The sequence below is a fragment of the Cottoperca gobio genome, chromosome 21 (genome assembly GCF_900634415.1).
Source record: "Cottoperca gobio chromosome 21, fCotGob3.1, whole genome shotgun sequence".
NCBI classification, from domain to species: Eukaryota; Metazoa; Chordata; class Actinopteri; order Perciformes; family Bovichtidae; genus Cottoperca; species Cottoperca gobio.
This window is the reverse complement of record NC_041375.1, coordinates 6083715-6155803: the sequence shown is the minus strand read 5'-3', so window position 1 is coordinate 6155803 and position 72089 is coordinate 6083715. Positions and strand designations below refer to the sequence as shown.

Sequence of the window (72089 nt, the reverse complement as noted above, 5' to 3'; positions counted from 1 at the left end):
ACAACACATGTTCAGCATCATTTATAACGTCTAATAACAAGGCACAATGTCAGATGATAAATCATGATCTTCGTATCATGCATCGGTACAATTTGTTTTATGACACGTCATCCTGTCACACACAGACAGCTCTAGACATATTACAGCAACTAATCAGACACCCACCTCCCCACCTGTGGCTGCTATTATCTGCTGATGCTCCGCTCCCTCGGACACTGCTACAGTCCCCACGTAATTGTGATGAATTGTTCAAAACTAAAGCCTCAACTCATCAGTATCTTGACCCCCCTTCAAAAGAGATGAATTTACTTTGTCAGAGTAAATCTAATGTGATACACTTGGATAAGTTAGTAGGCGACAAGAGGTTGAATTGACTGGAGGCAGCGGACGTGGGTAATTTGTCTCTTCTAAAGCATTTGGAGATTCATTAAGGAGCGGGTGAACAGGATGAGGCCCCCTGGTGACAACTGGACCTGTGGTTTTTGCCTGCCGAGTAAATTCTTCCATGCCATCACTCACACACACACACACACACACACACACACACACACACAAACGCACACATCGCACTTCAGTCCTTTATCTTCTGTGTCAAAACCAACTGGTCATACATCAGCGGTCCATCTTCCCTGGCTCCCGGTGGAGTTGGATGAATGTGTTTTGTGTTCTGAGTTTTTATTGGTTGTCCCAGGGGCAATTATAGGAAGGGACCAGTCAAATTTGTTCTCATAATATGAATAAATGATGATCATTAGAACAAACTCACCAGGGTTTTAATCATGAGACAAATGTGGAATAATACCATCAAATTCACAGTATCCCACCGACCTGCCTCAAACACTAAGCATTTAGGACAAAACATCCTTTTGTAGAAAGAAAACAAAATCCTGACATAGTGGAAATTCTTCTGTGGCTACATTAATTACAAGAAATTCATACGGAGGTAAACGTAATGCTGTTGTTCATCTAGATGAATAGCCGCTCACTTGCGTCTCCTCCAACCCTGGAGTTCCTTTGCCTGCTACCTTGAATTGATTGAGGAAGGTTAGCTCAAGTCGCTGACGTGGAAAACCTGCTGCATCTCTCTGGCAGCATATGCGTGGTCTTTTTTTGCTGCTCTCAGAACACCTGCGCTCCAAATTCCTGACCTCGGTATCCTTTTATCTGACTGCCACAGTCCTCACATTTACTGACTTAGTAGGTGTGTGCTTTTAGCGGAATGAAACCACTAGTATAACCTCTATCCAGTCAGACAGAGCATAAAGATGTGCATGTGAATGTCTGCGTACTCTCGTGTGAGAATCATCAAGCTCAGCAGATATATCTTAAGATAAAATCCCTCCTCCAGCTGCTTGTGTTGTTTTTTTTTTGTATTCAACAATTTCAGGCTTATTCAATCTAATTTAGCATATTTATGTCTGCTGGAGTCGTCCTTTGTGTGAATGATGGATCAGTGATGATTAGCGGCCATGTGTGGTATATAAAGGAGGAAACAGACAAAAATAAAGCTGTGTGGCATTCAAAGCCTGTAAACTCTGAATGTTGGCGAATAAGCCAGATTGGCACTGTGAATTGCTCTTTCTGCCTGGAGCTTCCCTGCTTCCCACCATGATGACTCCCAGTTTAGCTTGCCACCAGTCTGTGGGTGTTGTTGTTGGTTTTACTGCATCATTTAACTAGATTTTGGCCTCTTTTACTCCCTAAAGTTATGGTTATGATGCGTCACAGGTTCAAATAATAATAAATTGGTATGTTACAACACATTATGTAATAACACCTCATTATGTAATAACTAGACAAAATGTCTAACAAATGTCAAGTTTGCATTTTGTAATAAACAGCCTGAACACAATATGTAACACATGTTTCCACATTTTGAAATACATTATTACATATCGAAGTGGTTAATACAAAATGCATGTCTTTGCTCTGCAGATCATTGCACAGAACTGCTTCTGTTGAGGACTTCCACAACTACAGCTGTGTAACCTTGATATCAGGATGTGTGTAGGCCTACCGTTTGTGTTTTATGCAAAATTTGCAGAGTGCACTGCAACATAATATAAGAAAATGATATACTGCATGCATTATTAGTATTATTAGTATTATATAATAATAATAATAATAATAATAATAATAATAATAATAATAATAATAATAATAATAATGTTAATATAAGTATAGTTGTCATTATATTTACTACTATTTATATATATTTTTTAAAAGTATATATATTGTTCTCTATCTGTAGATATTTACATATTCAGCTGTTTAGCTGCTAAACTATGTTCACCAGTTGGTCGGTAACTTTGTCTGTCTGCTGTTTGGTACTGGGCAGGTACCATATCAGAGCTCATTATTTATACAGCTGAAAACTGTGCGCTGCAGTTGGAAACAATGTTTATGAGAGCGTTGAGGCTCAAGCAAAACAATAAAGTTGCGGGCAATAAAAACAAAAAGAGATGCTAAAACTCTGTGAAGCTGAGGGGAACTGCAGAGTTGGAGATAATTATATGTTTGTCACAACAAGTGAACTGTTTCACACTACACACAGTCATTGTGATCCATCGCTAATATAGAAATATAGATTAGTGCTGCTTTGTGACTCTCTTCGAAGCATAAGTTTTGTGGTGTGGTCATTATTAGACAATTAAACAGCTAAATATGTCAAACAAATTAAAGACACGACTAACGTTGGTTACCCCAAATCCCAAATGCATTATATTATAGGCTACTATTCTACTTTAAGTTCAAGGAGTTCAGTAGTGCCACATATAGCCCTATTCATCATGCCTCTTGAAAAACCTGAACTCCTCCGTACCTCAAATAACACCTGGAACATTGGGACCAGCTGACCTACATTTGAATCACATGGGTGACAGCAAATGGAAGTGAAGCGGTGGGTTAAACTCACTTTTCTTAGCCCATATTTGCTGATTTCTTGTGTTTTCTCGTCAAGGTTATCTGCAAGATTGATGTGACGCTGTGCTGTTAATAACCTGCACTAATGTGAAACTAACAGTGTATTACATGACCAACTGTAAGATTGAGCTACAGAGCAATTAAATGAAATAATGAGTCAATGTTTCATTGCATGTGCGGTCATGTACAGTCAATCTGTGGAAGTCACATGGGATCTGACCTTAATTACAATACTGATACAAATTGCACTCATTGTGGCGTTGACACTCCTCCAGTTAATAAGTAGGCCTATAGGTACACATTATAACAAATGCATAAAAATCTCTTATAAAAAAACATGTAACCTACTTTGCATGCAGTTTGTGAGTGTGGAATATGCCTCCACAGATTCCACAGCAATTACCAACAGAATACAGAGCCGACCTCCAGGCTGACATCTTGATCCACTGCTGTACTGCCTAATTCCCTAACATCCCCTCGGTTTGATACTGCACTTGGGGGGGATTAAAATAATCAATGCAGCACAGTGTGAGATAAGGTCTTGAGGCCGGCAGGGTTACAATAATTGATTCCAAAAATCTCTTTTTACTAGTTATGACTTTGTCACTAGATTTTATGAAACATTGTTAAAAATATTAGGAATATTTTATTGAAAAACTTTTAAGAGCCCTATTTAGGTATCAAAGAAGAAACAATCTTGCGATGGGATCACACCAGCAGCAACGCCACTTCTGGAAAGGGACGTTAAGTGTGTCTGTGGAGTTTTGTCAGGCCAAATCAGGACACACAGACTCAAAAGGTGAAAACAACACCAGTGTAACTGTTGCACCAGGTTCTGTCTTTACATTACAGGTGTATAGGTTAAAAACATTAACTAATAGATATCAACATATGACATGTTTTTTTTTAGGCATTATCTTATTACATATGTGCTAATGTGCATACATTTCCAGAACAGAAATCTGAACATTGAATAAAGTTAGGTTCACAATTCTTGTTTCATTGTGTTTACATATTAGTCAAAGAGTTTTTCAGTGGGTATTTTGGATATCTCTTTGTATCACTCCATAATTTAGATAATACTGTCAACAGCCATAAGAAAAAGGAAAAAACATTTTCAACGTATTTTTAGGAATTAAATGTATAAATAAGGCTATGAATGATATATGAACAACCCCCTCTATAAAAACCTTCAGGATATAGATAGGAATGAAACTGAAATGTTTGGTGTGTGTAAGTGCTACTGAAGTGGAGACTTCTGGCTCAGAGGATGAGGAAAACAACTCATTTAGAGAAAACGGCTTTATAGATACGTATTGTAAAATTTTGAAAGACATTACAGATTAATAGGGTAACATCTTAACTAATAGATATCACCATGAAACTTCCACAATTGATTACTTACATCAAGGCAAATATTTGTTGCTTTTGGTGAATTAAGACATGTTAAGGAAGCATAACATGTTTGGAACAGCCCAAACTCTCTCTGACCAGTTCATAAAAAACTATATTTTTTGCCTTTGGTCATTTAAAAAGTAACTGACTTGACTTTGTCTTTTTTGTATCTTGTTTTGCATGCAGGAATAATTTTTCAGATTTGGTGTTCTTGTTTGTTTGGTTAATGTCTTAGAGGAGAGAGAGAGAGAGAGAACAGAGGAGAGGTGCAGGCAGGGCAGCCAAGGAGGAGGACAGACAGTCAGGCAGACAGACAGGCGTGGGGACTGAAGGACGAGGAGAGTTGCCAGAAGAACAGCAGTCCATATGACACCTCATAGTCCCAATCCACTTGCAGCCGGAACTCCTTCTGGCGCCGTGCGCGCGCGGTTCGGAGAGAGTGGCGCGTGACAAGTCAGACCGGTGCAGCTCCTCTAGACCTCGCCTGAACACCACCGCCACCATCCTTATCATCAACGACAAGACGGACTGTCGTGCTGTGTTTCATGAGAAGACAAAAAATAGCCACGTTTGGAGATATGAATCATTTCTCTCGGAGATTTAATAACTTCGCCGCGTGCTGTTTAGGAACTTCCTTATTCCCTCGCGCAGATGTGAACGCTTTGAGGAAGCTGACTGTACTTTTTTCCCTTTTAGTTTTTATTTTCACAGCTGTTCAGCCTTCTTCCAACGATGATACAGATGTGATTTGAGCAAACTGCTGCTGCACTATCGGCGATTTTCCCTTTATACCTTGATAAAAAAAAGTAGCTATTAATGCATTCCAGGATAAAACTCACTCCCGGTAAGTACTCCACAACTAGTACTTGTTAATTAAGTCATTAGCCCGTGTGAGTTTGTTTTTGTTGAAGCACATGTGTATGTGATTAAAATCTGCAATGTAACAAAACGCAATGTGACTGCTTACTCTGCATTTAGGAATCATTACCCTGAATGCATTCTAATCTTTGACCTATCAAATCTTTGTAAATAAGATTATTATATGTATATATATCTGTAAAGGAAACAAGACTTTGGTCTTGTTTCCTTTACAGATACACCTAATAATCTTATTTAGGGTACATACAGATTGTTCCTAATTGTGTGTGGATCTATTAATTGAAATTATGCATTTCTGAAGAAAACATCTGTTGCCTATTTAAGAGCCAATTTGCCATCTAATTTCATTCTAAGAGAAACAATTAAAATATATATGTCGGAAACAACAGCCCAGAAAGCTACAGCCCTTTATGGAAGTGTAAACCTTAATGTAGTATTTGAGTTTATGGTAGTGGTGTGTAGATGTCCACATCTTGTCCACACCTCCTGCTGAGCTCAGACAGATGAGAACGTGCAGGGGCTTATTTAAGACTGTTTTTGTATGTGTGTGTGTGTGTGTGTGTGTGTGTGTGTGTGTGTGTGTGTGTGTGTGTGTGTGGCCTCAAGCTATGAGGCCTTTGCCAACTACAAACGAAAAAAAAGAAATAAAAAAGAGAAGAAGACACCTGCTGTATGGGGTAGATGACCTCGAACACAGCGAGGGGTTTATGGTGTGATCTGTTTAGCCCACCAGAGGGTGCGCAGTCCTAAAGCGATGATCCTCGTGCAGGACCGATGGAGTCATTTCAGAGCCCGCAGCTATTCTTACCATGAGCCTGTGAATGAGAGACCTGCTTGAAAGGAGATAACCGTGTAAATGTTCCTCATTGTTTGGACTCAAAGGCAGATGAGCTGTTTTATTGTTTCTTTTTATCCAGCTATGAAATAATGTAATTGATATTGATATGCACTGAAGTGCTCTTGCATCAGAGGATAATTTCATGTTACGCTTATAGTAGACAATGCAGAACAAAATAATTTTTTACTAATTGAATGAAACAATGCTGGCGATCACCCAGGAGGAGTGTACCTCCTGGTTTATGAGATTTGCTGAAATGGATTTTTCTCTATAATCACATTACTCATTTTGTAAACACTGTGGGAATAGCATTTACTCAGCTCAATTTGGGAAGACAGAGGCATTTGCCAGTGCACTTAGAGAAGAGTCTGGATGATTGCCATGCTATTGCCATCTTCAGTTGCACTGAAAAACGAATACTTTGTTATTTTCGGTTTAAGAATAAAACTATCCTCTTTGTTTCTTTCAGTGCGCAACATGCCATGCTGATTCCAGTGTCACTTGCCCCGCTCCGAACTCTGAAGTTTTCAACGTCGTCACAATAGACCTGAGATTAACAGTTCCCTGCCGGAATATGCTCAGTGAGCAGCTACATTTTTGGACAAGCCCTTTTGAAATCTATTTCAAAAGGTTCTATAAAACTCTATCAAATCAATTTTGAAGTTTCATCTCTAGATACGTCCTTATGCTGGTTTGAATAAACTGATAATTTTGTCATTTTGAAAGCTAATGAAGCTGCAGTCAACTTCATTTAATGCCAAGAACCGGGCGGAACTATGATTGCTTTTGCCTGAAAGGACTTTTGGGAGGTCGCTGCTGAATATGCATGAAGTAGCAGGGCCTGATATGTCCTGGAAATCCCCTCTCTTTGATGGCTTTGCCCTCTTATGGGGCATTCTCTTTGGATTATTCATTGTAAGTGCACCAGTGATGACTTGTCCCACGAGCTGCCACTGCATAGAGAAGAGTGGCATGACTGTGGTCCAATGTATGTCCCGAAACTTGGAAAACATACCACCAGATCTTCCAAGAGATACTGTTGTCCTACTTTTGGCATCCAACCACATCACCCACATCCCTAACCACGCCTTTAAGGAACTGCACTATCTTCAGGAGCTGGACCTGTCTAACAATGACATTGAAACGGTGGACCTCGGAGCTTTTCAAGGCGTTTCTGACAGCCTCCTTGTTCTGGATCTATCAAACAATCGCATCCAAAGTGTCCCCAAAGAGGCATTTGCGCGCCTACGAGCCAAAATCAGCCTCTCGAACAACCCGTGGCACTGTGAGTGCGCGCTGCAGGAGGTGCTGAGGGAATTGCGGCTGGACCCCGAGACAGTGAACGAGGTGATCTGCCACACTGCGGTGCAGGAGGAATATGCGGGCAAACCAGTAATCCAGGTGCTGGACTCAGGGATCAACTTCTGCAACTTTCACCACAAGACCACCGACGTGGCCATGTTCGTCACCATGTTCGGATGGTTCACCATGGTGATCGCGTACGTCATCTACTATGTGAGACACAATCAGGAGGATGCTAGGAGGCACCTGGAGTACCTCAAGTCACTGCCGAGCAGCTCTCAGATCAGCAAGGACTTTGACACCATCAGCACTGTTCTCTAGCAGGACCGCATGCGGCTCAGGAGATGTAGCGTGAAAGCGCGTGGTGACGGTCAATATGTGAGTAAATGTGCGGTTATGTGCAACATGACTAAAAAGCTGTTGCAAACTGGTGTTTCTGAGCACATTATTTGAGGTAATTCAGTGACAAAATGAGTTGTATTGATTTTTCAGCCCCAGAAATGATCTTTTTTATTGCTATTGCAAAAACATTATTTTAATTTGATTAAATATGATGAAATCTGGCTCTACAGCCGGACAGGGAAACATTGATAGCAAAAAATAAACAAAATGCTCACATTTCCACGAGTGATGATAGATCTAGACCGGAGAGATGGATGTTCCCTCTCTCGTGTCGATCCACAGTGTGATTGAATTTGGACTGAGATGAATGAGAAGCACGACTGTGTCCCTGAGTTACTTTGTATTGATTGATTTATGTTGCTTGTGTCACACTGTCACGGTAAAGACACTTTTACAAGACTTTGGCTTGGTGTTAACATCCAGTTTGCATAACACATGCATAACCGCCCTGCCTTCAGTGAACCTTGATGATACTACTGACCCACAAAATAAGGTTACTCTGTGCAAACACTGCATTATGTCAGAGAACATTTATTCAAACAAGGAAAAGCTGCCACACACTTGCAGCTCTGACAGGGTTTTGGTACATACCAAAAATGATCCAAAGAAGTGTTTCAGCATCACATGCCAAGGTTATGAAAGGAAAGAAGAATATTAACATATCGACTTTATAACCAGGCGATATTCCTGCATTGAAGGCTCTGTGTGCTCTGCTTACCATACTATGTGATGACATAGAGGTATATGGGTGAACACAAAACAACTTGTTTTCCTGCTACAAACTGTCATATCTGTCAATATATGAACCCTCCTAATTCTTGAAGATCTCAACAATATTTTAGGATTTTTGGACATATTATCGCCTAAATAGTTAGTCATGGTTAACGTAACAGCAAACAATGGCCTGTTTACACAACAGCAGACCTGCAGCAAAATGATTCTCTCATTGAAGTTGAGTTGTAAGTTTGATGTTCACCAACTATTTAATTGTGTTTTGGGGGAAAACATCTTGCGAGTTTTTGACTTTGCTCACTGGTCTGTCTGGTTTGTGTTCAAGGTAGTGCACATTAGATTTATCAGAGCTTATCAGTGCCGACACACACGTCTCCCAAATATCAACACCTTTCATGTGGACCTGCATGTCAAGCAAGTTGATTCATCTTCTGTCAGCAGGCAGGTTTCAAACAGGGATGAAAAAAGACATTTAACATGATCTCATGCATCTCATACAATAAATAGCACGTCACCTTTAAGGACATTTGGTAGGTCGGGTCACATATTTTAGGCTTTTCGCTTGTCATTTAACGACGTTTTCATTCCCAACTTCACACATGGAGGTACGTCACAGTTTTAAACACATGGTTGATGTTGTGAATTCAAATACAATTATTTGGTTAGGTGTAGGAAAAGGTCAAGGTTTGGGTTAAATATTTATTACGTAAATACACAACATAACATTTTGGTTTCACGCGGGACAGAGTAGCACTCTTCTTGGTGAATGTTTGACTCGCCCAGCCACCTTGTACTTTCTCGCTCTTTCTTCTACGTCACTGGACTTCCGGAGCACTTGCTCTGAACATCTAATATTGCTGTGTGCAGTGAAATGACTCCCCCAAAAGCAAAACATGCCTACTGTTAACACGCTAAAGGACTTAAGAAATTGGTGTGTTACTCATACGCCATTCGGTCAGAGCAGGCTGAAATGTTACACAAGCCATGCAAACGTATCCAAACGACTCAAGTGGGGGCTGTAAAAAGAAAAGAGCTTAAAGGGGCTAAAAGCTCATATTTCAGAGATAACTCAGTCTTTTGATTCAATGTTAAAGCCCTTTGATAACCTCATACAAACGCTGTACTCTGGGAGGAAGGTTAGAAATCTCAACTGCAGTCTGCTGTAGATGTCATGGTGGTTTGATAAACACAAACTAAAACATGTATGGTAACATTATTGTTTTCTTTTGTTTTTGGTGTTTTTTATTGTCTTTGTTTACTATAAACAAAAAATGCATATAAGGTTGGGCCGATGGACTACGCGATCATCCATCACCTGAACCCAACATAGTTATGTTCACACAAACTACGGGTTTGCCGTGGCGCAAATGGCATTCATTACGTGACAATTGTCATTAACAGCAGTGCGCAGACTGATTTTGTGAGTGCGACTGACCTACGGCCACTACGGCTGTCACTTCATTCCAAAATCAAGTTTAACTAATCCAAAGTAAAAGAAAATGTTTTCAAACTAATTAGAATTATTTACACTGCTGTATCATCCACTAAACTACAGACACACGTTCAGTTGAGCTATCACATTATAACATCTTTGAGGAGTCAATTATAGCACAGGTAATATAAGTCATCACAAATAACTTTTATATAAAAAGTATTGATTAATGCAGCTTTGTACTAGTCATTTTTAGAGCAAATATTGGGGTCCAAAATGACTGTGTGTATTAATGTATTTATGTTGAATGTAAATGTTCAGAATTGTCAAATGTAATTTCTGTTATTTGTGAAGCACAGCGGCAAACCATAAATAGCTAAATTTTACATGCTATAACCATAACTACATTTGATTTGATTGATAACAACATAATTCATGGGTTACTTTGTTGGTTAGGGGTTAATTGTGTCCAAGTGCCTACTGTCTGGTACTCCTACACCATAGCACTGTGCACTAATTTGGACAACTGAGTTTTAAGTCCCCTCCCTGTCCACCCTCTCCATTGTAGAACTCAGTGTGCTACAATCTATGCCTGGCTAGTTTCTGTGTAGGGCTGGGGTAGACATAGAGGTGTTAAAGGTCCAGTGTGTAGGATTAAGTGGCATCTAGCTGTGATGTTGCAGCAACCAACTAAATACCACTCCGCTCACCTCTCCCTTTCCAAGAGTGTAGAGGAACTAGTTGTCTTCAAGTAATGTTAAAATGAATAAAGGCCCTCTATTAGTTAGTCGGGAGAAGAAATCGAAAAAGGCTTCAATGCAGTTATTTGCTATTGCAGCATCTACGCTAAAATGCCTGATGAGATGGATTTTCGGTGACCTTGTGATATCGCGAGAATCCAGCTGCCTTGCAAGGCAAGGTTTGTCCATTCTGGGCTAGTGTAGAAACATGGCGGTTCATTCTAAGCTAATGAAAACAACAATTAATACTTTCAAGTACTTGTAACCTAATGAAGACATAGCTATGATTATTATATTATATTTCTGCCAATAAATCCTCCCAAATCCTACATACTGGTCCTTTAAAGCCCAATTGCCCAGATGGATGTATCTTTGCAAAAAAAGATAAGAACAAGTACCAAAAGACAGAAAAGTTTTAGAAAGTAAGTGTTACTGTTAATTTACTGCATCTGTCCTGATGTGGTGATTCCCACTCATCTAGTAGTTCAAATGGGGTGGTGATGGCCAACTGGTGTAGTGGTACACCAGAAGGTTGTGCGTTCAATACCAGGCTGCCACCATTGTACCCCTGAGCAAGGTACGTAACCCTGAGTTGCTCCAGGGAGACTGTCCCTGTAGTTAGTTCACTGTAAGTAATGTAATGTAAAAGCAGGTTTAAATAAACACATTTGCAACTAATACTTGACCTTCTCTAAGTAGATTTTATATTTTTTTTATTTTATCATTTATTTTTTTTATTTTATTTTATTTTATTTTATTTTATTTTATTTTATTTTATTTTATTTTATTTTATTTTATTTTATTTTATTTTATTTTATTTTATTTATTTTTTTATTTTTTTATTTTTTTTATTTTTTTTATTTATTTATTTATTTATTTATTTATTTATTTATTTATTTTTTATTATTTGTATTGTTGCATACTGTATTCTCAACTACTACTGTAGGTCTGTGTGTTACAGAAGTGTCTGTCTGTGCAGGTTTGACCTGTCATATAACATGTTTGTTCTGGCCAATGTGTACACAACTTTTACAATCTAAAGGAAAGCACATGCTATCTGTGTTGTTATTTTGTAAAATAAGCTAAACCCATGTCAAAGTGTTTGGATGTCTTTAAGAACTTGTATTTGTTCAATGTCTCTTCTTCATCTGTAGAAGAATTGTTCTACGAGCTGTGTATTTCTGTGATAGAAATGAAAGGGCTCCAATGATTCTGTTTGTATCAATTTTTCTATCTGTTTAGGTAAATACTGTGTGTTTGTTTTATTTCATGGATTTCATGGACACCTTACCAGCATTTGAAAATAAAAAATATTTTCCAGGACCCTTCAGTCTCATCACATTTTGTATTTGCGTTCGGCCTACAATAGAGTATTTTCTGAAGAACGACTTTATAAATGTATACAGTAGATATGATCACCTGCATATCTTTCCTGTCACTAGCCTCTCAAGGCTTCTGTATAGAACAAAGTGTCCTGACATTACTATGATAAATAACTCCCAAACCAAAGCAATAAGCTTTTGGCTTATCTAGCCAGTAGTGTGAGTGCACAGTGCAGATCGATGAAAGACTCATTACTGAAAGAAACTTGTGCCTGCTGCATCAACTTTAACCTCTTAAGAGGTGGGCGAATCTACCCGAAAATACCTACAAACGAAACGAAAGCTGCTCTTCAACCATTTGCACCAGCTGCATGATTTTGGTCTCATTCAAAAGATAACTCTCTTTGTTCTTGTGAAACAGTGAAGAATCACTCCAAGTGCTTCTGGTACTGAGTAATAGTGGTCTGAATATACTGGATTTGAAGAAAATACACTCCGCCTGAATTTCTTTGTTGAAAAAGATGTCTGAAGATGGTATAGCTGGTAGTCCCGAGCTGAAATACACAATAGAAACATAGAACCAAGTGTTATCAAATTCAAATTTCAAATTTCAGATAACAAGGATAAAAACTTAACTTAAACTTAACATGCTGTGCATTTGGAGATATAATATTTATTAATAAAATATTATTTGTATTGCTCATAGATAACTCTTATATACCCATATTCCCTGTTGGTAGTAATGTCACAGAGTAAGTGAAGTATAAACACATTTTATAATATTGTTATGGTTTTTTTGTATTTTCTTCTGAACTTGAATATAATAAATATAATTTTGAAAAAACAAAAAAATTATAGGATATGACGTACAATTTCGTTGTCTACAATACACGATACGCGCGTCACTGGGAGGCTGGGTAGCTGGTGGCTCAGCCTGTAAACAAAGGAAGAGGGCTGGTACTTCCTTATCAAGTTGACACTCATTGGCTCATGAAGGTTGTAGATAAGCCATGGAAGCTTCGATTGGCTCAAATTAAGTGTCAATCTAACGCTAAGAGTCCGCCCTACATCCAGGAAGGGACTGAACCGTGATTAGTGCTCGAGATATTACGTTTAGACAGTTTATATTCACAAAATGTAAAAAATCAATCAGCTAATTTCACAGATTGCAACAGCTGTTCATGGGCTTTTATCGATGTGACGATGTTCACGGTGGATATATTTTTTACCGGAAAACAACATGTGGACATTTGGCAATGGCGCAGGAGCGTTTTTTTTTATATTGCTGAAAAGAGGATATTTATGGGCTCAAAGTTATGATTTGGATTTTGAGTGTACTTGCTAGTTTGAGGAGCTGATTGTACCTGCTGTTGTGATTTTCATCTCAAAATCTAAATAGACGAGATTGTAAGCTTTCCAAAAAAATGAAAAATAAATAACACATCCAGCATGATGGAATGTACACAACACATGGCACAATAAAACTCCTGCTGGGCCCGCCAGCTGTCCACACGGTAAGAGGTTTTAAAGGCCAATGTTACTAACATTTTGTGACTAACTGTAACAATGATCTGAATCGGTGATTCCTAAACCTAAAGCTCTACGTTGTTTATTGTTGTGGCTGTTATTCTAGCTCAACGTTGAATCATCTTTTTTCTTCTTTATCAAGTGTTCGGAGTTTCTGTGGTGGTAACTGTTGGCAGTATGCTTTTTATAGCAGGAGTGTGAGTCGAGCAGAAAGTGAGAAATCCATTTCATTTTTTATGATATTATTTGCAGAGCTATACTTAGTAGTCTCAATTTCTAACACAAATGCAGAGACAAACATTCATCCATTTATCCATTTTCCTCTACTTTTCAGTCTCCTGGTTGCGGCTGCAGCAGTCTCTGTACAGTAGCTGAGATGTCCCTGTCCCCATGCACAATCATCAGTGTCTTCTTCTCCAACTCTATCGCCAGACAAGAATGTCTATGTTAGACGATTCTCCAAAAATCTGCATTTTGTCCAATGTTTTTAAGTCTTGTTTTTTTACAATATCTGCACATGGCAACTATGGTGTAGTTTAGGTAAGGGAAATGTAATAATAAGATTGTAATTAAATCACTTCTCATTGTTGATAGTCTCAAAAGATAGAAGGTGTTAACCCTCATCTCAATTCACTCCAGTGCAGGGACTCAGCAATGCTTGTGTAATAGTTATAAGTGCTCTTCAGGTTTTCCTATGTTATATTTTTTCTCTTAGTCGTCTTATTATTCTCTTGCCATGCTACATTACTATGCTTTTGTGTTGCTCCCATGGAGCACATATTCTATTTTCCTTTTCTGTTGATTAACACGTAGAACGAAGCACCTGGCTGGAATGTGAACCATTCGGTCGCCTTCCTTTGTTCATCCTGGGTGTTTGCCCTTTGCACCATTAGTTTATTGCAATATCATTCACATTATAATTAAAGACCTTCACAATTCTTATGAGGAAGACAAGAGAAGGCGGATGTCATTCCTTCTTGTTCGGAAGCCAAAGGGTTGATCTGCCAAAATATTCACTGCGTGTCGGGGACCCAAAATGGTGCTGGTCCTCAATGTGATGTCTTTTCGAAAGTTTGGAAAGTTTCCAAAGTTATCAAAAAATATCAGGCTGAATGTAAGATTCCTCCTAAACATCATATAGAATATAAATGACAGTGTAGAGTTATATGATTTTGATCTGATTGATTGCAAATGTATTTGCTAACTTGCATTAAAAATGCATGATACAAACTGAAAAGACAAGGGCCTTAACAAAGCATCTGCATTTTTACCTATATGTGCAGCCCGGTCTCATTTCCAGGTCATCAAATACTAACATGTTATGTTATGTTAGGCTTTCAACTAACTCCAATATAAACCCAATGTTAGACCTCAGAGTAAGTTCTCCGGAGATCAGGTGAGTCAAGTCACAGGTTAGGTCAAGTCGAGTCAAGTCCTAAGTTAAGGCCAGTCAAGTCCAAAGTCAAGTCACTTCCGCCAATTAATTGTATTTGTATTATAATTATTGCTATTCAGTGAAATAAATGAAATTAAAAAAAGGAAAACATTTTAAAAGCTAATTTATTGATACATTTCTTGTCAATCCAAAAAACATATTTCCTCCCCATTCATTTTAAACAGTGAAATACTGACAGCTAGACTACAACATTATCAAATAAAAGACCATAGACATAGTCCATAGTCTACCACGTAGCATCGCAAGACGTTTAGTCATCCAGTAATACAAAAATGTCGGTCCAAGTGTGCCCTTGCATTTTTTATATTTAACTATAATTTAAACTGAAAACATTAAATGCACACAGACAAGTCATTCAAGTCATCATGTCAAGTCACAAGTCTTTAACTTCCAAGTCCAAGTGGAGTCTCAAGTTATTTATTTTCTGTCACGTCAAGTTGCAAGTCAGACTTGAGTCATTCCAAGTCACAATGACTGGAGTCCATATCTCTGCTATGCTGAGTTTAACATCAGGTAATATTGGGATGGAAACATCATCAAGACTTTTTTAACCACTCTGGGACCAAAAATGTAGAGTACAGTGGATTTAACAAGAGTAATGAGAGAAGTGCAGGCAGGAAAACCAAAACAAGAGACTGAGAGACGATAAAATGCACCATAGTTAAGTAATCAATCTCTGTTTGTAAATACGAGCGATCACTTTCACGTTTTATCGAAGTAGCCATTCGATGAATTGTTCATATAGAAACACTGATTGTTGCAGCTTTAACAAAATGGTAACAATAGTTTTAAAGCTGATCCAAGACTAAAGATTTGTGATAGCTTTGGCTTTATTCAGGTTTGCACTTGAAAAACTTCTATGCAACTTTTCACATAGAATGTCTTGATGTCTTGTCATTTAAGGCCAGTGTAAAGGTTTGTCCACCTTCACACTGGCCTTAAATGACAATACCATTTATGACAGTTTGGATTGTCCTGAATTATTCCTGGCTGTAACCTTTCCTGCAGTTCAACAACCTAACACTCTCAGATTTGGACAGTTTGAGCCATTTGGAGTGCATGGGGAGCAGGTGGCAGAGAGAAGGCGAAGGAAGGTCACAGTTTGAATCTCTGGAATGGTGAATTTGTCTTGCTGCATCAAAGTGTCCTTAAACAAAGCAATAACTGACCACATGCTTTATTTATATTGGAATGCGAATCATTTCATCTTGTTAATATTAATGACTTTTGAATAGTGTATGTGCGTCTCCAGTTGCATGAATGCTATTGATCTGTATTCTCAGAGAAGTATGGTTTTTGTGCAAGCCTTGCAATCGCCTCAAAAAATAAAAAGCATTTTAACACAAATGATTGACTTATTATTTCAGTATCAAAGGCTCAGCCTCCAAGCAGTCACTTTCTCCCTGCAGAGATTAATGGGAGGCTATTAAGTGTGTGTCAACGTATTCCAAATATGACTCCAGACTTAATCAACTCGAGACTTTTAATAACTTGATGTCAGAAACTGACAAGCAGTGCAGTGAAGTAAATCCGATTTTCAGTTTAGCCAATATAGAGGGTGACCTGCTTCAGAGCAATGTTTAGTGCCTTGTAAACATAATATAATAAAGGATAATCAAATGTCTCCAATGAATTATTCTGAACCTGTTAAGATTCCAATAGCTACTGTAGTGAAGACAAAGGGTCCAGACTCACATTCTGGCACAGACTTGGACTTCTGTTCTCCGACATTAGTCAATGGGTTTCTAAATGGGGACATATAGATCTGTGGTATTCTGCCAGGCTAGCAGACGTGGGGGGAGATCAAAGTAAAGGGTGTAGTGACTGAAGCATTAATCACTGCACCCTTTATCATACAAAGTATGTTTGTATAAATGGAATTTACATTCTTTATGGAGGAATAAGAAATTGACCATGTTCACTGGCAACATTTTGTGCAGGAAGTGTGGTGTTCTTATATTACTGTCAAGTTGTTCAGAGGAGGTTGGAGGGAAATCGCACGTCAATTTGTTTCAAATGTTACAGTTAGGCTACTGAAACACTAAATACACTCAAGCTGTAATGCTCCGTTGCTGCCTTTGACAATGTTGGAGCAATAATTGGTTCATACTAATAGAATGTTGTATTGTACCAATTGTTATACCTTTCTAGATCATGCATACCGTGCAACAATATAGCACGAGCATGACAATGGCGGACTTCACCACTAACAATTAAAAAATACTATATAGAGAAGTAGTTACTGAATGTAAACACATTGAATGGCTCGTGCAGATAACAATGCTGACCATAAATAGTATAAAAACAAGAGAATAAAGACAGGTGATTCTTGAGTGTTGAGTGTTTTTAGTAGTCAATTAAATTATTTCATCACAGTATTCACTCTAGGCTTTTAAGATAGCGTTGTGTTTTTATTTGATAAACAAAGTTTGTCTCGAGGGATGTAAAAAGCCTCACAGACTGATAGACAAGATTTGGGCTGACATATAAAATTGCACCTTATTCAGGGTTGCTCAAGGCACACTCTTATTATTCTTGGGATGACATTGCACCATCTCCTCCATGATACACAAATGTTTTTTTCAACTCAATTATGTATTTCTGTTCACCCCGAGGCAAGTTGTAGATAGATAGTGTTGGCTTGGACCGTCTCTATGTCTCAGACGTACGTCCCTGTCTTAACTTGTACTTGTACTCTTTCTCCTCACTCTAAATGATACCTTCCAGTAATTAGAAATTTATTGTATGACAGTCTTCATATAGCTGTTTTATATGCATGGTCGGGACCGGCAGCAGCTTAGGAACAAGAAGCCTAAGGATGTGTACTGTGGAAGCTTTTTCAGTTCTGTTGATTCACTTGTTAGGAATTAATCAAGTTTTGATGAAAATATGCAGGATTATAACGTTATTCCATATATCTTTGTATTTTTATGAATTGATAAATGTTATGATAATATTACTTACTTACTTTTGCCAAATATGCCAATGAATGAGCTGAACAATAATTAGATGTCATACATTTATTGACCATGCACCCAAAGCTTGTGTCCTTTTAACATTGTAGCACCATGGCAACCTGTAGCTACACACATCTATCATGTATTCATATCTTTACCATGTCACGTGTGACAAGACATTGTTAGCAGTGGAGGAGGGTATGTGATGTTCAAAGGATGTATGGATCGATAAGGGTCTCTCATAGGTAATGCCATTGTCTCCTGTCTGAGATGTAGTGGTACCTCATCAGGGCCTCAAAGCTATCTTTGGTACACGGGGACAAAAGAAACCAACATGGTCATTGATTGAGAACAACGACAGGACCTATGGCCAGTAGCAGCCAGTGTTTTTCTCTGTCAAAGTGACCTTGTTGACGTTCTCATTAAATGTTACTGCTGGGTTTTCCACATGCAAAAAATAACAAATCTTAGAAATGTTACCTACGCATCCTTGAAGTAGTGCGGCCTCGTAAGAAAGACTCAGCAGCGTTAGCTTCTGTTGTCTCTCTTTGGCTCTTTACTATGAAGCACTATTAGACCATATGTTACACACATTTCCAAATTCCACACGGTAATTATCTTTGTACCTTTACCTGTGGGAATTTTCCAAGTGTAGCTTTTAAATACATAATGCATGTTTAAGAGAGATATATTTCCATGGATGTCGTGTGCCTTTTATTCAAAACCAATCAATACGAAACAATGAGGAATGCCACAATACTATACAAATATGTATGCAAGATGTATTGATAATCATGATACATCAGAAGCAGATATAATGTATAATGCATTAATCCAGCCAAACCAATTGCCCTAGGTGCACGACAAATTTGAAAATAGTAGTCAGATATTGGACTTTACTTTATGTGTGTGTGTGTGTGTGTGTGTGTGTGTGTGTGTGCGTGTGCGTGTGTGTTGACACGGCATCACTCCCTCTTCAATACCTTAGTCCAAAGGTCTTATCCTCTGACTGGCCACTTGAAGCCATCTCAGACTCTTAACCTTCATTAATAAAGCTGTACTTTGAAATCCTTAGTGTACTTCATCTGCTACAGATACACTTGTGTCAGAATGTTTCAACCAAACTTCTTGACATATCCGGAAACAGCAGTCCAGAAACAACGCAGTGCTGACTCTGGTTAATTCAGACCTGTCAACAATATTCAATATATGAACAACATTCATAGGGACTATTTCTGCCTCAGGAGCTCACTGTTGAATGAACACTGTGCAGCTTCATGTGCTACTGGGACTGAAGAGAAAGGTTTCTGTTGAGTTTTTCACATCATTTACCATAAAAGTCCACTCACCTCCATTGTATTAGGATGGCAGCAGAAATCTCAGAGACGGACATACACTTCCTGTTTTAATTGCCAGCACATACAGTATTGAGTGATCTGTACATGTGGTCCCCTCCACACAGTGACGTTAAACTGGGTGAGTGACTAACCTGGCGAGACAATGTTCCATCCATCCATTCATCGTCCACCGCTTATCCGGGATCGGGTCGCGGGGGCAGCAGCTCCAGTAAGGAACCCCAAACTTCCCTTCACCGGGCCACATCCTCCAGCTCCGACTGGGGGATCCCGAGACGTTCCAAGGCCAGTGAAGAGATATAATCTCTCCACCGAGTCCTGGGTCTTCCCCGGGGTCTCCTCCCAGCTGGACGTGCCTGGAACACCTCCCTAGGGAGGCGCCCAGGTGGCATCCTTACTAGATGCCCGAACCACCTCAACTGGCTCCTTTCAACGTAAAGGAGCAGCGGCTCTACTCCGAGTCTCTCACGGATGGCTGAGCTTCTCACCCTATCTCTAAGGGAGACGCCAGCCACCCGTCTGAGAAAACCCATTTCGGCCGCTTGTACCCGTGATCTCGTTCTTTCGGTCATGACCCAGCCTTCATGACCATCGGTGAGGGTAGGAACGAAGATCGACAATGTTCCTTTTTATCAAATTTCTATCAGATTGCAATACATCCCAACAGCTGTCGGGCTCTTTCAAAGGCAGTGTGCCCGCTTCGCATCACGGCAATTTTCATCAATTTATGGCAGCACACCCTGTTGACACACTCTGTTAGTGATAGATCAGAGTCAAGGCAGTGCCTGCAAATTACACTTGAGGGGAGGGGGGGTCTATCTGAATAGTCCCTTCTCAGTCAAGCATATTTTATTATACTATGGCAAACCAAAGACATTCTTTGTGAGACAGACTTAATTAGAGCTTTCGCTTCAATGCTCTTCAATGATTTAAAAAAATGTGATTGAAGCATTAGATTATCCTGAGTCTGTATGCAAATTGGTAAATGGAAGACAGTTGAAGAGAATCACATTAGATCTGCTGACAGTTCAAGTTCATGGGTCATGGTCATTTATGGTGTCCAGACAATTGAATGCTTTTCCTTTGTTTCTTATTATCATCCTAAAAATGACAAGTCACAGTGGCAGACATACTTCACTTTATTGATTGGTTGGAGAAAAGGACAACAATCCCCAGAGAAAAATGATAATGATTTGGTCTTCTCTCGTCTCAGTGACCATGGTGATTACTCCTAAGTGTTGCTGTGACAGCGGTATTGATTTTCCCTGATATTCATCATCCAAACACCTCTGTGCTTCATGCGAGATGGAAATGCTCAACTCCTTTAAGGACCTTAACAATGCATGGAGATTTTTAGATGTCCTGATTGCAAGGATATACAGTACACATAGAACACTTTCTTTTGTCTATCTACATTATTATTTGTAACTCTTAAAAACTCGCTGTAGATCTTTGTTTCATGAAATATGCTCATAAAATTCCACATAGCATTATAACATTGACCCTGATACAACCATGGTACAAAGTCCTTCGAATTGTATTCCTAGGAAATTTTTCCACAGCAGCAGGGCCACAGGCCGCAGGAATTTGAAAACAGAATCTAGTGCAACAAAGCACAAGCTTCAAGGTGACTAAACATAATGTTTGTCACATCATTTATCGCTCACAACATTGTGGTATGAAACAGAGAGGAATCAATAAAACACAGATATAGTTGATTAATTATTATTTTGTTGCGCAACAAAAAACAATAATGTGAACACTACTTGCTTCCAAGCATAACCATGTAGAGTCCCAACTGACAAAGAGAATCTAAACCTTATATACATGCGAGTTGCTATAAATAAACGCACAGACTTTGTCATACATTAAACCACATGACATTGCCCCAGGATCATGACACAAAGGTTATCTATTCTAGATGTGATGGTCACTTCCTCATGACCATTGAGGGATCCCCTTAACTGCCTTAGGGCATGGATCTCATGTCAAAACATATGCACATATGGTATGGATCATAACAGAAGTACTATTGTAAACTTAATGAATAAGACATTGTTCATTATAGTTTATCTTAACACTAGCATAACATGGACATGTTTGTGACAGGGCTCCCAGCTAAACGCAAAGCAGTGATGAATCTTGACCAAATGTGCCAGCTTCCCAAGCTAAAGTCAAGACAAGAAAATATGAGGAGGCATATATCAATCAGTCATATATCAATATCAATCAGTAACCTGTACAGTCTGTAAAGCACACTGAGACAAATGTATAATTTGTGATATTGGGCTATACAAATACATTTGATTTGATTTGATATCACCTTCACCAGTACAACGGTGGGTAACGAGGAGAGACCACAGTGTGGTGTGTGTCTGAAAACACTAGCTTGTGACAGTTTGAAACCGAACAAGTTAAGACGCCACTTGGAGACAACACATCCAGGGCACAAAGACAAACCAGTTGACTTTCTTCAGAAAAAAGCTCATGAACTGTCGCGCACAGCAGAGTCCCTTTACTGAAGCTGCATCTGTGCCTTCAAATGCTCAACTCGCCTCATTATTGCTACAGAGTTGCTCAGTGGAAAAAGCTGCACACTATAGCGGAATAATTAATACTTCCCTCGTAGTGGGGGTGGGGGGGGGGGGGGGGGGTTGGGCGCGGAAATATTCCTATCTACAAAACGGGGGCCCTAGAGAAAAAGTTTGGGAACCACTACCTTAGCAGAAGAATAACCACCAAGACAATAAGACACAAAGTGGTTGTTAATATTCAATACATCAGACGTTCAATTGGACTCATCCCTGCCAGTGACTGGATTTCCAGCTCTGGAGAAGATGACGCTCACCACACGCTTGACATCTTATTACTTGGCAGGAGCTTTCTTGAAATACTGATTCAAACGAAAAGGCTTCAATCTGTAAATCTCTGCTTTGGTATCATGTCTGGTAGGAGCTCTACAGTGTATAGTATTGAATATAGATGTGCGCAATTGCTGCTATAATCATATACAGATAAAAAAAACTTGAGACATGGCTAATGCAAATGCAGCGATCAGAGCACATTTCAGCAAAATAACACTGGCTTCTTGGGACTAAGGTAACGTAATAGTATACTTCTGGTAGTTCAATACCTTTGTGAATGAATATTTGATTTAAAGGATAAGGCTGGTGATGCTTTATGCCTATTGGCAATACACCCCATCTAAAGACCCACATTTTCCGGACTATTGGGGTTTCAGAATAAAGGGCCATTGGAACAATTGCCAATCCCCTACACAGTTGGGCAGCATGGAAACTAAAAGCAGTTTCACCTCGATTGGTTTTAATCCTGAGAACACTTGAGTAAACCTGTCCCAGATGATCTGATGCTTTGTAATGTTACTCAGAAATGTATTTAGGCTTGAGACCATTTAGTTTTAGTAATAGGATTTAAAAATCTATCCTTTGACACACAGGAAGCCAGAGCAGTGATTCAAGGAGTGATGTAATGTGCTCTGGCAGCAGCATTTTGGACGAGCTGAAGCGGTCTGATTGATTTTATACTAAAACCTGTGAAGACACCATTACAGTAGTCAAGCCTGTTGAGAATAAATGCATGAACATGTCTTTCTGTATCTTGTTTCAACATAAATCTTTTAGTCCTTACTATGTACAACAGGGAACAAAACGTTCTGTATGGTTTCCCCAGACCAGCCGGATGAACCTGCACAATAGGAAGACAGACAATCAATGTTATTTGGGAATGTTTTGTTATTAGTGGTTGCGTGTACCATCTGCGATGAAAAACTGAAAAAATGGGCCATTTGGGTTTGTGTTTGTGTAAACATTGTACGCCCGAGCTGTCAACTGTCACATATTGATGTAATATTACCCCATGTTAGCCACAACAAGTGTGAAAACATATTTTAATGACAGTATGTCCACTCATTTTGCAATCAAATTAAAGCATGTGATGCGTAGCGAGTGGCTCGGTTTGAAGCAATACCGTCCTGTGCAGCATCTGCAGCTGACCCCTTTCTCTGTCCCATTTGGCACATTGCCTGTCATTTCAAAAAGTGAAACCAAGAGATTTGTGTCACAACAAAACTCTGTTAGTGTTTCCTGGTAAAAGGAAGATCAATCTTACCATACACATGGGAGGATTTATTGAGCTAACTCCTCAACCTTGAAGTGATAAAAATAGGGACGAGCACTTACAGAGTCCCAAGTTCTAACCAATAAAGAAAGGGGATATGTCTGTGCTGCCCTGTTTTCCCTCTGGCAAGATGAGTAGCTCGTGACACGTGCATATGTCAGATATGGCCTCTGCTGTGTCTGTGGAGGTAGTTCAGCAGTAAAAACACACCTACAGTACTTTGCTTCTACTTTGGGGCTAGGGACTTGGAATGGAATCTGCAGTAAGTCATTTTGTTAGTTTAACTTTCTTACTGAAAAAATAATGAGAGCACAGGGAACTATTATTGTAGCCATGGGTAAGCCTCTTAACACCGTCCAATTATAGACACAGCTGACAAATCTATTTCCAAATAAAATGAACACATTACAGTAAATACTGTGAACTGTGAAAGCAATGTGACTCTGGGGTGAAGCATAACACTTCTATTACTAAATCAGAGAAGCTCATTGTCCCTTTTGTATCTGCCCTGGGAAAATATACCCAGATTATTGTCCTGGTTACTGAATTGGAGACTGGACTGTTTATAACATCAACTCCACAAGTGTATAGTATATTATGTCTAGAGATTAGCTCAGACAGATCAAGTCTGGAGCTGTATTTTTATGTTAGGAGCCCAAAGTGGCTTTAGAGAGAGAAAAAACTTTATATCAAGACCACAATTTACTAATTTGTGCGCATGACATTTTTACCTAAATTTATTTTATTATTCGTGGGCACAAAGTCATCCATTCCAGCCATCATGTCATTCCAGTGCATACGGTACCAGTGAAGGTCTGGTCGTTCATACTGATTGCGGTCACAGTGGCTCCAAGAACGGGCTTCATCTCTTCCAAAGTCTTGCTCAGTTGTAAGACTACTATACTTTTTGGAAAACTGATTGACAGCTGTGATTAACAGCTGATCTGAGCCAATCATTGCAATGCGGCCTGTGCAACCCTGTCCACGTTGTCACAAAATCTTGGAAGGCGCTCGGCTCGACGCTCAGAAGCATTCAACAGGTTTAAGATACTTGTCCTTGGTTCGATATAGTCTCTTTAATCAAACTTTACTTTAGCTTGTCGATGTTGAAAACACTTGCTTTGCAAGGAATTATTGTTTGTAAAAGACAGCGAGGATATTGAGAGTTTGTGGATTTTATCGTCAGCAATATGCTGACTTGGAGATATCGGTGTACTGCACTTCATGCTTCAGGGAGAAAGGCTGATCTGTTGGGATGGCTCTACTTATATAAATCAAAACGTGGGAAAACATTTAATTATTTTTTTTCTGTCTGTGGCCAGTCACAGGCTTTGTATTTATGTGATGTAATAAGAATAAAATAAGGATAGCAACATTTTAAATGGCGGTCAAATCAAATTTGATTGATACCACTTTGCTATATTACTGCCCTCATGCTATTTGTGTATGTACAGGGTACCAGTGGTGTAGCTAGGCCTATTTTAGGTGGGCTTCAGCTATAACGCTATACAGATATTTTAAAATATTGTTTCCAAATCGCCCCAAAACTCCCTTTCATACTTTACAATGTAATCTACCGGGCACTAAGACCCTGGGGGAGGGGAGAGATGGCTCAGAGTAAATCAAGGGCGCTTGGACCCTGGGGAAAAGGGTGTCCCCAAGGTCCCCGTACATAGACTGTACGGGTGTAGCAGAGCTTTGATGTCATGATAGATATCTGTAACTTCTGACGAGTCATGCTAGAGACGAGAGGTTGACATTTTGGAAGATGCACTGTGTGAAATTGTAAAACGTTATTAATATGTGTTAGCTCCTTAACTTTTAATAACTCTAGGAAAGGGAAAAGTGTAGTAACATTAGGTCTTCTATGTTTGTTGGTGTACTGTCAGTAGTCAATAGTAACTGGCTAGCTACAGAACAGCTAACAGCTAATAGTTTTCACTATGGAAAACAATTGTAAGCAGAAAAGAGTGAATAGCTATTCTAACTATAATAACAATATAACATAACATAATCTGCCAATGTTCATTGATCAGATGGATATATATATATATATATATATATATATATATATATATATATATATATATATATATATATATATATAAGAAGAGTCCTAATGAAAGGTGCAGCTCTGCCACAGGGAAGCAGCAGCAAAGAACAAGTGATTGTGGAGCCAATGGAGGTTAGTTCAGGTCTAGAAGTAAATGAGCATTTTTTTAATTAAAGTCCTGTAATAGGCCACAGTACTAGCTACATAAATCATTAATGAAAACACAAAGCTGAAGTTCCAGAGAATAAGGCATTTGTTTAAGTGACAGTGAACACACTTACACCAGACATGTCACCAGTTTGTATTTTGAACATAACGTTTGGATGTCATGAAATATACTTCAGTGTCTCGGCCAGTTAATAAATCATTGTTTACACTTATTTTAAAGGGTCATGCAGAAGGAGAGGCAGATATATTTTTCATATTAGTGTTGAGAGTTGTGCCCCCTCCCCTTACCAAGACGACAAAGTTATATTAGATCTAGCATCTTCATGTTGCTCTCAAAGTGCACCAGATGCATACAATTCACTTTAAAATGTTAAAACAATTCTGCCCGGGGGAGCATGCCCCCGGACCCCCCTAGAAGATGTGAAGTCCACCCTACTCCTAAGACATGTCAACATGACAATGGCCAGGTAACATGGACCTGCTTAACATGACTAATACATTGACAACGCAACCAGCACAAAACACTATGGCTGTGTAGCGGCTTTGCTCAGTGCAAAACTCCCAGACTTACTTCTCCATCATCGTGCCATCTGAGTTCCTTTAATGGTAATTGTACTACCATGCAGGTGCACACAGCTCCACCTCACCTCTGGGCTAAGCCCACCCAAACTTGAAAACCTAGCTACGCTAGACCTAACACTTGCACTCCGACTGAACTTAGCGTAAAACCAAATATTTTTCATTTAATTTTATTTAATTACAGACAACAGTTTGCAGAATGTTGGCCCTGTCAGTTCAGAGTAAGACAAACTTTCATTGATGACGAACAGATGGAGTCGACATTTAAACCGCAGAGCGCAGCCACTTCCAGCGAGAAAATTAAAACATGTTACCAGGATAGCTACATCAATCTGAAATGTACCATCACAGAGAAACAGCAAAGGCTGTATATAGGTAAGGTGGCTCCTTAAATGTTATATTGTTGGTATCTGCAGCGGGAGGTGGTAGTTGGGAAATTTGGTTTGGTACATAGTCCAGAGTGATGTTTTCAGTAAGCAGGCTGGCTCTTTATCCGATAGTAACCACTCCAAGCTCCCTATGTTAATATGTTTCTCACTATCACTCTGGGGTACTGAGGCAGTTACACGACCCATTAGGGTTGAGTCAGCACTGAGGAGAGAGTAAAAGGAGAATGAGCGGGATGGTCATGTTTGGTCTATTGAAGCAGTGTGTTTGCAAAGTAGGGGTCATGAAAACATCAGTCTGATGGAAAAACAGGTCGAATCAGTTACCGTCTCTGATGATAGCATCTTCCTTTTATGCTGACAACAATGCCAAATCAGAAAAGTAATCTGGGAGAGATAGGATAGAGCAGAAAAAGGGCTGAATACGAGTGAAAGCAGCACACACACGTTTGCTTACAGAAAAAGTCAAAGTCTGACCTGATGCTGGAACTGCATAGGCGGTTGGTTGGGATGGATGGATCAAACAAACAAAGGAAACCGCTGTTCGTGTCCCGTATGAAAACATAAGTGAACATTGAGTTGTTTTAACTCAGGCCCATAAATTAACTTATGTAACCTACTTAACTTACGTACGTAAGTAAATTAACTTATGTAACGTATAAAACCTATGTCATGTAAATCTGCGACCATTTCACAATGTGCGCCTGCCGCCTATATAAGTTATTTTGGGAGTCATTGGCAAACAACCTACTCTGTTATTAAGGTATGAGGAAGTGTTGCAATTGCTCTAATAAAAACTGCTAAATGTAGTGCAGGGAGTTATTTTGGAATCCATCAATCTATTCTCCAAACCACTTGTTCAGGGTCACAGGGAGCTGGAGTCTATTCAGTCCGTCATAAGGCTAACACGTGGTCAGTCAAATGCATTCATACGCATACCTTTAGCATGGGCAATTTAGAGCCTAAAATATGTTTGGACTAAATATTTAATGGTCTAATTGGTAACGGGGCTCTAGAGAGAGGCCCCATAAGGTCAGTTATTGCTGCGTCATAACAGGAGTTATATGTGCAGGTGTTCACAACTGCGTAAACATTCATATCACATATCCTTAAATGAGCTTACAACACTGCTACAGTGTGTTACAAAGCAATAACTAATTCTTAGCATAGTGCTTAAAAATGCGAGCTGGGAATGAGCTAAAATTAAGTGTCACTCTTACATGTGTACCTGACTTAATTGTACATATACGTATACTTTGCACTTGGCTGTATTAGAACACTCTTTCTACATTAACTGCAATACCACATCCAAAATGAAGTGGTGTTTTAGTCCCAATTTGGTGCAGCAGCTCCAGAGAACACTGTTCAGGGTCTCTTTGACCTTGTACTGGAGATGTTTACTCTTCACCAGCCAAACTTGTACTCCAGCTCTCTACCATTTAGAAACTTATGTGAGCACTCATGTAGTATACAATTGGCTTGTCTGAGCTTATGTGCTGGGAGGCTGTTCATGGATTTATATGAGAGTTGGTGAGAGTCATTGGGACTTACTGTACAGACAAAAAGACTAGCTCAAAGCTTCACATTATCAGCTTACACTGTTTACTCACATTAAAGACGGACATTTCATACAGTGTACCAAACATCAAAAAGTATTGCTTCGTGTTTATGTATATAGGCTACTGTATATAGGCTACTGGTTACTGAAATTATATAATCTAGCCATTTAGCTGGATGAAACTATTTGTACCGGTCGTTGTTAAACTTAATGCCTAAATAAGATGTTTTCTAAGGCTGGAGTTAGGAATTATGTTTACTGTGTTGAAAATCTATTGTTAGGTGCACTGGAACAACAGCCCTGTTCACAATAGCACATTTACTTTGTAGTATTAGCCCACTGTGTGGAAGGCGATCCTTTATGCTGTCAGAGTATAGGCTAACATTAGTACTGTTAGTACTAACCCCAACTAATGTTACTGAAGTAATGTCTGTGCTTGACAGGCGTAGCAACAGTAGCTATAGTGCTCTGCCTAGTGAAGGAAGGAAACAAGGAAACAATGGATACCTAGAAGGGCACTTGGAGAGCGCAGACCTTTGATCAATGCAAAATGCCCTATCTTGCGATGTTAACGAAACTGAAAAATAATTGGTGTATCAGCCCCGTAATTCGGATTTGCTTCGAAATTGAATATGTGTTTCCGTGGCTCATGCTACACCCTTCCAACAAGTTTCATGATAATAATGCTGATGCTCTCCACACCAACTTCATCAATCATTCAGAAAGCATGTCAGCTCTAAACCCTGTTATTTCGGTTGCTGAGCAGGGGGTCAGTATTAGCACGGATGTAATTGGGCTGGTTGCGCAGCGGCACTGACAATGCAAGAATAAACAACATCAATTAACGTCCTATTGTGTTTGTCCTCATCTTCTCCACTAATCCCAAAATCCAGTTCATTATAGAGAACAAATACAGTTTATAAAAGATTTAGCATTTACCTCTTCTGGGATAAAAAACTAGTTTTTTAACAAACAACAAACAGGCCTTTTGATCAACGAAGACTTCTGGGAATGGGTTTCATATCTCAGGCTGGCTAAATCTTAATACAAAAAGCTCCAGCGAAGCAAATTTCCCCCCTTTTGGAGACTGCAGTGAAAGGAAAAGCTAATGTAAGAAGGGATGCTGAGTATCTGTAATGAAGTTTGTGCACTGCATTCTCGATGTTCTGCAGGGTAGAGATATCCAGTTACTTTGTGCTGGGCTGTGCTGTTTAAATCCCGCTCATTCAACACACACTAAATTAACCTGGAGTGCGTTGTAATACACCCACCATGCAGAATTTAACTTTCTTTAACGAAAATGCTTAAATCCATTTTGCATGAAGTCAATAAATGATAAACCAAGACACAAATTCAGCAGGAGGAAGAGGCAACCTTCCCTGTCTCACCTCTCCTCCCTGGAGCTGTGCTCATATTAGTCTGCCGCAGGCTTTAAGAGTCAGAACAGGTTGCAGAACAGGAAGTGATGATATTGCCTCGAGGAGTTCAGTTTTTTCACACTTAGGGTAGCACCACTTCCTTGACAGTCAGTGTCAGGTAACAGCCACTGTCTGAGTGGTTTGCAGGATGTTAAAGACAGCTAACAGACACTTCCGCAGGCCATCATCGTCACAACGCAATATTTCACCGCTGGCAGCAACAACAGGTGAGTTTGACAGACTGTGATCTCTGCTGAAGAAATAATCTACAACTATGTTAGCGGCTCTGTAAGGCTGTACTTATCCTTAGATCAGATTAAACGTAATTACCAGTTTACGACTTGTAAATGGCGTAAATTTCAATAACCGAGTCATCATTTCTAATGGCGAAGTCAGATTTCCGTGTGCGTGCTGCTTTCACTCCACAGAAGTGCTTGAACACATAATAAGTAAAGATGACTCATTCCGTCATTCAAGCTAATTAAAGGTCAGATATATATCTATATGTAGGCTATATATAAATAGACCAATATCACACATTTGTGAAACTTTATAATCAGTGCAGCATACGACACAAGAGCAACTGAGGAGGGATATACATATATACATATATATATATATATATATATATATATATATATACATTATACATAAATACATATATTCATTCTGGGGATCATGAAAATCTGCACCAAATTGTATGGCAGGCAATAGTTGCTGAGCTGTTCTTATTGGAACAAAGTGGCAGACCGACCATGATGATTTTTTTGTGCATCAAAAGTCGGTCATTTGTATTCATCCTCATTTGTATATTAAAGATAATAAAACCTCGCCTTTGTCTTGGTTTCTCGTATGCACACATGCAAGGCCTAAATGCAAAGTGCCAATATTCAATATGCCTTCCATTATCCTAATTCTGAATTCACAAGAATTACCATGGCTACATGTGTTGCCAGAAAGCTTTAGATGTCTTACTTTTTTATTTGAATTAAATAAAATCCATTAGCTATCTAGTCACAGTAACTTTCATTTAAAACTACATAAAGAAACTAAAAAGCTCTGAATAAAAATCCTCCACATTCTGCTTAAACGTTGGTGCCGTTGAGTCCTGATGTCCTGCAGTCTCCCCCACATACAGTAATCAGTATTTTTGACTTTCTAAACTTTTCCCAAAGTCTTTATTATCTTCCAATAATATTCCACGGCATGTCAGTACACCTCAAAAGTCCTTGCTGATGTTATCATTATTAATGACAAGTCATGCACCTGTCTCTCCGGGCAAGGGCTTATTCACCGTGTGACATTGTCTATCACTTTGTCGTGTGTCCTGTCTTACACCCTCACGTCACTTTGTTGCCTCTGGTCCATCTCTGGTATTTTGAAAGAGAGCACAGCTGCAAAGCCTTACTTTTAATCCGTTCCGCCCGCGGCAGACGTCAATTTCAAAATGGCTTCGATCAATTAACAGAAAATGTGTCATAATAAGTATTTTAAGACGGATACTTTGTGAAAATTAATTTAAAGGCATCAGTGCAACCTTTTATTACTCACCTAGATTGATCCTTAATGTGCTTTTTGAAAACTGACACTGACTTAACTGATTTAATGTCAGGAAAATATTACATTTCATCCTGCTTCTGTGTTTTCATCTGTGCGTTCAGCTTTGGCTTCGGTCATTAATGTCTCAACTGTTATATCTATGTCAACGGCAGGAAATATATCTTGTTCTACAATTAAAAGACACCATCATACCAGATTTTTGAGTTTTATATCTAAGTTTATGACAAGGCAATATATCAATGTTGATAATAATTACCGTCAAATAAAACTATTTTCATGCCAGGCTTGTTGAGCATTCAGGCCTTAACAGAAAGAGCAAACTGTTATTTCACAGGTAATTGGCACTTCATATTACAAGATATCCAGAAAGAGCAAATGCTATCAGTGGAACAGAATAATCCCTTTGCTGTGTTTGCGGGCTCTAATAAACCAGCCAGTGTTGTGTGCAGAAAAACAAAGAGGAAGTCTATCTGTGCTCTGATAAGATTAATAGAGGAAAGCAGCCAGGGGTGGAGAACAGCGCAGGCACAGATTTCCAGGGTGAAAGTGAGCAGATTTCCAAAATAGTCCCTGTAGATGCAGCTATTTATACGAAGAAATGAGCCATTACTGTATCTAATTTGTGGCAAATTGATCCTGGAGAATCGGCTGTCATCCATCCTCCTGCTTGTGTGTTTAGACTCTGATTTATACTTTCTCAGAGGGGACTAGAGCTGGGAGGACAAATGTGTCAGCTCACTGCTTCTGTTAGCCTGTGTCACAGAAGAGCTATCATGGTGACGAAGTCGGCCGAGGAAGGATTCACTCACGCTTTTGGCGACAGGAAGCTGCACGGGCGGACGTCACAGAGGAAGCCAATCTTCAGGTCAAACGTGAAGGATATAACAAAGTGAAGCAGGGCAGGAACCAAGCCTCTGTGTTATTCTTTGACTCTGAGCTGCATTTTAAATCACCAGTGCATTTGTATTCCTTCGCCTAGATTACTGTAACACACTGGATTAGCTATTAAAAAAAAACATTGATAGGTGGAAACTTGTTCAAAATAAAGCAGCAAGAATTTAATAAGAAACCAGTTAAAGAAAACAAATGACACCAGCCTACAATCATCATTACACTGCCCATCTGTAACGTTGAGGATTGATTTTCAGACCTCTACGGCTGCTTATATGAGTATGTTACAAACTTTGACAGAAATCGAGTCAATACAAGACACTAAAACATTTATACAACTACTGCAATAAACAATATTAGACACAATGCAAACACCACATTATATACAGGATGTACAACAATAGAGATCAATGTACTGTGTTACAGAGAAGCAAAATCAAAAGCAGGTGCAGTGATCAGAAGTCATCGCTTGTAATGAGTTATTAAAGGAGAGTAACACAATGAAGGTGTGGAGTTTTAGCATCTTTTGTCATTTATTCCTGTCACTAGGAGCGGCAAACTGAAATGAGGTACGGCCAAAGGAGGTGCAGACTTTTAAGAAATCCATTTTTTTCATGATTTTTCTCATATCATTGTTATTATTTTATATTTCTTTTTTATTTCTCATACTTTATATGGTTTTTATACCTTAATTGTTTTTTACTATTATGAATTTTTTTTAAAATGAGGAATTATTATTGTATTGTTTTTCCTACTTGTGTCTCCTGTTTTTAAACTGTGGCCTTTCTACATTTTTTCTATACATTCTACATTTTCTGTATATGTTATGATTATGGACGGGGTGTAGAGGAATGTGGGTTTAGAACTGTGGGGTTATTTCTAAATCACAAACAATCCAAACAAAAAAAGTCTGGAAAAAGAAAGGGATGAGTTTAGGATGTAGAAACAAGTAGAAACATTCTCCGTTCAGAATTACACTGTGTTTCTATCCATCTGAAAATAAAAAAGGCCTGACTGAGAAAATACATTTTCCTCAAAAGCTAGGAGCTCTGCTTCCTAGTGGAGTGCAGTGGAGACTGCAGTGTGGACACATGGTGAGTCTGTGATTAAAACATTATGTAAAAAGAGAGGATCAAAAATAGAAGTATTGTTAAATGTTTAATGGATGCATTGAACAAGTTATATAGTGATATAAGTGATCTAGCTAGTACTTGTAAAAGTTCAATGATTCAACTTCACTTTAAAAACTAACAAAAGACAAGCAAAAACAATGCATGTTATAATCTACTGATAACAACACAAAAAGATGTTTAAGATATGTGATATTCTGATGAAATGAATACAAATAAGCGATTTAAGAATAGAATAAACAGATGTTAATGGCACCAGACAGCCATTCATCTATAAATAACAACATATGCATGTTCATCTGTCTTTATGCCTTTGTCCTACTGGTGGTCTTTTGTGTTGTGTCAGGAAGTGATATACTATCAGCCAACACGACACTTTTCCCCCCAGAATGAAGGGGTCATTTCTTCCTTTCTGTCAGACGTTCACATTGTGTAAAGAATTCCTCCCCTCTGTAGTTCTGACATTCTGTTAGAAAGTGTAATTCTGTCATCACAATAACAGCACAGCCAGGTCTGTCCTTCTCTACTGCCCGACACTAAGTCTGTACATTGTCAGTCCTTCCCAGGCTCGTATCACTTACTGTGGTTAGGCAGTGTGACACAGTATACTGTATGTTCAGGCCCACATATGTGTTGTGTTGTGTTGTAAGTGTGTAAGATCATTCCAATAAGTCATGTATTTTTCTTTTTCTTTAGTTATACTTTGGTTAGGTCTAATCTTGTGAGTGATAGTGTAACTGCGCGGAGGGTGGCTGGGGTTTGTGATGTCAGAAGAGTACCACCACTACTACTACTGATCATACAAGTACAGGTTCATGTACAGGTCATATTCCTGAAGGACTTTGAAGTTAAACACTAGTTTTTATTAATATGTTAGACAGTTATTTGAATGCATTTATAGGATTATTAATGGTTTACTGAAAGTTTAGTTTTGTTGTTGGTGTACTGACATTGCACTGTCACCACCTAGTGTCAGATATTAGTCGATGCAAGTGTTTTTACAGAATATTACACACCATCCAATTTACAGTGACAAACAAATGAATACAAATCGAAAAGAAAATAATAAAAATCGAAACAGACTTTATTTTAAATTGAAAATTGAGATGTACTTCCACGATTGTGTGCAATAATAATGTGTATACTATGTGTATAATAATGTTTATAGTGAATAGTTGATTATTATAGCTGATAATAACGCGGCTCTCTGTGGGCCTGAGGAGCAGCTTAAAGGGGCGGAGCCTCGGCGCTCTCTCCACGGTCTGACAGCAGAGTCGTTAAGGATGGCGGCGCAGTGGGCATCTCTGTTCGTCTTCAACTTATAGATGCAAACTGGACCTGGGACGAGTGATAAGTGACCCCGATCAACAACGTGTATCCTTTCAAAGTCATGCGCCTGTTGACGTGTCTGTTCTCTGCGCTGATTTTATTCGAGAATGGGAAAGCGAGTGGAGAGTTCTCTCCGCCCGGACAGCTTCTGCATATCAATGACGGCAACTTTTCAAACCGGGATCACATGAAACAAGAGGCTTTTCAGCACCAACAACAAGGGCTCCATCCCCTGTCAGGTCTGTGTGGGCTTCACTGTGTCACAGGGCGAACTCAACTTTAGTAACCACTTGTCAGAGTTGTCGTGACTGTGCTAGATCTGTTTTTATTTAAAGATGGACATGTTTACATTGTAGCTGGAGAATATGGATCAATGTTGTTATTTTGATTTGTTTCTATTTCGTCTCTACCAACCATCACATTGCATGTATTTTTCTGTCAGATTATACTCGGCCCAGACCATCTGTACCAGGATTTGTTCGCAAATCTACTGATCATGAGTAATAAGTGACGTTGCAGCTGCTGGCACCTCCTGAGTAACGGTTTCTCCATCTGGCCCTCTTTACTGCAGAATCCCCACCAACAAGGCAGCAATTCATCTGTTTATATTTGAAATATTTGAAATATTATGACAATATTAACACTGTAAAGTGTCTTGGGAGATGGCTAAAATGTTCATAAAAGCAAAAATAATATGCCACCATTACTTGTCTATTCAAAAAGAAGTGTTGAGGATGCTCTGCTTTATATTCCATTCACATCATGTGTCAGCACACTCATTCTTCTTTTCAATGTATTCAATCTATGTCCTATTGTGGCTATTTTGAATTTGAAAAGAAAGAAAATGTCCATGCCCTCCTTCCCACTCTAAAGTGCATCTCTGAGTCTCTCACACACAGATGCATGCACTTGTCATGACAATGTTCTTGTTCACAGCAGAGTGGTGGAGAAGAGCTGAAAGAGCGATTTGTGACCCTTTTTTCATCAACTGATTCATGACTAATTCATGCTGCTGTAGGAGTACATTACCATCCGTCTTCACATGAGGTCTGTGTTGTCTGAAACACTTTGAAATGCACCCAAGCATGCTGTTGTCCCTTGTAACGCCCCCCCCCTGTCGACATGCACTGTGTCCTGCCAAACCTTCTCCTCTTAGCCTCTCTTCTGTACAGAGTAAGCTCTCAGGGGAATGACTGGACACTTTCTACTTCTACTAAATAAAAAGAGAAAATGTAGAAATACAAATGTACAAAACATAACATACATACTCGACACCACCTGATGTCATCCCTCGTCACAGTTACCGTTGTAACAGGTGGTTAGCATTGTGAAAGGTTTAGGCCACAAAACTGCTTTGGTTTCAAATGGGGATGTTTGTTATGTAACCTAAGCTACGGACATAACATCATGTGACTGTGTCTTAGCGTAACGTCTACAGTAAAAAATAACTGATGACGAAAATGTTACAATAATACCGATAATACTTAACTTTTGGATTCACATGGGACACAAACTCCACTCCTGTTTTTTTTGACCCACCAACCATGCTTCCCTCCTACCCACCCTTAAGCCCAATATATACTTGCTTTTAACTACGTGTTCACGTGCGCATGATGCTGCCATGCTAGCCTGCGTCCGTTTGGAGCGTCGGTTGTGTACGTCCCCAGAAATGAACACAACGCGGCCTCAGAGGTCTTTCTCGCTTTAGATACTACATCTGTTGCTCTGAGCGGATGGGTTAACATTGGAGTACACTCATACAGATGCTAAAGGGCGCCTCGTGCGTTGTTTTCATGACGCCGACGGTCACTGCCCAAGCGTCTGTATTTGACTCCCTGGAAGTAAGACCAGGCTGAAAATCACCATTATTCTCCCATGCTGAGATTAACATCTTCACTGGTGCTCTTCATAATGATCAAAGCGACACACTTAAAGATTTAATCATTCACCAAAGAGGAGGATTGTAATTATTTGACAATAGAACTTCTGGTTGTTCGGACATTAAGTCTTTGTGACACCCCCGCACCCGGCTCCACCCTATAAGCATCTTTTGTCTCAGTTCAATTTGATACTGCTGACTCGTGCTTCAGGCCGATTTGACCCAAATATCAAAGGGTGCACTTGTGTTTTCCTCCATCAGTGGAATGTATGGCCTAATTCCAACACTCGCAAACAAACATGCATGTTTGAGGGGGGGGGGGGGGGGTCCAGCAGAGATAAATCCCTGAAAGACCATCTGTTTGTGCTGTGCTGTGCATCTTGAGTTTGTAATGAAAAGATAACAACGTAATGCTGACATGGCTTGATATGTCAACCAAAGCAAATGTCAATGCTTTTAGCCAGAACCATGGTGTTTCCTTTCTGGGGCACTTTGTCATTTTAGTTTGATCAATCTTTATCTAACTATCATTGAAAATATCTTTTAAAAAGTTCACATATTGAAACATTAAGGGTTTGAAACACTTCAGTGCATTATTTTTACTAGACCAGTGCTATCATGTGCCCTATAATAACAGTATTCATGCCACATCACACACAACATGGGATCTATTTCTCATCTGCCTCAGCGCCCTCGGACAGCCCATTTCAATCCACTTCATAAACCTCTTTGTCCCGTGGTTCAATTTGCCAAATGGGGAGATTATAGTAATCTGGCATGAAACACCTCCACTTCAGATTTAGTGACCCCCTTCTGTTATTTTTGGCCATAGCGGCAGAACACACATAAAGTGGACTCTGCCTCTGCCAAAACAAACATCCTCATGTCCATCTGCACTGGTGTATGTATCCCAGTGGGGGGGACACTGACAATGCCAAATGTAGTCTTTCATATTGTGGCTGAAAATCCAGTCTGCTCCAGGCATCCAGTCTGCTCCTGATCAAAATGAATTGTTTGGGGCAATGATATGGAACGCTCTGGTTATCTGATTTTGGCACTTGCTGAAATACGTGGTTGGTTGCATTAGACAAGGCTTTATTCGTTTTCTCTAAAGCTCTGGCAGATCTTTTAGCAGTAGGATTATGAGCTATCAGACCATATTCAACCAAGGCTACTGTCATTGTCACCATTAGAGAGAGATGCTTCCGACATTATGACCAGTGAGAATGCTGCTATAGCAATGCTGCAGCATTTAGTTCCTAATAAAAAGTGCAATAAGGACCTTTTTATGGCCTACTAGCACAAAATAACTACTGGAGGGTTGATGCTGGCTGCTGAGATTGATGGCTCCCAAAACTAATTTTCCGGCCCACACGGCATACAAGCAGTACACTTCAGCAGAGAATATTTATAGCAGGGCAGAAGGTGAAGGAAGATATTTTGGCGCTGGCCAGTGCGAGCAGTTTCTTTGAAGCACTGTTCAGTTGCTTCATGAGTAGTTTCTGTGCTCAGATTTCTCCAATTGGTCTGTGATAATCATACCTTTTTTACTTTCGCCAAGGAGGTTATGTTTTCGGTTTGGTCAGCAAGAATGCGGAAATACTTCTGGCTCAATTTCATGGGCTAAGGAAGAAACCGTTACGTTTTGGAGCGGATCCTAATCACGGGGCGGATACACAAATGATTTGTCACTTTCAGTACCATTGAGAGATGGGACATTTGGCCTTGGAGGAGTTCTGCGCTCTCCGAGTGCACTTCTAGTTTTGTTACGTTTTCTCGGTCATAAACGAGCTATTCTAACCTCATGCTGTATGTCACGTAAACTGTTGTCCACAGCGAGACACATTCTCATCCTGATGACTGCAGGGGTTTGGAACGCTAAACATGCCTTAAAGAAATCACATTTAAAAGCTGCATTAATCGAAGATATTAATATATGAAGATATTGATATTGTGATATATATATTATTTATAGAAAGATATTTTTATATATTAACATATTCAATACTTTTAAATGTGATTTTTTTTGGGATTAATTACATTTTCAGGTGGGTTTTTTCTTTTAGTTAGATTAAAGCAGTTCTTCAACCTCTGGTCAAGCCCCCCCTTTAAAACTAGAAAATCTGTGATTTGATCCCTCCCTAATACTCTGTGGCGGTACAACTGTGTAAAATACATTTTCTATTAACTTTGTTCTTCATTCAAATTTGATTTGAAAGCCTTTTTGGAAGCACAAATGTAATAAGATCCGGCAAGGCAAAGGAGATTCTAAATTCATTATGAATCACTGTTGACTCGGATGAAAAAGATCATTTCATGGATATTCAATCGACAGTTTTGCATTTTTTGCTCGCTTGTGTAACGTTGGCTATCTTCTGAGAAATAAAGCATACTTTTCTACATTATAACATTATCCGTCACAAATATTACATCATCATTTTTGGAGAGAATTATTAGATATTACAATATCAGTCTTGACATTTTATTACATAATTGGTCATGTTATTACATTGTTGGTTATTACATTTTCAATCTTGACAACTTTTAAGGAACATTTTACATTATTGGTTGTTACAAGGCTTGATGAGAGCGGAGAGTTACACTGAACAAAGTTGGGGGCTGTATAACCAAAACAATTAGCTGAAGAGGCTAAAACGCTCTGTCGTTTCAGCCTCTTTAGCTAATCGTTCTGCGGCTGAGGGGAACTGCAGCGTTGGTGATCATGTTCTGTGGGTTTGTCACTTTGTTAACACTAAAGTATTAAATAACACAACGTGTGTGTCCCTCATGCATTGATCCTTGGTGGCATATTTGTTTACGCATGAGCAGCTAGTGATGTGTCACTGAGCATTCCTTCATTGTTATGCAACACTATACCTCTGAGAAATAAAGTGTTGTTGTCTTGTTGACTCACTATTAGGTGTCAGTGCACCGTGTGAAAGTGGCTAATTGGGTTTGTGGGTAAGGCGACACATTATTCTAAGGCTCTAAATAGGATTGTCTCGGAGCTACCTGAAAACATGTAATGCTTAGGGCTCCGGCATGAGAATCCTATTATTGGAAAGATGTACTTTATTCAGCTGTCTGCATGCTGATGGAGTCTTCAATGCATGCTTTGCTGAAGTTTTTGGCCAATTTGACCATTTGTATTGTTGTCCAGCTCTGTACAATCTGCTGGGAATAATTGATTGATATCCTCGAGGGATTCTGCAAATTACTTTTCCTGTTTTGTTGTCAGTCAGGGCCTGTCCAGGTTAATTGGAAATGCAGCCAACTCCATTCTGTTAAAGCCCTAAAGCATAGGTCTAAGTTTCTTTTTTTTATTACAAATGCTTTGCCATTCACATTCCCTCCTCCGCTGTACTTCGCGAAGGGCGGTGACACACGCCTACACTCAGAGACAGAGTGGAGGAAAGGAGAGGGGTGAACTAAAATACATTTCCCCCCCGTCCCCCGTCGCACGGACCTCTTCAGGCCTCTTCTATACAATATATATAGTAGGGGGTCCCTGCTCCCTGCTACACCAGTTTGGGGGTCCTTGGCCTGAAAAACGTTGAAGACCCCTACCTTAAAGCATATGGTCACACTGCATTAAAGGGCTGGACAAAATAACGGGAACAAGTTACAATTACTTATAATGCAGTCCAGTCGTGTAGTTTGTGGTGTTTTAGTGGATTAAATGATATTGTAAGGTGTTCTGGTTATTTTGACCATCCCTTGTATAATATTTGCAAACCGGAATTTGTATCAACGTCCATGGAACTACTTCCCCCAACTTTATCTTAACACAATCTTTATCCCCCCCCCCCTCCAGATTCGGCTTTTAACCTTAAGGTCCAGGTCAACAGCGTGCTGAGTCGTCAGTACCTGAGCCAGGTGGTGGTGGAGGTCTACATCAACTACACCAGGACCAACACAGCTCTTACTGGGGAGGACGGCAGCGTTTTGCTTCATGTACCTTACCAAGCTGGGATGCCAATCACAATCGTGGCCAGCAAGGACGGCTACGTTTGCACACTGCTGCCTTGTCAAACCAACAGAATGCCAAGTAAGATATTTCATGTGTGAATCACCACAGATAACAAACTTTATGCAGCGTCGTTCTTTATTCATCATCGGCTCTCACGATCATGGAATTGTCAGCGAGTACGTTCAGACTGTTCTGTGAGCTTAGTACGGCTCAAAGGTTTCATTAGGACAGTTTCTTTCTCTTTGGGCTCTGCCTGTTGAGGTCTAACATCATTTCACCCTCTGATAAATCATGTATTACTTCAACTTCAGTTGTGTTTGTTTGTTCAATCCTACAGAATTACATTCCCAGACGATAAAAAACTGCATTCTCAATTGTGTTTCTAGGGAAACATATTTTCTCCTGGATTACGGTCGCAGTTAACGTGGTTAAAACACTACTTGGTTATGTTATGGTTTGGTAAAAGATCATGGTGTGGCTTAAAATAAGTATGTTTCTTAAGCTATTTCACTTACATTAAATATATTATATTATTTAAGTTAAATTAAAATAAATGTTTCACACAAAACACCAAAAGTGGTCCCATCCATCCACCCCAACCTCCTTCCTTTGTTTAGAAACGCTTCCCTAAATAAAGTAATTCCAGGTTTTACTTTACTTTTTTCATCAGAACACTTCAAACAGTGTCTATATATATATATATATATATAAGTATATATAAAATATATATAAAAACACAATCACAGAAAATATAAGCTTCACACACTTTCTGGTTTGTCATTGCAATGCCAAGTTTTGCTTCAACCCACTTCATTGGACACCCAGTTAGGCCCAGCACTCAAGCAAAACTATTTGGAAACATTTCATAACCCGTGCACATCTGGAGTGTGTGTCGTCCTCTGTCTCCGTTGCTCATCCACCATCTGCGCTACACCTTTCCAATGAGAGCGAAGAACCTTGAGCTTTTGATTTTTGACTCAAAGATTAGATAAGCCCTCGCCAGCAAAGTGAACTCACCTGTTGTTTGCCTCTGTGTGAGGTTTGAGATAACACCATGTCACACTGCCATCTGGTGGGAAAACTGTGAGTTACCTGATGCTAATTGTGCATCTTTCCCTTCCTCTTGTATCATTGCTGCAGTATTTTCGTCGGTGACCGTGTCACTGCTTGGTCTGAATCAGGGGAACATCTGGCTCTTTGATGATTCTGTCCTGATCACTGGCAAAACATCTGGTACTGTATATATTGATAAAGTCACACTTTTGTTCCCCTCTTGCTCTCTCTGTGACTCTTAGATTTTCAGTACAAGCATGTGATTTAAGGAAACAGAATATATTAGCCAAATATAGCTGCAGTAAAGGGAAAATACATTTCATTTATAAACACATATTTCCAGCTGTTATTTATCATGTTTTCCTTTATTTGCAGATGCTTCATCGAAGCCCATTGTGCAGTTTCCCAAGAGCCTGCTGAACCTGACAGACAGCAGTAATGCCAGCTCTGTTAAAGCCTACCTGACCATCCCCAAGCTGCGGTCAGAGGACCACAGCTTTCTTTACACTTTGGGCATCATGAGCAGTACATCAGGTGCGTGTGTGCTGCAGAGTTAGTGTTCTGGAAACAATTTGTTTTGTGTTATAGTATGTATTTTCATTTGTGAGTGATTTGACATGTATTTGAAGAACATGGACACAAAGCACTATAGATGGTATTTCTACTGTGTATCTGAAATGTGAATGTTGCCTTGATTAAAATAAGAATGCAAGTTCAGATGAAGGTGAAAACCTATTATGGGTGAGATTTGACTCTCATCTAGCTCAACTATTCTCCTAAGCATCGCCTTGTCTGTTTTTCAAGGATACGTGAGTGTGGAGTTGAGTCCGGTGGCAGCTGTCAGTGTGCAGCTGTTCTCAGGAGACACAGAGTTACATGTGAGTGGGCCCGTACAGATCAGCCTCAGCATTCCTGACAGCTGTGGACTTCAGACCTCCAACGTTGTTCCGGCGTGGTTCTTTAACCGCACCACTGGTGGGTAGAAATTACAGATTTTACACACACACACACACACACACACACACACACACCACAGTATGCCTAGAATAAAGGCACCTCAGAAGAGTCAGTAGATGAAGTGAGGATGATTTTAAGGCCTCTACTTAGAAACGTAGTGTAATAAAAAGGGCTGAGTTGTAAATGGTACAAGTGTCCATCAGTGTAATAGACCATTAACAGAACAGCAGGTGATCGGGTAAGAGTTTACTCTCTACATGTCTATCTGTTGACATTCTAACAGATAATAATAAATAACTTTGAGTTTGGAAATAATAGCATTATTGTTCCGTTTGACAAAGATGATAGGGAGCTTTGACTTGACTCCGCTTGTGCATGGGGAAAGTTTAACCTAAATGCAGAGCTCATGTCCTATTAGTGTCATGAATGCGTCTCCGTTAGAGGCGTCTAACTAAAGAAGGAAGTTCAGAGAAAGCGCTCTGACAGCAAGAGTGTAAAACTCACGGGCCACATACAGCCCAATCTGATCTCATGTAAAACCATTGCATAGTAACCTATAGATAACAACACCCTTTCTATTTTCCCTTTGTTGTGTGTAAAGATGTACCAGTACATTCTGAAAACGTTCACAATTAATGAACACTGTGTTTACAAAACGTTGATGAAGAGCCTGAGATGTCTCGCTGAGAGCTGTTTCCTCAAACCTGCCAAACATTCAGTTATCTTCTCTGTTCTCACTTGTTCCAAATTGGAATTTTCACACTTTGCAAAATCCTCCAGCTGCCTAAAGGTCCAATCGGGCCCGATAGAAATAAAAAGAAATGTAAACCCAGCTCGCTGTTATTTCTTCCATATTTAGAGCTATAGTTCATGTGTAAGTGGTAGACATAAGTACATCTGGAGCTGCTGATATAGAGCGAAAACAGACGGGCCCTCATGCGCAGGACATATGGTGCATATTTATTTTAATTAGTCTAAAAAGGTGGTGTAGTGGTGCCACCATCACCTCATTTTTGGCCAGGAAGAAATTACAACCATGTCATTTTGGGTCAAAAAAAAAAAAAAGTCACAAGATAGAAAATTGGCAATAAGCGAGATAGATTACGCTAATTACCTTTATTTCTTTTGATCACACAGTGTTTCATTCATTTCCTTTCACATTCACCTGACGCTGTCTTTGGAAGGCGAATTTGCACATCTCACACGATTGAAGACAATTTAAGACAATGCCTACACAAACTGTGTTGTTGTGTGTGTGTGTTCTGTTTTCTTACCAAGGTGGATGGATGAGAAAAGGGCTCGGGACGGTGGTGTCAGTAGAAGGACAACTCATGTGGACATTCACAGCTCCTCACCTTGGTTACTGGATTGCAGCGCCTTTGTCCTCCACCAGAGGCAAGTGCTCGCGCTAAAGATGTTAAACTAATGTAAATAGAATACACTGCTCTGTTTGTTTCTATATGTTCTGATACTTCCATCCTTGGCACGCTCTGCAGCAGTAGAGCAATGTCATGCTCATACATAACAACAATAACGAGATTAATGACAAGCATTGATTTTGTGATGGTTGTTGTTCTGAAAGTGGCAATTACAGTTTTCTAAGCTTGGAACCCCCACGGGGAAAAGATTAAAGGAACATGTGTTGAATAAATGTCTTAATCAATAGAAATGTTTCAATCCATTTTTGTTTTGTTAGTATAATTTAGTTTGAACTGTTTGGTGTTGTAATACTCATTTCGACCACAAGAGGCTGAAGTGCACAACTACCCCTGTTTTAAACAGGCCATGTTTAGGAAGACAGTGTTGTTAGATAACTTGCTAACACACAATAGTGTCTTGAGTTTAGAGTGAATGGAGAAATTAAAACTCACCTGGAAGAAAACATGAATGCTTTCAGTCCTCTTTAGAACAGGATGTAGTGGGACACTTCAGCCTCTTGTTGCCTTCAACTATTACAACAACAACAACAACTTAGAACAATGATCCTGACTTCCCCCCCCCGCCCACCTGTTTCACAGATGAAAAATACAATTTAAGGAACTTAGAAAGATTGTCCTGGCTTTTTTCACCTGTTCTTAAATTACAAACACAGCAGAGAAAACTATTTAGATTTGACTTCCTTACAAACTGGCAGTGAAATATAAGCAAAGTATTTATCAAATGGAGTTTTTGGATACAAAATGCACCTTGTTTGATTTTATTTTCATTGCATGTATGTTTTATATTTCATCCAAACCTTTTCTTCTGACCATCTATATGCTTTAGGTTTCTTTGGACTTGCCATCCCCATTGACTTCATCTTACATCACTCATCTCTCCTGATGGTTATCTTCGGAGGAATGCTTGTTATTGTCATCTGTCTTCTGGTTGGCTTATTGTTTTATCGCAGGTAAAGAACTTTCATCTCATACTCGTCCATAAATACTATAAGTCGTGGTTGTGTTATTATGATAACTCAGAATAACATTTAAAGGTATACTTTCTGGCTTTGTTGCACCCCAAATATATCTTTAACTTTTAGGTTATCAATATGTTTTACAGGCTGTAACTGAAGGTTTCAATTCATATTCAGTATTTCAGTAATGTGACTTGAGAGGAAGTGGATAATTAATCAACTTTAGTTAATAGTTACAATGTTTACTCATTATTAGTAATGCTATTATTTTTATTTTTAAAAGTTTATTGTAGCATACATCTTAACATTTGATATACTATATTAGTTTTTTTTATGATTTCCAAATGATTTGTAAACTTTACAGATGGACCAGATATTTGTAACACATTTTTAATAATTGGTTTGTAAATGGTCTATAAACATTATTTGAATGACTGTTACAAAGTTAAAATTGATGATTTTTTAGATAGTTAATATTTAGTCAATGGTTAATAATTAGTTGTTGGTCCTTCTATCGATATAATGTTTATAGATGTTTTACCAATCATTTGCTAATCATAATTATTAATACATCTTTCACATTACACAAACTAATGATACAATTAAATAAATGATAGCTTTACTGATAATTATTAAATATTTCATTGTTTGTTATTATAAAGTGTTACATATCACTTTCAGTGGAGTTTTCCTTTGAAAGCACTTCAATATCAGTACAATTCTTTATTTGACCAATTGAATGTTTATAATGTCTGTATTTGTAGTTTGTAGACAAACGAATGAGCTGTCACTTTCACTAACCCGCTCTGATGAAGGCACATGTTGTTTGTCTGCAGACGTTCGCTCAGTGAAACTAAAACAAAGAAAATCCTCCCGGCGGTGAGAAGAGACCAAACCACCTCCACATGTGACGATGAAGTCTTTGAAGAAGCTTCAGCGGACTCCTCTCATCCACAAAATGGACTGAACCAATTACTGGCAGAGAGGGGGGATAATCGGCACAACGCCTCTGTTATTTCTATGCACAGCGGCAGTGTGATAGCCAACAAGGCTGTGGCCATCAGGGTGGAGTGTGACCAACTGGAGCTCAACACTGACCTGCGTGATCTGATGTGTCTTCACGACACTACAGATCAGATCAGAGTTCCGGCCTCTCTGACAGAGAATTTGTTTTTCTACAACCAGCCTGTTGCCATTCTTCACGCTCCAGCATTCTTCCATTTGGAGAATCAGCCGGAGCAGCCCCAGTGGAGCAAGTCGGCCACGCTTCCCCGCGCAGGGGCTGCCACCGAGCCGCTGAGTAAAGACGACTTCACCCAAAATCTGCCGAAAGGTCCCTCTGCTCCCCAGAACCAGGCAGTGGAAACTGAGGACCAGCTCGGGGTTCTAGAGGACTCTCGGGCAGCAACTTCCTCCAACACATCCAGGGGTCACTTCAGCCTCCCAGAGTCAGTGTCGGTCCCAGGAACATTGAATAAAATCAGAGGCAGCAGACTCTCTGTGCCTGCCTTGGCAGAACTTTCTAAAATCCCCTCAACTCAGCCTCCTCGGGCCTGGTTTGTATCACTGGAGGGCAAACCTGCAGCTGAGATCCATTACGCAGTGTCCGAGCAGCAGAGGAGACGACGGCCAGTCGAGAGTCGAGAAACCAGTTTAGACTCAGGAGTGGACATGAGCGAACTGAACCAGACATCTGGAAGGAGGGCTGTAACTCTGGAGCGCAAAGCTACTTTTGTCAAAAGCACATCCAGCAGTAAACATGCACCTCCACAGTAAAAACTCTTAACCGTCTACAGCCCTCTAAGTTTGTATAAGCAGCATCAGTTATCTATGACACGTAACCTGTTTAACTCATTGCTTGATTTTTTTTACATTAAAAGGTGCAATGTGTAAGACATGGGCTGAATTTTAATTAAAAACATTTAAAAGAATAAACTAACAGCCCACTGTGACTGTGGGGTTCGTGCTGCCGCTGACATGAGGTTCGTCTCTTCTTTCAGCGGGGTGGTCTCCTGGGAGCTGAACATTGGGGGGGGGGATTCAATCTATCAAAGCGTATACGGACCGAACAAACATGTGTGGCACAGACACACAGATTGGTAAAGTAAACTAGGCTGACGCTACAAATGAAGAATATGAGACAGAAGTGTTATTTTGACCGTTTTATAGAGTTTCAGCTCTTTGGCAGGATGTTGCGTATTGTTGCCCTGCTGTTAGTATAGTATTAGTTTTTTTTTTATAAATATTGCCTGTACATTTTGATTGTATGATCCCAGTAAGAGAGGTGAGATGCTGAACCCTGTTTCCTTGGAACATGTGGCCGCGGTTTACACATTGTACTTTAATGTTGGGGGTAGAGGCCGTACTACCATCAGATTCCACACACTCTGCGATAGCGGCTGTTGTTCCTGCACACGTGTCCAAAGCAGAGCATGTGGATGTAGCAGGTGCTTTTTAACAGCCTGTCTTATCTCTTATCTCCCTGCCTCAACAGTCGCTCTCAACCAGAAATACATTTTGCAAAGTGTCAAAAAGCATTTCATACTGATGAGGTACATATTTGCAGTTGCCCTATTTGTCTGACAGAGACAGCATGTGATTGAGATTAATGAGGTCAAACTCTGCCATAATGACCGGTTATAAACCTTTATTTCCTCATGATTAACGGACAGACTACCATAGCTGACTGAATGCTACTGTAGGCTTGTTATTTTAACGCTGTCATTTGATTTGCATATTTGTTTGTGAATGTTTTTGTGTAAATTGTCATGAAGTGAATCATTTCATTATATTTTAATTAAAAAAACTGACCTTGGTGATGAGCATTGTTAGTAGTTTACTGTATACACTATACAATATACAGTGAAACTATGTTGTATAAATACTATTCCTACCTAATATAGTTAAAATGCAAGTGATTTTATTGTTTTGAACCCACATTATTTTACTTACCCTTTGTAAATACAATCAAATAATTCAAATTCAATTATATGGATTATTTGTATTTTTCTGTACTACTAATAATTATTATTAGTAATAACAATAATAGTAGTAATCTTGGATTTAAAAAACTTAAAAAAGATAATAAATGTTATGCATTTCCTATCATCAGATTTAAGAAAGACCACACACATACAGTAAGGATCATTATACTAAGCTACTGTAGCGCGCGTACATTTACACTCTAACCACTTTATTGAGCTGCGCCTCCGAGCAGACCTTCGACATCATACACTGCCGTACACTCACTGTTTCTGCATATACTGTGTAAGAATAAGGAAGTGCCCGTGTGCGTAATCCTGGCAGAGTACAGAACACACAGGAAGCAGCGAGCTTTCGTTTTCAAAGCTGCAAACTTTTTTTTTCTTACTATACTTCTTCTTTTTAGAAACTTTTTTAATCCTGCAGGTTTTGTTCGACTACAGTACGATAGTTCACGCAATTAAAGGTAGGTTATGGGCTCTATTTGTGCTTTCATAAAGGGACTTCAGATGTGGGTCTAGTTTTGGTAGAGTACGACGTTGCATTGTATTGTGTAGTTACATAAAACTAACTCCATTCTGGGTCAATGATTTAAAGTAAGTTAATAAATAGGAGCGGAACCAACACATCCACATTTACCCTCAACCTACCAACGTATTTATACACAAGGATAAGCTCCTGTAATAAACAACCATCACAGCAAAGTGTTGATTTATTTCTTCTCAAAGTTAGTTATTAGTTAATTAGTTATGGAATTAATGTTATCTGAAAAAGAAAACCCCATTATTAATATTTCAGGTATGTTAGAGTTCATTTTCATATTGTTTGAAACGGAAAATATATAATTTTCTTTAATACAATTGCAGCTTTTATCCCAAGTACAATCCACATCGGGACTTAAAAGCTTATACACCATGCTTGTTGATGTTTTCAAGTAAACAATATTTGTGTTTTATTCATGTGGTGAAACCAAACAGGGTTATTTTGACCCCAATATAATCTTTTTTAAATAAACCCACAGTCATTCAAACGTCAAGACTTTTGAACTTTATTTGTGTTTCACTACAAAAGTATATAGTGTGTGATACTTAAGCATGTGTCAAACTGCCTAACCTCGTGCAATGTGTTCTGCCTCATTGCAGATCATGGACCAGCTGAAGTCCGAGCAGGACAAACTCTGTACGTGGCCTTCAGGTGCCCCTGATTACATGCTCAATAAGTGTGGCAATATTTGATTTGTGAATGAGTTTCTCGAGGTGCAACAGCAAAGCAGTATATTACACGAGATGAGAGTGCTTTCGAAAATAATAACTCAAAAGGGAGGAGATACCTGTCAGAGCGTCTTTGATATTCTGAGGCAGCATCAAGCACATTACCAGCCCGAACACTGAAGATAAATCAGAGGCTGAAGTTTCCCTTTTCTATACATTGTTATTACGTTTCTGAATGATTGTTCTTAATATTTACAGCGTCACCCACACCAACTGTGTTCACTGACGGGAGCAGTGTTGTTACTGCCAGACAGATAACAAATGTAAAAGGGAAATCCCTTAACATGAAGATTGAAACAATGAGGGATCCAGGAAGTCGTACGACTGGTAAGCATTAATATTTATCAAATAAAATAAAATAAAATTTGTTTATATAGCCCAATATCCCAACTTACACATTTGTCTCAGCGTGCTTTACAGACTGTACAGGTTACGACACCCTCTGTCCTTAGACCCTCGCATCGCACAAGGAAAAACTTCCTAAAAGAAACCAACACGCATGGTGTATAAGCTTTTAAGTCCCGATGTGGATTGTACTTGGGATAAAAGCTGCAATTGTATTAAAGAAAATTATATATTTTCGTATCAAACGTATCAAAATATGAAAATCCGTTCAGTATGAAATCATAACATTTGTTGTAAAATACGTAACTGTGCTTCAATAAAGCTCATTTACAACTCCATGTTGGTTTGTTTGGCTTATTTTAAAACACTTTGAATACAAGAAGGCATTAATTAATCTTCTCGCTGATGGTCTCGTTTGCTTATGTAAATTTCCCTCGGGAACAATAAAGTATCTCTCTCTCTCTCTCTCTGTCTCTCTCTCTCTCTCTCTCTCTGTCTCTCTCTCTCTTTCTTTCTTTCTTTCTTTCTTTCTTTCTTTCTTCTCTCTCTCTCTCTCTCTCTCTCTCTCTCTCTCTCTCTCTCTCTCTCTCTCTCTCTCTATGTAGGTCATATAGAGGTTTCATAACCAAATAAAAACTCCTTGATGCTTTTTTCTTCTTTCAGGAGATGCTGTGGGACCGGTTCCCCATGCAGATTACATTGCATGTGATGCCAGCGTCAGCTGTGCTGATAATATATCTGGTGTCACTATTGACGGTGATATAGATATGTCAGTGTCTGTGAAAACATCACAAGTACATGCAGGTAACATTTTAACTTACTCCCTGCAGGGATATGGACACTAATAAAAGGAAACAAAATGCAATCTCTTCAATGCATTGAACAAGCTTATCAGTCGGGCTGATGTCATTAAAGAGGTCAATAAAGAGGTTGACGCTGTAAATGTAAAAAGTCAAAGGGAGTAAACCAGTTGAAAGGCCACAGTGGCCCATTGTTGATTTCATGCTTTCAAAATATGGCTCTGACAATTTTCCTGGCACAGATTGGGACACTCATTTACATCAACATGATTATTGTACTGTAATTGTTATGTTTTTGCTGTGAAGCACTTTGGGCTGTAATTCTTGTATGAAAGGTGCTATACAAATAAAGCTTATTATTATTATTATTATTATTATTATTATTATTATTATTATTATTATTATTATTTGGTGAAAAGGTGTTATATAGTTGTGTATCATCGGCATAGCTAGGCAAATTAATTCTGTGTTCGGATATTTCCCAGTATATTTCTCACAAAGGGAGACAAAATAGTCTCTACTCAGATAAGTTCTAAACCAATGTAAAACTGAGCCAGAGAGACCAACACACTTCTGTAGACTGCTAACAGGGTCACTGATGGACTATATCGAACACAGCAAGTCTAAAAATACTTATATTGAGAGTTTCTTTCTGTCATCCATATTCAGTCTCAGGTCATTTATAACTTTAACTAGCGCTGTCTCAGTTCTGTGGTGAGGACGACTATAATATCCTGCACAAATGTAGGTAATCATGTAACTGTTTGAACACTAATGATCAGTTTTCAGTGCCGGGGGGGAAATGCCAGTCAGCAGGGATTTATTTACAATCTCTAGCAATTCAACTTCTAGACAATTATACACAGTCTTCAAACAGGTGGAGGGTTTTAGATGCATGTCCAAATGATCCAAAGACAGGTGCTCACCCACATTTTGCATAGCATGATTTAGATCCAACCTTGACTTGTTATATTGTCTGTGGAAAATACTGCAAACTCTTCACATAAAGATGGTGAGGTGATGAAGGGGGGGCTTTTTGGAGCTGGATTTATGAGGTTGTCAATAGTTGACAAAAGCATTCTGGGATTATTTAGATTTGAAGAAATCAGCCTTGTGGAAATGAGCTTGTCTTGAATTTCTAAATGCTTCGTTGAAGATAGGGAGGTGTTCTTTAACAGTGTCATAATGGACTCGTAGTTTAGTTTTTCTTTAAGTTAGCAATATCCCCAGTTCTCCATGGTGGTTTCTGTTTAGGTTTCATCTCCTTAAATTTAGCTGGTGCAACTTCTGTTACTTATGTGTGTAGTATAGATGTTCTGTCTGGACATTTCAGTAAATGCTGACACTGCTTTCTTCTCAGGAACAGTGGATGAAACACTGCCATCCTCTCAGGTACAGTACATACACACACAGAAGTGTAAAATACACATTATTAGTTTCTTTTCTGGGAGTTTCTTTATAGGCATAGAAGTGGACAAACTCAAGGATGCCCTTTTTATGCCTCTGCAGTTTAGAGTTATACTGAACAGTGACACTAGTCAGATAGTAGAAAGAGAAATGAACATCCTCAAATTCAGATGAATACTTGTTAGCCTATCTTTAAAGGAATAGCTTGACACTTTATTGCCCTGACCAAGAAATAGTGTGGCACATAACCCACTGTAACACAGCAACATATTAAGTGTACACTCATTTTGAAGGAATCGTGAGCTTTATAGGTGCTAGTAGGTAGAATCAGTTCCCTTGGACGAAGCCAAGCTAGCTGTTTCCCTCTGTTTCCAATCGTTATGCTAAACCAAGCTAAGCTAATGGTCTCCTGGATCTAGTTTCACATTTTACTCACCATGTTGACGTGTTATTGCTCCCAATATACCGTATGTGTATGATACAATAGTTTGTGTCTTTGGAGTAGAGCGTCCAGCAAATGAATGTATCTTTATATCAAATCAAATCCTATCAGATATAGCTGGCCAGATCTGGTTCAAGAATGAGCAGCTGAAGGGCCTCACATTCGAATGTTTTGAGCTAAGCTGGACAAAACTTACGATTGATCCATCACATTTCTATACACACTTATGCTGTTCAGTGAAAGGTTACCCGAGCATACAAATGCAGAGAAGGGACTATATACTGGACAGGTTGTCAGCGACGTGACACAGAAGCACATTCACACTCAGGCAGACACTGACAAAGACAGACAAGCTCCACATGCACACATACAAACTGCATGCTGAAACATACAAATGGTGTGCAAGACTTTGTTTCAAAGTTGCAAAAAAGTAAAGATTCCCAAAAGCCAATGACCCATTTGATAAAAACCTAATTTATTTAGGATTGATGAACAAAACCTGCTGTGTGTTACAGGGCCCCGCTGTGAAAATGATCATTGAGCACAAGGTGGAACTCATTGACTGCCTGATGGCGGATGACGTCTTCATTCTGCAGCATGTGCACGCCAAACGTATCATCACAGACAGAAATTATCAGCGTTTGAAACATATCTCACAGCCAGAAAAAACTGTTATTAACCTGATCGATCTAGTGATTGCTAAAGGTCAAGGACCCTGCACTCTTTTTCTTGAAGTTCTCAAAGAGCCTGATATTCTCATGACATATCCACAGCTCAGAAAATTACCAATAATTATTGCTCAGCAATAGTGGAAGCAATGTCTAAGCTGCTATTGGTTTGTAATTGAAACAGACTTTGTCTGCTAACTTGGATGTGAAGATATATTGACCAAAACACATGAGTGATATTATTTCTTGAACTTTATTGTGTAACTGCCAATTTTTCTGATAAAAATATTTTAAACAATTGTTTGAATCCATCATCCTTTTTCACCTTCACATGGGAAGGATCACACCCAATGGTATTTTCCTTGGAGGGGTTATAGCTAACAATTGGAAACGGTAGTGTTATCTTCTGAAAATCATTCTTTGCAATTATGTAAATATAACAATCATCATTTTCTAATCGAGCAGCTCAATATGATTCTATATCTATTACCTGACATTGGAGACATTTGTACATGTTGATAGTTCTGACTGGATTCTCCAACATGAATGAACAAATAATACACACTAAAGCTGTCTGCTGCATAATCTACCCAAAGCACTAGAGGTCACAATTGTAAAGGTTTTGTTTTTGAATTATTGGGTTTGCCATGTTAAGGTAATTTGCAGTGTACATGCAATGCACAGACCATTTGACTCAAACTTATTCAACTTTCAAGAGTTTTTACGTTTTCCTTTTAACTCCAAATCTAACTATGGGGACACAAATGTGTGATCAATACAAACACAAAGGATTTAACTACACTTCTAAGAAACAATTTTACCCCAAACGACAAACACAATTTCATCGAAGAGTAAACCTTTGTAGTTACACAAATTAGTCAATTAGTTTGATATGATCCTGCCATCAGCTCTTGTTGCCTCGCACCATTGGACGGTCCCGATCCCGAGGTTAGGAAGCAGTGCCTGTTGCACACTGTAAATGGGTTGCTAGCATCTTGAAACAGATGTGAGCAGAGGTGGACAAAGTACTCAGATCTTTTACTTCAGTAAAAGTCCTGCATTCAAAATTGAACTGAAGTCAAAGTATAAAAGTAATATCAAAAAGTACTTCAAAGTACCAAAAGTATATGTACTCATTCTGCACAATGGCCCTATTCAGAATAATATACATAATGCAGTAATGAGTACTTTAAGGTTGCAGATGGTGAAGGAGGAGCTTATTAGGAATCAGCAAGCTTTTAGTTTCTGTTGATGATAAGCGAGCAACTTTCTTTTATATTCCATGCATTTTTATTCCTTATTCCAGTTTTGGTTGGACGACAGTACGATAGGTCACACCAAATACAGGTAGGACATGTTTGGTATTTGTTTTGTCATAAAGACCCTCTCCAGATGTGGGTCAAGTTTTGGTAAAATCTATCATCATTTAACATTTCTACTTGCATGTGCATAAGGGAATTTCCTAATTGTTTTCTATATACTGTACTGTGTAGATGTTACTAGATACTAACACATCTTGTTAAGTTAAAGTATGTATGCAAATAATGGAAAATCACGTAAACTTTAAAAAAAATTCTTTATACAAGCAGTATTTTCTTAAATGATGTTGAATGGAATATTTTCAGACAGCAAAGCGGTTCTTGTAGCTTTGGGTGCAGAGGATTTACTGATTAATTCACTTGATTGTGGTCTTCTTTGGACTTTGTCTACTTTTTGTGTTTACCTGTCCAGTAACTTTACAGAATTTCCCCAAGTGGCCTACACATTTTGCATTGTATTGTTAAATTATAAAAAAATTCACTTTCCATTCTGGGTCAATGATTTAAAGTAAGTTAATAAATAGGAGTGGAACCAACACATCCACATTTACCCTCAACCTACCAACGTATTTATACACAAGGATAAGCTCCTGTAATAAACAACCATCACAGCAAAGTGTTGATTTATTTCTTCTCAAAGTTAGTTATTAGTTAATTAGTTATGGAATTAATGTTATCTGAAAAAGAAAACCCCATTATTAATATTTCAGGTATGTTAGAGTTCATTTTCATATTGTTTGAAACGAAAATATATAATTTTCTTTAATACAATTGCAGCTTTTATCCCAAGTACAATCCACATCGGGACTTAAAAGCTTATACACCATGCTTGTTGATGTTTTCAAGTAAACAATATTTGTGTTTTATTCATGTGGTGAAACCAAACAGGGTTATTTTGACCCCAATATAATCTTTTTTAAATAAACCCACAGTCATTCAAACGTCAAGACTTTTGAACTTTATTTGTGTTTCACTACAAAAGTATATAGTGTGTGATACTTACCACTAACCTCGTGCAATGTGTTCTGCCTCATTGCAGATCATGGACCAGCTGAAGTCCGAGCAGGACAAACTCTGTACGTGGCCTTCAGGTGCCCCTGATTACATGCTCAATAAGTGTGGCAATATTTGATTTGTGAATGAGTTTCTCGAGGTGCAAAAGCAAAGCAGTATATTACACGAGATGAGAGTGCTTTCGAAAATAATAACTCAAAAGGGAGGAGATACCTGTCAGAGCGTCTTTGATATTCTGAGGCAGCATCAAGCACATTACCAGCCCGAACACTGAAGATAAATCAGAGGCTCAAGTTTCCCTTTTCTATACATTGTTATTACGTTTCTGAATGATTGTTCTTAATATTTACAGCGTCACCCACACCAACTGTGTTCACTGACAGGAGCAGTGTTGTTACTGCCAGACAGATAACAAATGTAAAAGAAAATTCACTTTCCTTAAAGATTGAAACAGTGTGGGATCCAGGAAGTCGTACTACTGGTAAGCATTAATATTTATCAAGTATTCTGACCAGTATGAAATCATGAAATGAAAGGAGTAAAACAAATACATCGCTGTGCTTCAGTAAAGCTAATTTACAACATTTGGAGTATTAAACACATCTTAGAATACAAGAAGGCAACATTTAAAGTAACTACAAGGAACTTTCATTTGTTTAATTTGGCGTCGCCAAAGATCTTGAACTAGCTAGCTCCCGCATCCGTTTTGAAAGTGAGTGAAAGAAAGACACAGTCACAGCCACAGAATGTCCCCTCCCTCCTGGATGGTGAGGGATCCCTGCTGGGTCAAGTTTCTTTTGGTCTTCAGTCAATTCTTAATATTTTTCTCTTTGCTGAATCTGCCCCAGTATCAGCCATAACTACACAATATAACGTGAAAAATAAAATGTTGCTTCCTTTTAAGAGGCTAACATTCTACTCACAACCAAACGTTGCCTGTGACATGTAAACATTAAGAATAACTTTATAAATAGCAAATCTTCTCGCTGATAGTCTCGTTTGCTTATGTAGGTCATAAAGAGGCATCAGTATTAAATTGAGACCTTGTAGTAACTTTAAATTGAGGATGTTTTTTCTTCTTTCAGGAAATGCTGTGGGACCGGTTCCCCAAGCAGATTACACTGCCCTTAATGGCACTTAATGTCACTATTGACTGTGATATACAGTAGATATAACAGCGTCTGTGAAAACATCACAAGTAAGTACAGGTAACATTTTAACAACTTCTGTTACATATGTGTGTAGTATAGATGTTCTGTCTGGACATTTCAGTAAATGCTGACACTGCTTTCTTCTCAGGAACAGTGGATGAAACACTGCCATCCTCTCAGGTACAGTACATACACACACAGAAGTGTAAAATACACATTATTAGTTTCTTTTCTGGGAGTTTCTTTCTAGGCATAGAAGTGGACAAACTCAAGGATGCCCTTTTTATGCCTCTGCAGTTTAGAGTTATACTGAACAGTGACACTAGTCAGATAGCCTATCTTTAAAGGAATAGCTTGACACTGTATTGCCCCTGACTAAGAAATAGTGTGGCACATAACCCACTGTAACACAGCAACATATTAAGTGTACACTCATTTTGGGAAATTGTGAGCTTTAGAGGTGCTAGTAGGTAGAATTGGTTCCCTTGGACGAAGCCAAGCTAGCTGTTTCCCACTGTTTCCAGTATTTATGCTAAACCAAGCTAAGCTAATTGTCTCCTGGATCTAGTTTCAAATTTAACAGACCATTTTGCTACTAATAATAAAGTGTCTGTCAAATGTATTTCATTTTTTACGTCTTAACAAACTAAATCCTATCAGACACAGCTGGCCTCACGTTAGCACGTCGTGAGCTAAACTGGACAAAACTTAGGGTTCTAACGACGTGACACAGAAGCACATTCACACTCAGGCAGACATTGAGAAGACAGACAATCTCCACATGCACACCTACAAACAGCATGCTGAAACATAAAAATGGTGTCCAAGACTTTGTTTCACAGTTGCAAAAAGTAAAGATTCCCTAACGCCAATGAGTAATATAAGTTGAAACCTGTAAGGATGTGTATTACACACACAAAGGAAAACCCATACTGTGTGGACAACACACCCAGCACGTGATGGTGTCAACACCATCTTACATGCTTTTCTCTAGCCACACATGTACATCTCTAAATATATACCTACATATATACGTTGTGACGACCCTTGTTAGTATGGCTGCATATCTAACTCGGCTCTCTTGCAGTTACGGAGGAGCTGGAAGAGAGTGTCTGCTGGTACCTGCCATCTGTGCGGGGCCTGCAGAAGCCATAAAGTATGGCGCCACTTCAAATCAGAGCTCTCTTACAGCTGGGCCGCTCTCTCACAGCTGGCCTCTCTCATAGCTGGCCTGCTGCAGCATTTGTTACCTTTGTTTGGTTTGTTGCACCATACAACACACATTACACCATATTGTCACCCATCCACACACTGCTAACACAACTGATGACCTACCTGGTTACACATCCCATTAGTTGCTTTGTCATGCTTAGGTTTGTTGGTTAACCTTTTTTGATTGTTACAACTGAGTTTGGTTGCCCCCTTGTGGCCGGCCTTCAGCCAGGCTCGTACAGGATCTAATGATGGGAATCTGGTAAATATATATATATATTGTTGTTTTAAGGGAGTGTTTCACACAGATTGTTGTTGCTCTGGTATTTATAGGGATGACTTTGTTGGCTTTGTTGAATTCCAGTAAGTGTGCTCCATAGATTTGGGCCTATAAATGATGAATGTTTTCCTGAACTGCCATTAGTGGTTTGAGGGCTGGTAAGTAATTTGGAACCCTTATTCCTGTTAGGCATAAGTAATGTGGGGCACTGGCTGTCTCTATTGATCTCTTTTCTTTTTGTTGTACAGTAAGTGGTTAGAGCATTGCTCGGGGGCACTTCTAAGACTGTCTAGGTGATTTTCAGCATGCTGGAAGTTAACTGGATCGCTGATTGTTGTGCTTAATCCATCCTGCCACAATCCTGCATGAAGACTAGGGTTGAGTGAGTCAGTTAGTATTGGTTAGGTAGGTAGCCAGAGGGAAGGGGTTCCATATTTAAAGCAGCCGTTAACCCTGTTGCATAGTATTGGAGGACGTTGTGTTTGTAGTTTTGGCCTATCTGTGGTGTGGTGAAAGTTTCAGTGCTGGAAAAAGCGCCCATTGGTGGTGAAGTTGTGAAAAAGCTTCGATTAAAGATTTTGTCCAGGCTCCATGTGAGGAATTGCTCAACTGTTACAAAAGAGATCAACTCTTCAGAGCGGCTGATTATTACAGTGTTGAGGTTTCCAACACAACTGATGACCTACCTGGTTACACATCCCATTAGTTGCTTTGTCATGCTTATGTTTGTTAGTTAAATAAACCTTTTTTGATTATAACTGTGTGTGGCCTCCCACTTTGTTGCCGGCCTTGAGCCAGACGGTAACAACATGCACACCAGAATGGCCGCTATTTATCAGTAAATCTTATACTGTCTCCTACTCCACAACAATATATATCATTCCATCCATCCATCTATCTTATGGAAGGTACTCCCCCTTAAGCTGTTTAGCTTTTAGTTTTTTTTGTCTTTTTAATTGTTTGTGCATATTTATAGTGCCAGTGCAGTTACCACCCAAGCCGGACTTATTCACGCCGAACACAAAGGTAAACCATCTGTGTATCCTGGACTTAATCATGCCGGTGGCAAAATAGCAACCCTGTTTAGATATTAATTGCATCATCATCCTCTTCTCTCTACAGTCCTTCCAATGCAAAGAAACTAGGGGGAAAATAAGCTTATTAACACAAAGTATAGCTGTGGCTGATGGAAATGTCATTAATTCTTTCAAGTACTTTGTTATAAACCAAAGTATTGGACACATTAAAATGTTGACCTGATGATGGCGCTGGATGTAAAGATGAAAAGTGTATTTGTTCTCAAATAGTTGTCAAAAGTTGATTATAATGTTCTACTCTTCGTATTTATGGTTATAGAAGTTTTTCTTACAGTTTTTGTATAAGCCAAGGACAAAGATTTGGTAATTAATATTTTTATGAAAAATATGACTGCAAGTTATGTATAAATGGCATCCATGATGATCTATCGATTACATGACAGATCAGAGTGTTCAATTTCATAGCAATCTATCCAATAGTTGTCCCGACATGTAATTAAAACCCAAAAAATCGTGGTGGCATGGTGGCACTAGGGGTAAAGTGATGGGATCACCAAAGTCAGTAAGTAACCTACAAATTACCAAATAAATAGATGGAAGCCAAAGTCAACCCAGAGAGCCTGCCCCAAGTCAGCTGACATGAAAAAGAAAACTCTGCAACAACTGGGTTGGAGAGACAAACGTGGACAGTGTGCCTGCCAAAGACAACAGCTCCATCTATCTCTTCTTTGCTGCAAAATCAAGCCCTGCACTGACCTTGTATTTAACTATTTAGTTTGTATTTAATTGTAAGTAAACTTTTATCTTTTTTTGTAAAAAAAAGCAAAAAAAGCAAAGAGCCTGCAGTGGATGCAGGACCGACTGAAAGTTGGACACTGGGTTGAAAAGTACTAGCAGCATACAGAGAAGAGGGAAAAGCGCAGGCTCAAAGCAGAGGAGCAATATGCAAACTGGACTGCCTCCAAGAATAGCCAGGCCTGCCACTATTCCCCGCTGTATGACTTTTATGCTGGAGGATTTGCTCCATAGAGAAACAGCATCCTGAAAGCCAATTTGTAATTCACTTCATTTTTTTTGTTTTACTATTTACTGTGGAACTGTGCTCATGGTGCCGCCTGCTCGGGAGAGTCAGCTGGGGATCAGACACTCTATAAGCATGATGGCTACCTTCTCTTGCAGTAGACTAAGTCACGTTCAGTTTACTTTGCACCTTGTTTTGTTGTATTTTAAGTTTTTTATGAATAAAGCTCTACTTTGTTAAACCCTCTCGCCTGGCGTGCTGCATTTGAGTCCTTCCATGTATGACCCGTGACAGAAGAACCAGGTATGGACCCAGCTGATATTTTGGACAGTGAACTATATGATCTCACATGCACTCTAGTGTGTATCCATGGTGAATTGAAAAGAGGCACCTGTTCGCAGACTCAAGAGGCTGCTTTAGGGTTGGTTCAAGAGGAAATGGCTAAGAAGCCCGGGCTAAAGGGTCTTTGACTTAGTGGATTCAAAACATTTAGAATCTTACGCATTGGCCGCCTTGTCCTCAGCCAACCTCCGGGCCGTGAGATATGCCGTTTTGTGCTGCCGGGCCACGACTGACACCCGTTCCTGCTGCCAGGCCGCGACAGACCCCCGTTCCTGCTGCCAGGCCGCGACAGACCCCACTTCCTGCTCCAGCCGCTGACCCATTCCTGGGTCCTCGTCAGGCACTGGGAGGTCCTCTGAGTATCCCTCGCCTCTTGAGACTCCAGACCCGGTGCTCCACACAGTGGACTAGCACATCCTGGGTTAATATTTCACTTTTATTTGTGGCTGATGATGCTGACATGTATTTGCTTTATTTTGTCAAAAAGCTCTTCTTTTTGTTTTCCCTCAAGTAAGGTTTCAGCTACTGCACTCATGCACTCCTTGACAGCCCCTCCATCAGTAAATGTTTTTTTGTGTTGACCCAAAATATAAGCAACTCTGAACAGGTTGTTGGGCAGTGGATGAATGGGTGAGGATCCTGGTAGATTAATCATATTGGGCTCTGAGACTGCTTATTTTCTGTGACCTCAGTTCAGACTTGAGTGGGTATGTTTGGTCAAACACTTTGCGCTTTGTCTCATAGTGGTGTTTCACATTACCTTTTATTGGATGGTTTAACTTGCATGCAATTGGTCTGTGAGTTTCCTGAACCGCTAAACCAGTGCTGTAAAAACGAGAAAAGCTGCGTCAAAATTTAAAATCCCTTAATAATGTATTGATTATAGGTCCGGGTCCGTACAGGTCAGCATCTGGGTCCGCCTGTTAGTGACCTACATGAACAGACAAATAACACGCATCATATAGTTGAAAGCTGTCTGCTGCATAATCTACCCAAAGCACTAGAGGTCATAATTGTAAAGGTTTTGTATTTGAATTATTAGGTTTGGCATGTTAATGACATTTGCAATATGTTAAACACATACTTAGAATGTATGATTGGATATATAGGTTTGAACTAAGTATCACACAAATAGGTAAATTACTTTGATATTGCCAAGTTTAAAGTTGTTTAAACCAGATTGGGATGTGTTGGTTTTACCCAATGAGAGCATCCAGACCCTACACAGTTAATTTTATTCACAATGAAAGACATTCGTTGTTGGATCACATCCAACTGCCTCTGCTCTAGAAATACTGACAGGTGAATATAAATATTTTTGACTTACTCACAGTAACACCTCTGCTTCTCTGCCTTGGACAGAGGCCTTGGGTATCTGGCTTTTTACCAAGGAGCTCTGGATGTGTGGAGTAAGAGTTCAGAGGAAAGGTAGCTGGAGGATCCATTTGGAATGGAAACAGTTTGACGCACTTGGTGGATCATAAAACGGCAGCAGGATTAGCGCAGGCCTATTGGGGACAGGAAATGACAAACACACTGTTACACCTCATGTGAACTCTGCGCTTGCCTCACTGCTATTGATTTCTCCAGCATTTTAATGGATGTTACCTCTTTTGACTCAAAAGCACCCAACTGGGAATTTAATCACATGACAAAAAGTTGTTTTAGTTGTTGTATATGTTGCCTGCAACCATATAAATGTTTGCCTTTGTATACTGTGAACTTGTAGTTTGATAAAAGAGTACTCAACCAATTTAGCATTGCACTGCTATAACATTGTTAGACTTGCAACAAAAAAGTCTTAAAGTATTTAAGTAAATAAATTGCACCAGACAAATAGAGCCAGAGATGCAGCAGAACCAGAGAGATCGCTTTTTTAAATTCCATGCATCCGCAACTTGACAGCTCACAGTTCGGTCGGAGATTCGGATGTGTTAGGCTAGTAGCGGCCTCAAGCCTCAGCAGAGATAAGAAACAGATTACAGAGATCGGGTAAGCTCACTTCTTTCTAACTCCACCCCCAGATGTTTAAATTTGTAGCCTTCAGACCTAAGAGACGCTGACTCAATGGACATCACTTGAGGCAATTTATCAGATTTAGTGTAGCTTCCCCTGGAGCCACAAAAGTCTTTATACAACTTGCTTACATATGCAGTAGTACTCCCCAACACCTGTAAACAGACTTTGATGTCAACAATTGGTGGAGCTCCCCTTTAATTGTAAAAAATATAGGTTCAATTGAGATGATAAAAAATAATTTTGAACTAATTCAATCTATTTTTTTGAGTTCTGAATTTGTTGAAACGTTGTTGAAGTGAGGCCTGTGCAACCTAACATTACCTTTCTTGGCAGTGCATAGGAGCAGCCTAATATTTACCAAAGTTGTCTTGAAGATTAATTGTTTTTTGATAAAATAGCATCTTTCTTTTTTCTCCATTGAAATGTTGTTGTAGAAGTTTGCAGACGGTGAAAATTACCACATTGTTTTCAAGATGACATACTTTCGATCAGCCGGACCTATGCTTTATAGATTTCAGATGACAGTGTTAGTTGCTGCATGTGATTTTCCTTGATAAGCAAATCCTTGATAGTTATAGTAACCCATCATTCTACGCAATAATGAAGCATTCTGTCACACACTGTAATTTGTTATTGACTGAAGCCTGGTGAATTATTGTGTTAGCAAGCATCAGAATACATTAGCATGCCCTATTATTCTACTTTTTTCCTGCTGTCCCAACATGGGAGACATTTTTCACATGCCACTGCACTGCCAAGCTTTCGAAACGTGAACCCCCGCCGGGCCAGACAGCGAATGCAACCCGGCGGTGAAAAAGGGGTATCTGTTACACAGGCAAGAGGCCAGCTCAACAGTATTTGTTTTAACAGCAGGCTATTAGCAGCCATTCTTGTCTTGTGTACTTACAAAGGTTTCCAATCATGTCAAAAATCCTCCTCAGTAGCAAAGAGAAAGGGTTGGATTTTCAATTTGTTTAAGCTGTACATTGTCAAGACTGAGGCTGAATATTACTTTGCTTTAAAGGTCACACCAAAGGTGTTGACACATTTTCCGTCAATGTACACCCTCTCATTTGTAATCCGTTTAAAGGCCATTGTAACAAAAAATATAGTACTAAAAATAGTAACATCCACTAGTTTACACTAAATGTATCACGCTAAAGGTTGTGTGGTTGGTTGAGGGAGATAGCATTAAGACCACACATGGATTGTGTTCAGACCAGAAGCAAGACCTTTTGGGACGAGAGGTTGTTATTCAATTTGTTGAATGTCAGAATTAATTCTCTGGCATTTACAAGGGAAGTGAGCAGCAGTTTGTTTTACTAAGTGAGTCTGTCTTTTTGTGAGGTAGTATTTCCTCTAAACAATAGAAAGTGTAAACACATATCCTCATTCAATGGTTCATATGATCCCTTACAAAAAGGTTGTATGCCTTCTCCTACAAATGTCCAGAAACAAAATAAAGTTCTGTTTTCACAGGAAACAACTTGGTTAGGATTAGGCAACAAAAGAACTCGATCAGGTTTAGGGAAAGATCGCGGTTTGGGTTAAAGTAACTACGGAAGTGGCGATACTTTCACATGGGACACGAAAGTGGTCTCCTGGGAGAATATCCTTTTTTTGGACCCACTATCTTCCTCGACCTCCTCTCTACACGGACATTGCGTGTTGCTGTTGTTTTACTTCATGGTTCACAATTATGTAGATTACATACGGATGTTGTACATATAGCAACAAGCAGTGTATGAAAACAGCCTGCAGACAAACATGTTTTACATTTAAGTCACAGTCACGGGCATTGCATTCACAGGGCAGAAGTAAGTGCACTTACATTCCGCCCTCAGAGACTACTGCTAACCTTAACGTTGTTGTAATCATTGAAGCAGCTATAATCAATGTTTTAATTAACAATGGACACGAGAGTGAAATGAGTCAATGTAAGTAATCTACAGAGAATTATTGCCAGACTCACAACTAAGCATTTTACTGTAGCATGTTTTGACTCATTGGTTGAGTTTTAGTTAACTAACTTGTTGTTTGACTCTCATGGCTCTGATAAACCCACAGTACACTAGCTCCCTAGCACCATCCATAACCAGCGACAAGCCAGCCAGATATTTTCCTCAGACAAAACGTGTCTCAAAGGAAAGAAAATATTGTACTCATGTTCAACACGAAAGTACAATGAACTCTAATGTTGTCTGCTGGATGTGTAAATAGGCAATTGTTTGCTAACAATTTCACTTTTTAAGGCTTTTCTCTTTATGAAAACAAATGAATGCAGGTTTATCATAACCATTACATGCCAATCCCCAACCTTACCTACAGGTGAATGGTTTAGCTTGTGTGGACCGACTTCAACATGTATTTTGCAATACTTTTGGTAAATGTAAGAAAGAGAAATATTATTTTATAGCAGTAATATGCTTGCTAAATATGTTCTATGTTCCTTGGCTGTAGTAATTACTTGCTACTGAAGGAATACATCTTTAAAAAAATAAGTCTCACACATATAGATTGAAATATAGAAGGGGCTCAGTAATTTTCTTATTAAATTGGGCACTATAGTTTAAGCAACATGTAGCAAACAAAACTTATTAGGATTATAATTATAGAATAGAATTATCCAGCATTATCCATGAAGTAATATTTTGCCGATTTCAAGCTTGTTAATGTTTTGTTAATGTTAATGTTAATGTTTGAACCTTAAGTCCTAAATGCAAAATGAAAGATAAGTTAAACACTATGTTTTTCAGTTGTGGCTCTGGTTTTGGTTGATGATAATGCTGATAACCTACATTCTGATGGAGTGAGGAGTTCAGGTGAATGAGTTCTTGAATAATTCGACTAAATATTCATCACTGATTTTTTTTAAATTATCAGCCTGTAATAATCTCAGCTTGTTTTTGGTTTGCTTTGCTTTCTCTTTTGCAAAGAGAATGAAAGGTTGTGTAGCTGGTGTCTGTGGTGGAGCCGTGAAGTTGGACGTAGAAAGCAATCTATGTCACATTATCACATTTAGTAATATGTTTTGGAATGACTGTAACACTACCCCTGTTTCACAAAGCCTACCAGTCCCCCAGTTACCCCAAACTAGCCCCATTTGCCATAAATAGGTTCAGAAATAGCCTGGAGTTGAAAAGGTGCAGAGATGGATACACTTAGATTGTTGGGTCTCAAGTGTAATCTCACTTCCTTCATTTTGTTTGAGTCACACAGACATACGTATGTACCCTGTTGGTACTCTGTTGGTTTACAATATATGTTGAAGAAATGAGAAGCTTCTATTGGCCTAACACAAGTAGGAAGCAACGTGGTAAACTCACAGTCACTGATAAAGAAACATCCCATAGAAAGCAAGATTCAAATGCAACACAATGCAAAGTATAATTTACTTATTTACACAATGCTGTATCTTTGTCTAAAGCTTAAGTATCTTTAAAAAACAACTTTCAACCAGATGTGTCCCCTTGCTCCCAAAGGATGTGTGTATACTGCAAGAAGACACTGATCACCACAGTTAACAGTAAATGAGATCATCTTACATTAAGCACAGAGCAAAATAGGTTTCACATGAGATGAATCAAAGAAGTTGTTTTCATTCTGAATTTATAATTTAAATAAAAGACAATAAAGACAAAAAAAAGACACGATGTTTAGCAGGTAATGTTCACCATCTTAGCTTTGCATGATGTCAGCACCTACAACCACATATACCCTTGAGTGTGACGTGATTTGGTCATAAACTAAAGTATTGAACAAATGAAAATGTTAATCTCATGATTAAATATTTAAAATGTGATCTCACAGAAATACTTGAAATGACCACAATGTATTAACCCCGCATTATGTGGTGGTGGCACATAATATGTTCGGATTACGTGCTAAATTACGTTCTGTTATCTACTAATTTGCCTGCATTAACCACATAAAGTGTCATCAAAGCTGTGTACGCAGGAGAGCAGAGAATTAGCACTGGAAAAACACTATTGCCTATTATAGTCTTGAACAGAACTTGATTTGCTACTTGGTTAGGTTTCGGCAACAAAAGTACTTGGTTAGTACTTGAAAGGAAAGAAAAGATCATGGTTTAGGTTCAAATAAGTTTGTTACTTAACTTAAGCTACGTACATAATTTAAAATAAAATAAGTTTTTCACGGGTCACAAACAACAATCTCCTAGGTAAAAGTCCTGTGTTGGACCCATCCATTCACTTTAACCTCCTCCATATGTGGGCTTTGATTTAAAAAAGTATTCCTGTTGAACCTGGGAATGCATGTGTCCACCACAACAAAGGATGCTAATTGGCTTTGTTTATGTGGTGCCGGCACATGATTTTTAACACATTCTAGCCACCACCACGTAATGCGCCAAGGTTGCGGTCATTGCCGTATTTCTGTGAGATCAGGCTGAAATATTTATGTAATTGCATTTTCCATTAGGGCTGATTTCAACAACCTAATTTCAAAAGACAAAGGGATCCTGATCAAATGTGAACAATAGAACACGGGACATGTGTTCTGTATACAGGGTGGATCAAAGTCGTCAGTTAACAGATTTAAAGCATCAAAAAAACACCAAATTGATTTATGGTGGTGGACTTGCTGCTTTAGCCTTTTACAGATGACTGAATTACATACATACAATTGCCCTTGCACGCCTAGAACAGCAATGTTGAACACAAAGTTTAGCTGAGACGCATTTCAATATTTATTTGGTTTGGGGTGCAAATGCAGAGCAGCTGTTTTTCATGCTGTTCTGGGTCCAATGTATGTAGGGTACTAGGGTTCTCTCTGTCTGTGGTCTTTTCTGGTTAAATGCTTAACAGACTTTCTGTTATGCCAGATTAGCTTTGATGATGAGGATTTTTCTTGACATTGACGTGTTTCTCATGTCCAGCCTCATATCAGTCACGCATTTAAAAGATGGTTGCTGATTCTATTTTTATCTTGTGTGTTTGTACTGAGAGTCTGATTCTAAATCTTATTCTAAATTAAAGTTAAATTGTGTCCATTCTATGGAGAGGTAAAAATTAAGTTGAATTTCTTTTACGGCTGTTTGAAACATGCCATTGAACTAGCTAAAAAATAAATATTATAATACAAATGGATTACAAATCGTTGTGTTAAAAGTGTTGCTCATAATGATAATCCTACAGAAAAGGAACTCTGTTGTTCCTCCCAGCTCTACGGAGCGTTTAGCATCGTTTAGCTCATTGTTTTGGTTTTCCGGCCTGTAATTTCAATGTTTTGTCTCACTCTCAACGCTCCAATAGCATTTTCTTTGGCTATTTATCGCAAAAAAAACATACTAATATGCTACCTGCTAAGCACCAAACGAGACAGAAATTTCCCCCAGGAGTAGGTGCAGACCAAATACGTATCTCCACTTCCTCCCACTGTACAAAAAAGCCCCCATCCTGCACGAACTCATCCTTGACAAAACCCTGGATTTTCTTCTGCTCACTGAAACCTGGTAACAACCCAATGACTTATTCTCCCTCAATCAAACATCCCCTCCTGGTTTTAATTAACTACATCACTAAACCTCGCCTCTCCCGTCGTGGTAGTGGCCTTGCTGTTATCTACAATCAGAACTTCCGGTTCACAGAACTCACCCTCCCCCCAGTACTATCCTTTGAGTTCCTTGCCTTCAAAGCCCTCTCCTCAATGACAGTTATTCTCATTTACTGGCCTCCTAAACCTCATCCCTCCTTCTTCTCTGATTTTACTGAACTCCTCACACCAGCCTCATCCATCTCCCCACGCCTGATACTGCTCGGTGACCTTAACATCCACATTGAACCCTAACCCTAACCCACCTGAAAACTCTCAGCTCAATTCTCTACTCTACTGGACAAATTTTCTATCACCCAACATGTCACCTTCCCCACCCAGGACAAAGGACACATCATTGACCTTGTCTGCTCAACAAACCTCCCAGTACTCGACCTCTACCCATGACCCTTTCCCCTCTCAGACCACAAACTCATACAATTTACCATTGCATCCCACACCCCCCACCCTCGTCCAATCAGAGAAATCACCTTCCGTAATCTCCATGCCATCGATCTCCACCATCTCTCTGGCCTGCTTTCCTCTACTCTCCACCTGGACACAACCATCACCTCACCCGACGATATTACGAACCTCCTAAACTCCACCCTGTCTACCTCCCTCAACACTCTAGCCCCCCTCAAAAGGAAAACTGTCTCTTTCAATGCCTCCTCACCCTGGTTCACACCCACACTCTGCAAAATGAAACAGACTGGCCGCAAACTTGAACATCTCACCAAAAAAACCTCCCTTACAGTCCACCAAGAAGCCTACAAACTCCACCTCACCGCCTACAAAGATTCCCTTACCGCTGCCAAGTCTGCTTACCTCTCGAGCATCTTCAATGACCCCTCCTGGAACCCCAGAACCCTCTTCTCCACAGTCAAAAACCTCATCCAGCCCCGTGCCAACAGCTTCACTACATCTACTCCTGCTTTATGCGACTCATTCCTCCAGTTTTTCACAGACAAAATCAACAACATTAATAGCTCACTATCCCCTGTACCCCACCCAGAAGCACCTACCCCCACATGTGCCTCTTTCCCCAATCTCCCTGGACCTCCTAATCCCCCCTCCCCTCTGCCGCCTCTCCAGTCCTGCCTCCCTGTCCTCTGCCCCTACCTCACTCACCTCTTCAACTCCTCACTGTCCCATGTAACCATCCCATCTGCCTTCAAAATGGCGGCGATCACCCCAATCCTCAAACATCCCTTTCCTGTCAAAAACAAACAACTCCATTCCCACCTCCATGCCAATCACCTTTTTGAACCTCTCCAGTCTGGTTTTCGCCCCCTCCACATTACAGAAACGGCATTACTCAAGGTCCTCAATGACATCCTCACCTCTGCCGATACCGGTTCACTCAACATCCTAATCCTTCTTGACCTGAGTGCAGCCTTTGATCGGTATCGAGGGTACTGCACTCAGGTGGCTCCGGTCCTACCTGTCCGACAGATCCCACTTCATTTCCCATCACAACCACTGCTCTGCCACACCGCCAGTCACCCAAGGCGTCCCCCAAGGTTTAGTACTCAGCCCCCTCCTCTTCACAATCTACATCCTCCCCCTCGGTCAGATACTCCGCCACTACAACCTGGACTTCCACTGCTATGCCGATGACACTCAGATCTACCTCAGCACCAAATCCCCCCATAACCCACCCCTCTCCCACATCAAATCATGTCTCACATAAATAAAAAACTGGATGCAGCAGAACTTCCTCAAACTTAACAGCAGCAAATCTGAACTCCTCCTCATCGTCTCCAAATCCACACTCAGCAAAACCTCTAACCTGACACTCACCATTGACGGCACCACTGTTTCCCCCTCACCTCAGGCACACAACCTTGGCGTGATCTTCGACCCCACCCTCTCCCTTGAGCCCCATATCCACCATATTGTCAAAACTTCCTTTTTCCACCTCCGCAACATTGCAAAAATCAGACCGTCTCTCACCCGCCCAGCAGCTGAAAGACTATATGGCATCACTGCAAACTCCATCAACAGACTCCAACTGGTCCAGAACTCCGCCGCCCAACTCCTCACACACGCACACCAAATCTTGGCACCACATCACCCCAGTCCTCAAAGCACTCCACTGGCTACCTGTCTCCCTCCGAATCAACTACAAACTCCTGGTCCTCACTTACAAAGCCCTCCACCATCTAGCCCCCTCCTATCTCACTGACCTCATCTCCCCCTACCAACCCCCACGGTCCCTCAGATCCACCTCAGCTGGTCTCCTTTCCACCCCCAAATCCAAGCTGCGCAGCTTTGGAGACAGAGCCTTCTCCAGGGCAGCACCCAGGCTCTGGAACTCCCTCCCCCAAGACATCCGTGACTCTCAGTTCCTCTCCATATTTCAGTCCAGCCTCAAGATGCACCTCTTCTCAAGTATCATTTGCTAGCCCCCTGTTAACCTTATTATTATTATTATTATTATTATTATTATTATTATTTTATTTAAAAAAAATTCTCTTTCCCTCATCCTAACCCCTGCCCCACATCTCCTACTATTGTAAAGTGGCATTGAGGTCTCGAAAAGCGCTATATAAATTCAATATATTATTATTACACAAATTAATTGATCTTTATGTTTGAAACAGACCATCACTGTTATGGAAAGTTAAAGTTACACATCCTCTTCAAGTTCCTACTCTAAGTACTTCCCGGAAAAAGTCCGCAGGCGCCTCTACGACAACTTCACTCAGAGCAGCCGTCAATCATTATATAGTATCAAATAACTAATTAAAAACAAATATATCACAAAAATGTATACCTGGCCCATTTACCATCTGCTAACATGGAGTGTATCTATAACCTATACTAGCAACCAGCCACTAGGGGCGTTGGAGATGTTTTAGATCCCTTTTGGGAAGGCCATGTCATCCATCTTCATGTACAGTCTATGGTGCAGACCAAAAACAGAGCTATAACGAGAGTGAATATTGAAGTTTCAGTCACCAGGTGACCAAAAACATGACAAATGAATGCTTAAGTTGCTCCCTATTAGCTGGATGTGTAAATGACCAACTCTTCAACATGTCAACTTCAAACGTGATAATACGTCAGTGTTTTGTTTACGGCTCGTTTCTGCTGCCCTCAGCTTTCCAATTAATTTGTCATTTAGGAATTCCAGGTTTTATATGTTGCTATCTCAGTCTGTAGTTCTCCAGACCTCATTTTGTCTTTCTTTTTCTAAAAAAAAACACTTTTTCTATTATCTAATATGCTTGTTTTATTCATTGCTTGGTTGATAAAAGAAAAATGTATTTACTGTGAGAGAGGTGAGTTTCAAGTCATTGGAAATGTTACTTTCTGTGTGGCCATTATAAGCGGAGTCTGTAAGTCTGTAAACAGCCCAAAGTCCTTTGTCAAAGATATGACAGCAGCGTACAAGCCTAACGGGTCAAACTAAGGACATGCATGTTTGTTTCACTTGATTTTCTCATGGTCGTCTGTCTCTCGTCTGCCTGGTAACGCAAGTGCATCATCAATGCCTTTCAGCCGAGGCGGCCGGGTGCTTCAGCTGTACAAATAAAGGGAAGCAAGCTCCATGCTGGGAAAATGTGTTTGAGTTGCCATGTTTGTGGTGTGACACCTGTCTGGAGCAAGATAAGGGTCAGAAAAAGAGAGCTCAGGGTTTGATCATATGACCTGTTGTTGGTTCCTCAACACATCTGCTTTACGAAGGAAAAGATGTAGCACCAATGATAAAAGCTTAAATGAAATTGCTCGAACATTAAACAGTCTTTAGAGGGCAAGCCAGCCATGGTTTATCTGCAAAACAATAAGAAGACAGGCAGCGTTTGGCTTTGAAAATAAATCACTCCTAGCTACAGAAATAGAAATAAATTGCAAATTGGTGGCTGCACACAGATGATTGTGTGTACGTGCAGCCATGGATCAAAGTGGGATAATATGAGACCGAGGCAAAGTTTCAAATGTCAATTTAATTGAGGCAAATAATGCTGTTAGGGGTTGCAGGGAGAGTTCAGGAAGATGAGGCTATCTATAGAAGCACGGCCATGTGGAAGATATGATAAGAGTAAAGCCTCTGGTAGCAGCACTTTCCCCTTTTGTACAGTAAAGAATGAACCTTTTGATGTTCTGTGAGAGGCCACAAGGCACACATGTTTGTATCGGCTATAGCTATAATATATATCTGTGTAACAGGTGTATGCTCTGTTTCTATTTCTCTTCATTTAGATTTAAGTGATTGATAATTGAGCATGTAGATTCTTTTGTGAACCGTTTTCTCTACAGCCTGTTAATTGATCCCAGCTTGTGCACCTCATGATTATTTATGTTGTATTCTTAATTAACTGACACATATGTATAATACATAAGTATTTGAACACAGTGGCCGTAAAAAATCACATTACTACAGCAGCACAATGCAGACTTGACATAAAGTAGGCCAACATTGAAATGAGGGAAGCCAATCCAAACATGTTTGACTGCAAAAACCCTTAATAATAATAATAAAAAAATATATCCT

At 39.5% G+C, this 72089-nt stretch overlaps 3 protein-coding genes and 2 long non-coding RNA genes across 6 annotated transcripts; all 5 read left to right on the top strand.

Annotated features, from left to right (window-relative positions):
- The first annotated feature begins 6856 nt into the window (after positions 1 to 6856).
- Positions 6857 to 7657, top strand: lrrc3 (leucine rich repeat containing 3). The gene has a single exon (XM_029459534.1). The coding sequence runs from the start codon at positions 6857 to 6859 to the stop codon at positions 7655 to 7657; it is 801 nt and encodes a 266-aa protein (XP_029315394.1).
- A 5769-nt stretch (positions 7658 to 13426) lies between these two features.
- LOC115026663 (uncharacterized) lies at positions 13427 to 15792 on the top strand. The gene is made up of 3 exons (XR_003834307.1): positions 13427 to 13478; positions 13634 to 13704; positions 13826 to 15792. It is a non-coding gene; the product is annotated as an uncharacterized LOC115026663 (long non-coding RNA).
- An 18619-nt stretch (positions 15793 to 34411) lies between these two features.
- On the top strand, positions 34412 to 47539 carry LOC115026867 (protein FAM171B-like). Its single transcript, XM_029459885.1, has 8 exons — positions 34412 to 34707; positions 40162 to 40395; positions 41458 to 41550; positions 41746 to 41904; positions 42175 to 42345; positions 43606 to 43722; positions 44593 to 44716; positions 45559 to 47539. The coding sequence occupies exons 1-8, from the start codon at positions 34530 to 34532 to the stop codon at positions 46496 to 46498; spliced, it is 2016 nt and encodes a 671-aa protein (XP_029315745.1). The 5' UTR covers positions 34412 to 34529; the 3' UTR covers positions 46499 to 47539.
- A 324-nt stretch (positions 47540 to 47863) lies between these two features.
- LOC115025939 (uncharacterized) lies at positions 47864 to 52936 on the top strand. 2 transcript variants are annotated; one of them, XM_029458355.1, is made up of 6 exons: positions 47864 to 48170; positions 48847 to 48898; positions 49174 to 49302; positions 49984 to 50124; positions 51481 to 51512; positions 52485 to 52936. In XM_029458355.1, exons 2-6 carry the CDS (start codon positions 48850 to 48852, stop codon positions 52776 to 52778), a joined length of 645 nt encoding a protein of 214 aa, XP_029314215.1. In that variant the 5' UTR covers positions 47864 to 48170; positions 48847 to 48849; the 3' UTR covers positions 52779 to 52936. The 2 variants fall into 2 exon arrangements, with proteins under 2 accessions (XP_029314215.1, XP_029314216.1); XM_029458356.1 differs by having other exon boundaries at positions 47867 to 48170; positions 48847 to 48883.
- Positions 52937 to 55392: 2456 nt separating this feature from the next.
- LOC115025940 (uncharacterized) lies at positions 55393 to 56327 on the top strand. Its single transcript, XR_003834252.1, has 3 exons — positions 55393 to 55451; positions 56056 to 56168; positions 56270 to 56327. It is a non-coding gene; the product is annotated as an uncharacterized LOC115025940 (long non-coding RNA).
- The last annotated feature ends 15762 nt before the right edge of the window (positions 56328 to 72089 follow it).

Excerpts from the sequence above, each read along its gene's own strand:
- LOC115026867 (XM_029459885.1), top strand. The coding sequence starts at position 34,530 with ATGCGCCTGTTGACGTGTCTGTTCTCTGCGCTGATTTTATTCGAGAAT. Across the intron at positions 34,708-40,161 it reads AGGGCTCCATCCCCTGTCAG|ATTCGGCTTTTAACCTTAAG; the intron begins GTCTGTGTGGGC and ends CCCCCCCTCCAG. Across the intron at positions 42,346-43,605 it reads GTTCTTTAACCGCACCACTG|GTGGATGGATGAGAAAAGGG; the intron begins GTGGGTAGAAAT and ends TTTCTTACCAAG.
- LOC115025939 (XM_029458355.1), top strand. The coding sequence starts at position 48,850 with ATGGACCAGCTGAAGTCCGAGCAGGACAAACTCTGTACGTGGCCTTCA. Across the intron at positions 48,899-49,173 it reads ACTCTGTACGTGGCCTTCAG|CGTCACCCACACCAACTGTG; the intron begins GTGCCCCTGATT and ends TAATATTTACAG. Across the intron at positions 50,125-51,480 it reads AACATCACAAGTACATGCAG|GAACAGTGGATGAAACACTG; the intron begins GTAACATTTTAA and ends CTTTCTTCTCAG.
- lrrc3 (XM_029459534.1), top strand. The coding sequence starts at position 6,857 with ATGCATGAAGTAGCAGGGCCTGATATGTCCTGGAAATCCCCTCTCTTT.